This window comes from Manis pentadactyla, chromosome 2, assembly GCF_030020395.1.
Source record: "Manis pentadactyla isolate mManPen7 chromosome 2, mManPen7.hap1, whole genome shotgun sequence".
Lineage (NCBI taxonomy): Eukaryota > Metazoa > Chordata > Mammalia > Pholidota > Manidae > Manis > Manis pentadactyla.
This window is the reverse complement of record NC_080020.1, coordinates 77326-149414: the sequence shown is the minus strand read 5'-3', so window position 1 is coordinate 149414 and position 72089 is coordinate 77326. Positions and strand designations below refer to the sequence as shown.

At 35.9% G+C, this 72089-nt stretch overlaps 1 long non-coding RNA gene across 2 annotated transcripts; it reads left to right on the top strand.

The window, feature by feature from the left end:
- Positions 1–16621: 16621 nt before the first annotated feature.
- On the top strand, positions 16622–67945 carry LOC118922279 (uncharacterized). 2 transcript variants are annotated; one of them, XR_008992743.1, is made up of 5 exons: positions 16622–16987; positions 20884–20972; positions 45957–46051; positions 53154–53218; positions 64358–67945. It is a non-coding gene; the product is annotated as an uncharacterized LOC118922279 (long non-coding RNA). The 2 variants fall into 2 exon arrangements; XR_008992741.1 differs by lacking the exons at positions 16622–16987; positions 20884–20972 and adding an exon at positions 40076–40377.
- The last annotated feature ends 4144 nt before the right edge of the window (positions 67946–72089 follow it).

Here is a 72089-nt window from a genome sequence, read left to right as displayed (position 1 = left end):
GGCCAGGGGCACTGGCGTCCCACGTCTGAGGAAGCGGCCAAACCAGGCCCCCGGCTGCTAGGCGAGGCCCGAACGCGCGCGCACTGCGCTCCCGGGCGGAGGCGCCCCCGAAGCGGGAGGAGGGGAGAGGGAAAGGGCGGAGGCGCAGACCGCCCGCGAGCACCCGCGCGAGCCGCGGGCTCACGGGTCCCCGCTGGGTGGCCAGGGCGCGGGTGTCCACACGGTGCGCTACGCCCGAGCCGCGACCGGAGCCCACGAGCTAGGCGCGCGTCTGAGCCAGGCAGCCGGGCGGACGGCGCGGAGCCCCGGAGAGCGGGTTCTCCCTGGCGCTCACATGACGGGGTTGGCGGCTCTAGCCCGGGCTGGGGGAGGGGGAAGCGCAGAGCCGAGGCGGCCGGGCGGCGGGCGCGCTGTGTACTCAGGTCGTGTGTTGGGGCTTTTCTCTCTCAGGAGCTGGCGGGGGAGGGGGAGGGGCCACCGCTCCGCCTTCTCCTTTTCGCAATGTTGACGCAATCTATAAATAGTGGAACAAAAGGACCAACTTCCCCGAAGCTTTGCTGAAACTGCACAAAAAATCGAGTCCGGGGGTTCCCTGGTCCCTGGCGATGGGCGGGGAGCGCGGCGCCAGGGCAGGGGGTGGGCGCGGCCGCGCGGGCCCCGCCGAGGGGGGACACCTGGCTGAGGCACGGCTGCCGCGGCATCGCGCACACCCAGGCCTTCGGCCCCTGCGCGGGCTCGAGAGTTCGCCCCGACTCGGGGTCTTCCTCCGCCGCCGCTGACAGGTCAGTCCGTACCTCCCCTTTCTACACTGGGCGTTTTTCCCTCCCCCAGGCCTCTACTTTTAGAAGGGAGTTGAGGGCAAAAAATAGAACGAGGCAGAGCAGTGACAACCACCAAATCTGCAACCCCAGCAGCCCACGGCGGGTTGGCCAGAGGCACTCAAGGAGGAGGTCTGCGCCTGGACCCGTCGTACGGCCGAGGCCGGCAGCGCGGCCGGAAACGGAGGCAGGACTAGCGTGCGCTGGCCCGGCGGGAGCGCGGAGGCGCGGGGGGCCGGGCGCGGTAGGGGGCGGGCTCCCGGCCGCGGCCCCGGCCCGGGCGACAACCCCCTGCGACGAAGCGCTCAGGCCCAGAGGCCGCCGAGCGCGCCTCGCTCCTCTGCGCACGGACCTGGCGTCCCCGCCTCGTCCGGGGCTGGTGTGGGAGGGCAGAGCACGCCGCCACGCACCAAGCGCGCCGAGAACCGGGGGGCGAGGTGGGGACGGGGCACGCTCTCCTGCAGGCGTACGGGCCTGCGTGCAAAAGCCCGCCGCGCCGCGGTGGCGGTTACGCAGTGCGCGGGAGAGGGGCGGGGCTGGCGCTGTTGACAGTAGGGCGGGGGAGGGGCGGGGGACGCTGCGCGCGCGGGGCCCGCGGGGGACGGGGTCATGTGACGGGCAGACGCCCAGCTACGGGCCCGCGGGCGGGTGACGTAGCCGCCCCCTGGGGCGCCGCTTCCGCCCCGCCGCCCTGGTTCCCGGGTCTCCGTCGCGGCGGTCCCGAAGCGTGGGATACGGCAGAGGGTCCCACAGCCCCGGCCGGGCGGCTATAGCCGCCCAGCCCGCGGCGTCCCTCAGCAGGTGGAGGCCGGAGCCGGACCCTGCAGTTCCCGGCTTGGCGTCCGGGGCTTGGCCCGTGGGGCGGGGAGGGGAGGGCGCGGCGCCGGTGGCCATTAGAAGCCGGCGAGGAGACTTGGGGTTTCGGGCGGCCGGCGCAGTGAGCGCCGCGGGGACGCGCGCTGCTCAGACCCGAGGAGGGCCAGCGGTGCGGAGGCGACCGGGGAGCGAGCTGCGGCGGCGGAGGCGGGCTGGAAGGGAGCGGGCCGGCAGATCACCAGAACGCGTTTCTCTTAAGCTGGACCATATTCCAGGCTACACGGAGCACGTTAGGGACGCACCGTGACGCTAGACTGCCTTTAGGGTGGTGGTGCGTGCACCAGGGGCAGTAATCCTGATAAATGACCCAGCGTCCGGCTGTGTGGCAGGGCTTCAACTGCGTTGTTCACTAGTTACAGGACTAGTTAAGTACGCCGTGGTGGCTAGGCACCAAATAAGGGAAAACCGGATGATGTTGAAATTCCTATACAGTACTCTGTAACAGGAAGGTGAGTGTGGTTTTGATCATCAGAAATCTGTTGGCAACTATAAACTACACGTGTACCTTCCAATTTCTCCCAAGAAAGCGCTGTCAAATTGTCTCACCCGGCCTGGAGTTGTACAGTGTGCACGCCTCCCCCACAGTTGTCAGCCACTGGTTGCTTACAGGCTTTATGGTTCTTCCCCACCCCCCTCATCCCCACCCCAGTTTGGAAATCCAGGGGGCAGATGCCAAGAGAAAGAGCAATTGTTAGGTTGGCTTCAGGGAGGAAGAGGTTCACACTCAGCCTGTGTACCCTGCCCTGCGTTCTGTAGGTAACCTGAGGCATTTCTGGAAAGAAAAAAGGTGCTTTCCTGGATGACGGAAGGTAGGCCAGCTAAAAAAGCTTCCCAAGCTGAGCAAGCGAAGCAGCGTGCACAAAGGCCTGAGGTGAGAAGCCATAGCGAGATATGCGTAGGTGGGCCGTGAGGGGAGGCAAGAGAGGCGAGAGAGGCAGCTGGACATGGCCAGCTCATGAAGGGTGTTGTAACCCATGCTGAGAACTTAGGACTTTAGCCAGAGACCTACAGGGTTTTAGCCTTTTGGGGAGCACATACCCTATTGAGAACCTATGGAAAGCAATGTGTTCTCTCTCCGGAAAAATGCAGGTCCTATGGACCTATACTCTAATTTTGCTTTCACTTTCAAAAGGTTTACTCTGCTTTTGAGTATATGACTTGGGCATCAGGATAAAACCTACAGGAAAGGTAGACCCATGAGAGGGTTTTTTAAAAATGTAAATATATGGTCAGATGTGGAAAGACTACAGATGTTTGACAAGATTACACTGGCTGGGGTCCTGGAGACTTGAAGATGGAATGTTAAACGGCCTGCGATCTAAATAAGAATGGACTAGAACCACAGCCTTGTACCTAGTAGCATTGGAGACAGAGAAGAGGGATTCCAAGAACATTAAGGAGTCGGAGTGGGAAACTACTTGGCTGTGTTGCAAAGGCAAGGGGTCCCCAGGTTTCTGGCTTAGGGTGTGCACTCGGAGGAGTGGCCTCATGTCCAGGAGGAGGAACTCTGTGTTTTGTTCCTGTGCAATCTAGGTCATCAGGGAACTATCCCAGAAAGGTTGGAAGTAAAGTCTGGCTCTCTGGAGTCAGTAACATGTAGGTGGCAGCTAAAGCCCTGGGAGTGGATAAGAGGCCCCAGAAAATGTATCACCAGAAGAGAAGGGAAGCCTGGGGAATGCACACATTTAGGGGAAGGGGAAGAGGCCAGAGGAACCTGTGAAGGACATTAGGGAGTGACTGAAGACAGACGGTGTCCCAGTTATAAATTCGATTAGTAAATCCTGCTTCTTTGATAAGGAGTGAAAACGTGTTACTAGTTTGGTCCCTTTATAAGGTTGAAAATGGCATGTATTCTTTCAGTGAAAAAGTAAGTGCATTTTCCAAAGACTGGAATTCAGAAGGAAGACAAGGGAGGGAAAGGATTAAATCTTGTTTTTCCCTCATTCTTGAAATTAGGGCTACCTAGGGAAGAGGAAAAGGAGAAATGGAGGAAATCAAGCTTTCTCTCTTCCCCGTTCAGCCACTAAGTCTTCCTGGAAAAGAATATTAGAAAGACTGGGTGTCCACCATGGTGTTTTTTGTTCCTAATGGCACCTGAGATGCACACTTACTCGCCAACAATACCAGTATATGCCAAAATCTCAGTCTGGCCAAGGAAACAAGGAAAAGTAGAGGAAAAGGGCTTTCTTTGCATCCTTCATCTTCCTACTTGAGCTAGAGATTTTTGGGAAATAGGGACTCAGGTACCTAACAAACCACCACAGAACTTAGTGGTTTAAAACATTACTTTACTTATGAATATGCAATTTGGGTAGGGCTCTGCAGGGGCCACTTGGTTCTAATCCACTTGGCATCAGCTGGGGGCAGCTCCCAGGCTGGAGACTTGCACATCTGAAGACTTGCACTACTGACTGATGGCTGGAACCTTAGCTGGGATTATCAGCCAGAATATCTACAGATGGCCTCTCCTTGTGGTCTGGGCTTTCTCAAAACAGAGTTGCTGGGTTCCAGAGGTCCCAAGAATGACAGCCAGATGCAGCTGTATCACTTGTTATAACTAATCACAAGTCATGCAGCATCATATCCACATTCTGTTCATTGAGGTAAATTACTAATGCCATACATGTTCTAGGGGAATTAAACTCTACCTTATAACAGAAGTGTCAAAGAACTTACAATGTGTTTAAAATCACCACACATTAACTTCAAATACAGAGATTTATAAATAATACATTGTATGTTAAAAATGTTTAAATACAAGAAATCAAATAAATATCCTCTTCTTGATCCTAGAATGAATTATAAAAACCCAAACTTTACGTCACAGCAAAGGTAATTCTGAGCCAATATACATAGACGGTTTGCCCCTATCTTCCCTCCTTCTCCCTCAGGACAATTTCCTTCCCTCCAGGTCATGCCTGCTGTACAGACACTCTCTCTTCCAAGCTGGATAGAACTCCTACAGTGGCTGTAATCAGTGATGATCAGGTCTTAAAACTTCTTTCTTTCCTTCCTTGAAGCGTCCCTGACTTTGGACCTCCCTAAATCATTGGCAAGACCATCGATGACATATTCTTACTTCTCAAAGTTAAAAAGCAAAGTGCTATGGAGGTTATTCTAATAAGCAACTTTGTAATGAATTTATGTTACATAATTAAAATGACATACCTAAAAAAGGGGCTAGATGTTTTTAGATGTCAGGATCTTGACTTAGGTTTGTTTATTCATAAAACTCAGTTAATTCTAAAGGAAGGCTGAGAGTTTAGGTATTTTATAAAAATTTGCATGTTCACTTGAAGGTGATACAGTAATATTACAATACAAAGTTTAAACGATTCTTTGCCCACTTTTATGATGTATATTGTATTATTATTCTTTAAAGCCAGTACACATAGTTATTTGGTTGGTGAAGGAGTTCAAGAGCTGTACCTCTAAGGCACTGAAAATACTATCTTTCTCTGAGTAATCAAGATTAAATCATCTTTTCTTATATATTTGAATCTTTAAAAATTCTCCTAAAGCTCATATTATAATTTATCCATCTCTCATGTTCTGTTAGAAAGACTTCCTTTTATGACTTAGAGATAGAAATAGTGCTTAGGCCTGTTTTCATAGTTCATACTCTCCTAAAGGCTATTTAATACCTCTATACATTTTGGTACTTTTGCACAATTATTGTTAGCTATATTGACTCAAAAACACTGAATTCATACTACAGAATACAGCTTTAGAAAATAAGTTCTTCTAAATAATGAGCAAGTGTACATTTAGGAAAAATTTATTTTTGTGTATTAATGATTTTTGAATTTTTAATAAAATGAATTCAGTATGCATTTGTTTTTAAAGTTTCATATAAAGCAATGATGAAAAAAAATTGAAAGTATTCACATTAAGCTAATAGACTTTGTTATCGGGCCCCAAACTGTTCCTAATTCTCTGTGACTTCACAGCTACCATGGAGGCAGCCCAAAGGAGCTTAAGTAAACACTGTTAAATTACGTAATGCAATTCTGAAGGAGGAACAACACCAATCAACTGTGCCATATAATTTTACAGATGTTGTTTTTCTGTGTGCCAGAATGTTTATTACCCTATCTATAGAATGATTTCATAGTAATAACAACATGAAGGAAAACTGGAAGTCGGCCAGTCTGTTTGTAGGCATCTTGAATGAAGGCAGGGTTGAAATTATTTCAAAGTAGTTAGTGAATGTTTTTCTTAACCTTATAAATTAAGTATTTAGAAGCATTTTGGAAAGTGCTATAGTGGAAATGGCACAGTAAGCAAATTATATGATTTCAACAAACAAATTCAATAAATAAAATATTGCTAACTCATAGTAATAATGCTCTGTTAATACACTGAGAATTAAATACAATCTTAAGTTGTAGCAAGTAAAATAGTTTGGATCCTTCCTTAAAAATATCCTTATGCTATTTTTGTTCACCTTCGTATGTTTCAAAATATAATTTATCTTAAAAGATATTGCCAAAGTCAATAAAAACACGTATCTTCAACGTCTGGGCAAGTTAAGCATCATAGAGAAGACAAATTTTAAGTCCTTGAGGTAATAAAGTTATTAATGAGTAATGAGCAAAACTGCAACTTTATCAAATTAAATTACAAGAGTCTTTTCATCAAATTGACAAAGATTGAAAATAAGTGCTAATATAAAATAAGCATTGGTAAGAATGCAATGAAGTTTACAATGTCATCTGTTACTATATTATCTTTCTGGAGTCTTAAAAGTGTCCAAGTCTTTGATACAGTGGTTCCATTTCTAGGAACCAATCCTAATGTAACAATCAAATGTGAAGTCAAAGATTTATATATAGTCACTACAGCATCTATACATAGGAAATCATCTGAATATCCAACAGTAAAGGAGAGGTTAAACAAATTCATGGTACAGCAATCCAATGGAATATTATATAACCATTAAAAATAATGTCACAGAGAAATAGTAATATTTAATTTAATGTTTAAAGTTTTTAGATTATACAACTGTTTCTTCTCATTTACTTAAAGATGTATTTATTCATATACATACAAAAAGGGTAGGGAAAATAATACCAAAGTGTGTTATACAATTATTAAAATTTTTACTTTTTCATACTTTCCAAAATGAGCACAAATTACTTTAAGAATCAGAAAAACATCAAAATTAAAAGACTTTCTCCCAAATATATGAATCACATGACATAATGACATATGTTTACATTCTTTCAACACTAGGATATTGAATATATTACTTTTTATAAGTGCCTTCTCATTTTGCATATTATTGTATGTTGTTTCATAAGAATAATCATATTCATTTATAAATGACAGAATGTTATAGGAAAGTTTTTATCCCAGATTTTACCATTACTATTAAATTAATATCATGGGAGGCATATTTTGATATGCCTCAAAATAATACAAAAATCATACTGAAGTGTGTTATATAATTATTAAAATTTTTACTTTTTCATATTTTCCAAAATATGCACAAATTTATCCAAAGTATGTAAATCAAATGACATACAGTTATATTCTTTCAACACTAGGGTATTTAATAAATACATTAGTTACCTTTTATAAGTGCCTTCCATTTGCATACTTCTAACAATGCCTGCCAGTGAATCTCTGCTTTCTAAAATTAGATAAATACTACTTTTAAATAAAGTATTAAAGATGTTTGGATTTGGTAGCAGTATGATAAGCTGAAGGAGTAGCTGAACATGTAGAAAAATGTTTTTTGCTAGAAGAGGTATTTTTTTTAAATATCCAGAGCTTAAAAAATTAAGTTTGGAGACTGTTTCAAATTTAGAAATACTAGACCCTGCTATAAACATTTTCATTGGTTATGTCATTTTTATGAGGTCAAGGTTTTAATGTGTATTCAGTTTTATAACCCAAATTCTTTGGGTCATTTGGTCTTGATCTGTATTTTAAAATCCAGTGTTCACAGCACACCTTGATTCTCAATATCCTAGTTACTGATTATGATTCATCACTTAAGTAGTTTTTTTTCCTACATGGACTCATAGATATTTGCCTTTTTCATCAATTCTTGAATGGCACTCAAGGTATAATAGTTTGGGACCATGCTGGCTTTGCCTTAAAACTATACAGACATTTTTCCTTTGATTTCTGGCTTTGAATATTGCTTAGAGGAAGTCTAAGGCCAGCATGATTTCCACCTCTCGTAAGTTTAGTTTTCTGCTAAGAGATCTGAAGTCTTTCACTCTTTATGGTTAATAGCTTAACCAGGATATGCCTCAATATTAAATATGTGTCCAGTTTTCTTTGAACATGTTATTCTGCAGCTTCAGTTCTTTATTGTGTGGAAATTCTCTTCTGTTACATCTTTAAATGCTTTTATGGATTCATTTGTTGCATTGTTTACTCAGAGAGATGAATCAGGCTGTATTACCTTGCATATTATCTTCCCATTTACTTTGGTCTATTCTTCTGTATTCACTGCAATTTGTTTATTAAATTCATGTGCCAACTGGAATTTATTGAGTGCCAGCACCAATAAATCACATCCCTGCCTTTATGTAGCTGTGAAGCTTTTAGTTGAGGAGGGGAGAGGGAGATATGGACAAACTTACATCAAGTAATATTAATAAGAAACCTACATATAAGAACTGGAAGGGTGGGGAAGAAACTGTGCATTTTAGGTAGAGTGGTGATAGGCTCTGTGAGAGGGCAGTTGAAAAGACACCTAAATCAAGTAAGATGGTAGCTGGCAAAGATGTAAGCAATCCAGATGTAGAGAAGAGCACATAGAAAGGCCCGCAGGGAGCAAGTGGTGTGTTCCAGACACAGCGATTAGAGCCAAACGAGTGACCAGACAGTGGTGAGAGAGGAGACTAGAGAAGTGCAAAGGCCATGTCACAACAGGATTCTTAGGCCCTAGTAAGGAGGCAATATTTTTTCTAAGTGTGATGAGAAGCATGGAAATGCTGTATGTTTTAGATGAGTTACTCTGGCTGCTGCTCAGTATTCAACAGCTCTGTTCTCCTGGGAAGCAGCTTCTGCCTCTAGCATCAGAACAAAGGGAAGACCTGAAGTTATCAGAACCCAGAGTGGAGGAGAGGAGACTGGCAGAGCTTGAGGCTTGACCTGAGAGGAGGGGTGTTGCTCGTTTGCTGCTGGTCTCTCAGAGGGTATGTGGAAACTAGTTGAGAATAGTTGGAAAGTAGCTGAAATTTGGAGCTAACCACCACTGCCATGTTTAAGGTCCATAAGTGGGGCAACCCTGCCAGGTACAGAAAGCCAACAAGAAGGAACACATTTTTTCCCCTTTTTGACTTTCAGTCTTTCTCTTATGCCCCCTATTGACAGAACGCAGCAGGGGTTCAGCTGGCAAAGTAGAAACGTACTTTGTGTGTCACAGCATCACAAAGCAGAGCATGGAAGGACTTATTGCTAAGAAAAAACCAGATTAATAACTGGCACAAAGAAGAGTGAATTACAGCTTTTGTCTTGAGGAACTGGATGAAAATAATGTTATTTGTTTACATAGGGGAAGATTTGGGAAGAAGTAAATTGGAGAAAAGAAAATCAAGAGATTTGACTGTGTTAACTTTGAAATCCTAATTCCTGGGAAGGCAATTGGATATGAGTTTGGAGCTCAACAGAGTTATCAGGGATCAAATGCAAATTTTCATAACCCTAAGAACATAAGACAACATTTAAAACAAACAAAAAACTAGATGAGATGGCCTAGGGGGAAATGAATGTTGATAGAGAAGAAAAAAAGGGTGAGGACTATGACTGGGGGGTCCCAAACATTTGGAAAAGAGGAAATGGTATGGCAAGAAGATAGTTCAATCTCAGTACGAGCAGCTGAGGTGGAGCTGTGGAAATGACAACCCTAATTGGAATGGACAGAAGATACAAAGAACTGGGAACTGTAAGCAGACAATCTCAGCAGTTGTAAAGGGAGCAGAAAATGGGCTTCCAGTTACCATGTAAGTAGAGGGGGATATGGGGTCTATGGTGATGGTATTTTTAGGATGGGAAATATTACACTATGTTTACTGGCTAGAATAATCCAGTAAAGAGGGGGAAACTGAGGATGCAGGAAATGGAAAAGATAATGACAGAACAGAATCCTTGGCTGTACAAGGAAAGCAAACGCAGGGCACAAGCAGAAGGGCCTTAAGATACAAGCAAGGGTAACTGATACTCGAGTATAGATGAAGGCAAGTCAGTACAGAGTGGGGAAAAGATGAGTTTCTCTCGTGACAGCTTCTATTATCAATAAAGAAAGCGCTCGAAGTAAGGAACTGGAGATGTGGGACATTTAGGAGAGAGGAGGTGACCCCTGATCATCCGTGAGAACAGAACAAGCTGCCTACAGAATCTCTGGGGATGCCAGGCTTTGCTTGTGGTGAGATTTTGATTTCCAACCATATCTTTTTCATTTCTTGTTGTCTGAATTTATTTTGAAGTAATATTGTATTGGCCTTCACTGGCTTGGGTTGTGGCCATTTTCTTTTTCTGGCTGCTTCTGGTAACATTTTAAAGGAGCGCTTACTGTTCATTTTTCCTGTTTTGTGAGGTACTTGGGCAGGAAAATTTTGTGCTTGACTCCACTCCCATCTTTACCTGGAAGTCTAGTATAAAGGTTTTAAATAGACTGCACTTCACATTTTTTCAGAGCACCCCACATATAAAAGTAAGACAGATAAGAAGTCATAGTAACATCGTATAATAGCCAGCATTTACTGAATGCCTATGTGTAGTGCAATATGATAGGCACTTACCATGATCTATAAAACTTACAGCCACTCTACAAGGTAAATAGTGTTGTCAGTTATTTCCACAAGAAACCTTTACTGGTGAACTCAGATCACAGAATTTTACTTGAAGCTCACAGCTGGCCAAAATAAACAAGAACAAATTTTTCTCTTTTGTGTTTGTCAAATATTTATTAGCATATAAGAGACAAAATAAGTACAAAATATTTCAAAAGTATTTGTAAAAGTGCACCACACAAACTAAGCACAATTTTATGGACAGCTTTTTGACATTACATGTCATTAACCTCAGTGGGGAAGTTGCTAACTGACAGATTCAAGCAACTTGGTAAATTGATTGAGGTACCCTTTCTCTAACCATCTCCTTCATCAATTAATGAGGACATTGAGGGCCGGCTATGTCAAAATAATTAGTAAATTTATTAAAACATATTTTCACAAGTTATAGGATATATATCAGTGTTTGTTTTGGAAATTCCATTATTCGGATTTAAGTAATATCAAATTTTTCTCTTGGTCCACAAGATTTATATGTTCATCTGATGACACTGAAAACATATCATTGGGATGTAACAAGTATCTGTGACAAGTGATCAATTATTTTTCTGATTATAAAAGCAGTACACGTAGGTGAACAGAATTTTGAAAAAATGCTTAAAATAAGAAATATTTCTTGAAAGGACAGCAGGAAAAAGTAATTCCCTTACAGGTAACTATTACAGCTGACATACTTCTAGGCACTTCCTAAAGTTTATGAAGTCTATGCTGTTTGCTGATTTGAGCACACTGCCTTTCATAACAATGTGTCAAATGTGTCCTCAAGAGATTTGAAGCTCTGCAAGTACATGTTCACCAGCTGCATCATGTTCCTTGTAGGGAGTAGGATTTATTTCCTTAAGTGGTCATTAAACTACTTTCCTTAGTTTCTTATAAATAATGTTGCTATGAACCTTTTTATGTATAAATCTGTTTTAGCATTTCAGATTGTTTTTTAAAGTAGGATAAATTCCGAGAAATGGCCTAAAAAGCCACAATTTAAAGCCTCTTCATCTGGTAAAATTTTTGCTATAAAACATCCTCTTTTAATTCTCCACATATTTGCACATTGAAAATAAATCTAACGGGAAAAATTAATGTAGAGTATCTATAAATTGAGATTAATATTTAAATTTAGGTTTTATTTTGTTCTAAAATCTCACCTTTAAGGAAAAATTCACTCTTCAAAATGTTACTCTTAGTTTGTTTTTTTTACACATAATTTGCAGATGTAAGTTTACATGGATACTTGGCTTCAGCCTAATGCTTCTGTTTTTCAAGGTATCACCATCTAATTTTTTGTATTTCCAAATATACACACTCAATAGAGTTGCCTCCTGGCTCACCACCAGTTCACGATAATGCACAGTCATCTGTGGATGAAAATCTAAATAGAATTACAGGCCAAGGTCATTCTCAAACTTAGCATACTTGGCATTAGAGTTTGAAGAATGCCTAAATTAATATCACAAAACAGTTCCATTGTGCTAGATTGAAATGCAGAGCATATGAATAGAGCAGGTCTACCCAATTTTAAAATTAATTTAAGACTGCTGATGGAATTACAAAACTTGGGAATATCCAGAAATTCAGTCAAAGTAAAACAGGATTACAGCCTTTGAGTCACTATTACTTATTCATTCACTCACCAAATACTTATTGAACATCTTCTATGTGTCAAACTCTAGCTAGGCTCCCTGGAGTCGAGCAGAAAAGAGACAGGCCTGTCCTCCTGGAGGATATATTCCAGTGGAAGAGAAGATAAAAGCGAATGGAAAAATAGTTATAAACTGCAATCTAGGCACCTCCATTACTCAGTAATATCTTAGTAGACAAACAAATGATTTCAGTTTTCACCCAAGAATTTTTAAGGTTATACTGAGTAAGAAAACAGTTAAAAGATTCAGAATTATTAGGAAATACAGACGCTCTCTACAGATCTTCTACGGCTGATCCCTGTCATGCCCTGCACCCTGCACCCCCTGCACCCATCCAGAGAAAAAAAGACTAGGAAAAAATGCGCAGTTTGGCCCAGCCCTCAGTGTTCTCTATAGCCTGGTCTGGCCCAACCTCAGATACAAGACGTTACAGAAAAAGGTAAAATGTGCTGAATTTGGGGAGTAAGGAAACCTAGGTTTTGGCAAGTGGCAATGCTGGGATTGAGAGCTTAGGTGAGGCATTTATTTTCCAGAGTGTCAGTTTCCTTTGTAAAATGATGGATTTTGTCTAAATGAACTCTAAAATCACTTCAAGCTTTAAAATTCACTGTCTGTGCATCTCTCATTAAAACATTTCCTCCATTTTACTCTTATGTATAACAGGGGTAGGGAAGAAGTAACCTGAGGAAGGAAGAGTACAGAGGTTGGAAAGAGTGACATTCATAGGAATAAAGGATTTATAGTTTATAATAATCATTTTTCCATGTTAGTGAATATCTTTGAAAACATGTTTTTAACATCTGCATATCATTATGACATATGGATATACCAAGATGTATTTATCCATGACCTCATTTTAAAAACTATTTCCTTATTTCTTCAATTACATAAGGATATTTTAGAATTTATACTTATCTACCAGTAGTCAAAAATACTACTGCAGGCTCTGTCTTCTGACTTGTTCCTTGTGTGGGGAAAAAAAAATTTCACTGTGATTCCTTCTTATGTATTTCAGCCTAAGCATGCCTTTCTGTTAACATAATAACCCTACTTGGGACAATGTTACAGAGCCTGTCCTTTCTCCTTTCTAAAACAGTACCATCCCTTTCTAAAACTCCCGTCCCTAGAGTGAGGTCCACATTTCTGCAGCAATCCTGCAGCAAAAGAATGTGAATTAAAGCCAATTACATACCTGCATCATGTCTGGATAATGGCAGCTTGTAACCAAAGTTGAGTCTGACAAATAGGTAAAGATTCATTTCTGTTAGCAATACAAAAATTGTGACTGAGCACTGAGTCATAAATATATATGAATTATGACAAAGATAACTGTAACTCTGGTGATTTTGCCATGATCCTGAACTTGCTATTGTGTTTAACTGTTATTACTTTGAAACATTAAAGCATATACAATTAGGAGGAGTAAAATTTAAGGTTTTAACTGCTAAATTCAGTGAACAACTATACGATCTGCTATTTAGTTTTTTACTTTTTTGTAATATGAAATATTTCAAAAAAAAAATTACTTCAATAGATGGCACATTCTGCATTAGCTTTGATAACCCCCAACAACCAAGTAAAATAAATCAGAGAGGTAACACACTATTTTTAAATTACTCTAAAAAATATCCTCAGATAAAAACCTTTTCAATTGATTAGTTTCTGTTTGGGAGTAGAGTAGAACCTCTGTTGTGCCTCTTTGATTGTGAATTGGTACAAGTTAAATATATTTTCTCAAAACTTCAAGTTACTGTATATCATCTCTGTAGTATCAATTTAGAATCTGAAGGAATGCTCACATTAACAATTGTTTCTATCAATAGCTAAGGACATCGTAGTCAGACATAAGAATTTTAAGAAAGGATCTTGGAGGTCATATAATCCAGCTCTCATTTTGCAGAGGAGGAAAGTGAAGCCCAGAATTTTATTACTCTAGCAGTAAGTGTGGGGGAGAGGGGTAGGGGTCCTAATACTCTTTTAGTTCAGTGCGTGCCGGAGGGCAGCAGGATCTAAGAGTATGTAGCTAACACAGTTGAATTAATTCCAAGATACCTAATTTGGATTTATGGATGTATTTTTCCCTTAAGACTTTTTGTTGGATGATCCATTCCACCGTGATCTAGTACCACAGACATAAAAGGCAAGTGCCTTTACACAGATTGATGCTCATACACAATAAAGCCCAAGACAGAAACTGGACTTAGCTTATCAGGGCTGTCACATGGCCCGGGGAGAACATTCATATATATCCTTATATACATACCTGTAGCCTCTTAATTGTGCTTCAGGAAATGCCATTTATTTACATTCCAATGTAAATAGTGCCCCCTGGATTTGTGCATCATAGGGACACTGCAAATACAAGCTTTGTACATTGAATTAATTAGGATAAGCTAATTGCCACACAGATAAACCCCAAAATGCGTAATGGCTTAAATTTGTTTCTTGTTAAAATAAGTAGTTCAGTTCCAAAGTCTTCATGGGGGTTGTCTCTATTTCAGTCTGCGGGAGAATGATATATTTTTTTTTGGGAGACTCAACATAGCACATGGAACTGCCATTCTCATTCCATTGTCTATAACTTGGCAACATGCCCACACCTAACTGCAAGGGAGGCTGGGAGTAAGTCTGTTACATGGCCAAGGAGAAGTGAGAACATGGTTTTGATGTCTAGTTAGCAGTGTTCTCTGTATGTACGTACACACACACACACACAGGTTCTGAAGTCATCACCAAAAATAAACTAACTTGCATAAATTATGCTTCAGATAGAACCAGTTAACAGTGAAAGGGGGTTTTATTTAAGAATGCATTTACCTTTCTGTCCTTTCCTCCTTCAGGTCAAATTAACTATTAATAAACGCATAATAGTCACCTGGTAACTGCACTCTAAAAAGGAAAAACGGCAAATTTTTGCAACCATCACTCTTATGTATTTAAAAGTAGGGGGGTGCTTTGGCTTTCTTACTCCATTAACTAGTCATTTCAGAGCTGTGACTCATGTCTGGTTGCCTGTTTTAAATACACAGGCCACCAAACTCCTTTTTAACTATACTATCACTAAATTATGTTTCAAAAATATTCAATAAAGATAGCAATTCAGCAAATGAAGCAACAATAAATTTAATGGGTTTTCCCCCCTTTGGGTAAGCTGTTATTGTGATCCTCAAAACTATTCTCAATTACTCAGGTTTTAATAGAAACACTGCATGGTTGCATTTTTGATATCATAAGCAGTAATTGTGACATAAATGTCAGTAAAACAAATTTAATTCTATGGTTTGATGTTTTTCTTCCCCCCCATATTTTGATGTTAATATCTGCTTTTACATGTAATTAGAATGACCACATGAAGGCAAATAAGTAATATTACCTGACATTTTTCTTCGGCAACCTAATATTTTGGGACAAGGGGGAAATATGTGGCGTAACCTATATGTTGTATACTTCCATGGAGAAGGGAACGGAAATGACCTAGAAACTGCTGTTGATTTGGTATCACTGGAAATTGCTTTCGTGTGTAGGTTGCCCAACTTTATTTTTGCCAGAAGACAGTATAGATGGAGAAAGTTGCCAGAAACTGAATGACTTAATTTAACTGTTTGAAAATCCATTATAGGAAACACTTGTACACTTATTTGTACAGTCTCGTTCTGATGCCTCAGCGATTCCTGGAATGTGTGCCACTCTTGTTATTTCCTTCAGGAGACAACTAAGGAGTAAGTCAACTACTGCAAAAGTCTAGGCTACCATCTGCTTCTTCTCGATGAAGAAACTGGGAGTCTTTTTTATAGTTAGTAATAGCTTCTATGTAACACTATTCAGTTTCTCTGCTACATGGACATTTGTATGGAAATTCCAAGAAAAGATTCAAACTGACCAGTCCAGAACTTCTATATTCCATTAAATATTTTTGGAGCAATGTTACCAACATACAGATGCTTCTGTAACTTTGAAATGTTTTCCTTTAGGAAACTTTCCTTTCTCAATTTGTTCTTAAGTTGAACACTGAAGAAACAGTTTACTCAAAATCATACAATGTGTGAGAGAAACAGAAAAAAAAAAAACCCCACATGTCTAAACCTCCTTTCAAAGTGATCATACAGATCCAGAGAGTGTCCTCAAAGGAGGTGGCTGGCCATCTGGTGAGTGTTACTCTCCTTCAGTGCATGAAGAACTGCTGAGCAGCACACACAATATGTAACATTTGTGGATTCCCTTTTAGTTGAAAATACAACATATATAGAAAAGATGGGGGAGTATGTGAAAAAGTAGCATAATAAGAGTACATTAATCAAGTGCAAACTGTAAGTAATTGCTAAGGGGATGTGGAAAAGTGATTTAAAACTAGATTGACAGCTTGTTTAATAGGCAAATCTTACAAAATTTTTTAAAGCGGTGATGGATTTGGACTGTTAGAAAAAATAACCATTCATTCATTCATCAAATATTTATTGAGTGCTAACCATGTGCTGTGTGCTTGGTACCATTCAAGACTCCAGAGATACAGCAATATACAGAACTAATGCAGAGCAGAAACAGGCAGGTCATCTCTCAGACATGACACTTTGATAGGAAGAGAAGCCACAGATGTAGGAGAAGGGACACATGACATAGAAAGGGAAGAACTAGTACTGGGCTTCTCTTAACAGGCTTTAAATACTAGGGTGTTGCTCAAGGGAAGAAAAGGTCTTGGATGTGAACTGAGCTCCCTCTGTCACTACAATCGGAACAGCCTGCTTGTCCTTTCTTGTTGGCCAGCTCTCCAGGCCTTCTGCACAACTTTATAGTGACCAGAGGAACACAGATGAGCAAGCACCCGCGCCAAAGGCTCCCTGCTGAGGTATGTGGGAGATGGAGGGAAAGAATGGCTAGCCAAAGTTGAATCCAGGTGTCCTTTTATCTTTCCAATGGTGACATCATGTAATATCAGTAAGTAGTTGTCTAAATTGGGATTCAATTCCTGAAGGTTCTGCTCTTCCTCTTTCCCTCCAAGGAGAAAGAAAAGGAATTCTATTTAAGCTCCCCTTTTCTAGTCATCCAAGTTTTCCTTATTTACCCAGCAATTTTCCTCTGCAGAGTCTGATGGAAAGTGTTTTATGTTTTGTACAGGCTAGGAGGGTGGGGGCGAGGGAGAATACCAGAGGCTGCAACGCAATATAGTGTGTAATATAATAAGCAACAAGAGAAAAATTCAAGAGCGGGGATTAAACAGGCAGTTCTAAAAATGAAAAGGGACATATCTGAAGTCCCTTTTCAAGAACAAGTTTAGCAATTATTTACCTGAGGCAAAGAAAATATGGGATGACCCCAAGATTGTAAATTTGAGAGTCCAAAAATTTGTGTTGCCACCAACAATAGTCAAGAAATTTGGAAGCAGTGGCTTGAAGGGAAAAAAGGAACTTAATGTCAGATCTGAGTGCAATGTCACTGGAAAACAGAGGACTCCAGCTTTCTGATGAACTGTCAAGCCTGTTGGCTGTTCACGTGGAGGTCATCGTCTCACAGGGATTTACTGAAATCCTGTGGACTGATGAAGGAATGCAACGCAGAAGATCAAATGTATATGAACTTTGATTATAAGATGAGGTATCAGTTTCTAAGCAATTTCAAAGGCAGTAATCTAAATTTGGAACTCTTTCCTTCAGGTCAGCCAAAGCTATCCTTTCATTAAACATTCTCTCTTCATGTTGGCTGATCCCTTAGTGGGTGAGAATGACAAACTGAATGAAATAAAGTGCAAGACTCAGTTTTCCTGAATTACCTTACTCAATGTTCTGAAGTTTTAATGGAATGTTCTCCTTACATAAATTGTGCCTTAAAATAAAACACACTAATAAATACCTGCAACTTTTTTTTTTACTTGATACTTTTGTATAAAGACTGTAACTTCCGTAAGTATAGAATATAAAAGATACATTAATATAAGTCATTCAAACTATTTAGCTCTTAAATATGGATTTTGTTTTTATGTAAAACTGTCAGGTGAATATGAATTTCCATACCCAAGTTAAGGGGGAATTCTTGGCTGGGGAATTGTGTAAATAGAAACCCACCTTTAAAGAGGACTCAATTTTAGAATGTGGTATACTATGTATTTCTTTAAATAGAAAACGATCAAGTTTTATACTTCCTGAACCAAGAGTTTTTGGAATCTATATGTGATACATTTTCTGTAAAGAGTACATTATATCTTAAAATACCTTTAGCATTTCATATTATCTAATCTACTGTGGTTTGGGATTCCTACATTTATGGAGAAATATCTTTATAGTAACCAGCATTTTAACATTTATTGAGTACTTACTATATGTTGGATACAAGTGCTCAAATATTTATGTCTCTTTAATATTCATAACAACTCTATGAGGTAGTACCCATTTCACAGATGGGCAAAATTGAGACCTTAGTTAATTGCATCTTCAAGGCAACATAGCTGGTACGTCAGCAGAACTAGGATTTCAGTCCAGATCTGATTCTAATGTCACTTTTTTTTAACCAATACCCTATTTTGCCTCCAAAGTCACCTAAATGCAATTTTATTATAAAAGTTTAATGTCTGTTGAACTCTATCCTATATAATGGAATGATTTTTTTCAATTGAGAAATGTTCCTGAGTTTTTGCTTATTCTCTTGACTTGAAACAAATTAAGGCAAATTTGATCACATACCAAACCATATATTTCAGACTAGTAACCATAATTTAAAAAACACACACACAGAAAATTTCCTGTACTTCTGTTTTATGGGTACAGGAACATATCTGTTTAAGTCTACTTAGAAAGGTTATACATTATACACAGTACTTGCCACTTAGCGTGTTCCTAATAAATGTAATTTCCTTTTACATTTCAATTGAAATTATTTTCCTTTATTTTTTCTAGGTACATTTAAAAAATGTACTTACTAAGCTTCGTAAAGCTTTATTAAGGTATAATGGACATTCAATGAACTGTACATAATTAAGGTGTACAACTGGTAACTTTTAACATGTGTACATAAAGTATATAATTGGTAAGTTTTAACATGTACACACCCATGAAACCATCACCAGAATGAGTCAGTGAACATATCTGTCATCCCTGAGTTTTCCCTCTTTATAATCCCTCCCTTCTCACACCTCTCCCCCAAGGCAAACACTGCTTTGCCTTTTGTCCCTATAGATTAGCTTACATATTCTAGAATTTTAATATATAAAATCATACAGTTTATTCTAAATTTTTTGTCTCTTTCTTCACTCAGACTATTGAGATTCATCCATGTTATTGCATGTAACAGTAATTCATTCCCTTTTATTACTGAGTAATATTCCATCATACGATTATATTACAATTTCTCTATTCACCTGTTGATGGTCATTTCAATTTGAGACTGTTAAAAATACAGCTACTGTGGGCATTCATTTGCAGATTTTTGTAGGATCTGTCTCTTTCTCTCCTTGGAGAAATAACCTAGAATGGAATGGCTAGATCATATGTTGGTGTGTATTTAACTTTTTTAAGAAACTGCCAAACTTTTTCAAACTGTTTGTATCATTTTACATTCCTTCTAGGAGTGTATCAGAGTCCCAAATCCTCCACACCTTCAACACTTTTCATTTGAGCCATTCTAATAGATTTGTATACATTTTTTTTGTATATGGGTATCCAGTTTTTCCATCACTGTTTTACTTTGCCTTTCCCTAAAGACTAGTGAGGTTAGTAAAGTCAAGCATCTTTTCGTGTATTAATCTGCTATCTGGGTATCTTCTTGGGAAGGTGACTATTCAAGTCTTTTCCCATTTTTAATTGAGTTTTGTCTTCTCACTGTTGAGATCTGAGAGTTCATTGTACTCTTGATGCAAATCCTTTACTATATGCCTTGCATATATTTCTCTGTGCCTTGTTTTTTTCAGCAGTGTATTTCAGAAGAATAGAAGTTTTTAAATATTTTATTAAATCCAATTTATCATGTTCATTTGTGGATTGTTCACATCTAAGAACTCTTGGTCTAACTCAGAGTCACAAAAATGTTATGTCTTTGTCTAGAAGTACTATAGGAATTTTAGGTTTTACATTTAGGTTTATGATCAATTTTGAGTTAACTTTCATATATGGTGTAGTATATGAATTAAAGTTTGTATTTTTATACATGGATATCCAGTTTTGTTCATGGATATCATGAATTGAAAAAAGAAATTCTTCACTGAATTACCTTTGCACTTTGTCAAAAATGTATTTCTAGAATCTGTATTCTGTTGCACTGATCTGTTTTTATACTAATACAATCTGCTTTGATTACTGAAGATATTTAATAAGTCTTGAAATTAGGTAATGCCAACCCTCTTTGTTCTTTTTGTTGAAGTCGTTTCAGCTCTTTTAGATGTTTTGCATTTCTGTAGGAATTTTAGAATCAGCTTGTCAATTTTTTTTAAAAGTCTTCTGGAAGTAACCTCAGAAATGCAGTGCAAGGGTCTTTTGTGCTTTTTGTCAAATTTATTCCTAAGTAGTTAATATTTGTTATGCTATTGTAAATGCTATATATTTTTTGCATTTCCATTTTCAGTTGTTTGTTGCTAGAATGTAGAAATATAAATGAGGGCTGTGTATTGATCTTGTATCCTGCAAACTTGCTAAAATAATTTATTAGTTGTAGGAGTTTTTTGTAGATCCTACCAAGTAGAAGAGATGGATGATTATGTCATTTTATTTATTTTTTCCAATCTGAATGTTTTCTTTCTTTTCTTGCCTGACTGTACAGAAACTCCAGTGTTGAATAGAAGTGGTGAGAGCAGACATCCTTGTATTGTTCCTGATCTTAAGGGGAAAGCACACAGTCTTCCACCAGAGGTATGATGTTACCTGTAGGTTTTTTTGTAGATGCCCTTTATTTGGCTGAAGAAGTACCCTTCCATTCCTAGTTTGCTTAGAGTTTTTAAATCAGAAATGAATACTGGATTTTGTCAGATGTTTGTTCTGCATCTATGGAGATGATCAGCTTTTCTTCTTTAGTTTAATGTGGTGAATTGATTTTTAAATGTTAAATGAATCCTGTATCCTTAGGATAAACCCCACCTAATATTAATGTTATGCTTCTATATTGTTGGATTTGATTTGATAAAATTTTGTTTAGAATTCTACATTTATGTTCATGAAAGAAATTGGCTGGAGTTTTCATTTCCTGTAATATTTTTGTGTGGTTTGGTATCAAGATAATGCTGCCCTCAAAGATCAGGTCGGTATTTCCTCCTCTTCACTTTTATAGAAGAGTTTGTGTATAATTCTTATTACTTTGTTCCCTAAATGATTGGAAGGATTCTCCACTGAAGCCCAAATGGACTAGATGTTTGGTTTGGTTTGGTTTAGTTTGGTTTGGTTTGGTTTGGTTTGGTTTGTGGGAATTTCATTTTTAAAAACTTGATATGTTGTATTTTAATTTTTCTTCAGTTAGAATACTTTCTAACTTCACTCTAATTTCGTGATTCTTTCTTTAATAAATGTATCACATAGAAGGCATGTTGTTTTTTTCCCAGGTATTTGTGGATTTTCCAGTTAGCTTTCTGTTGCGATTTCCATTTAATTCCACTGGGGTCTAAGAGCATACTTTGTATGACATGAATCCTTTTAAATGTATTGAGACAGGTTTTATGGCCTAAAACAGAGTTTGGAAAAGTTTTTCTGAAAATGGTCAGACAGTAAGTATTATAAGCTTTGTGGGTCACATACAGTCTCTGCCACATATTTTCTTTCATAGACCTTATGAAACCAAGCTAGATTTGGCCCTAGGGCCTCAGTTTGCTGACCTTGGACCTAGAATTGGTCTCTCTTGGTAAATGCTTCATAACCACTTTAAAGGGAATGTATATTCTACTATTGCTAGTAGAGTGTTCTAGAAAAGTCATTTGGGTAATATTGGTGGATAGCTTTGTTTGAGTTTACTGTATCCTTGCTAAGTTTCAATTTGCTCTAGCAGTTATTGAAGGAGAGGTACTGAAATCTCTAAGTGTAGATCTGTCTGTTTCTCCCTGTAGTTCGGTTTTTGTTTCACGCATTTTCAACCTGTTATTTGGGACATAAACATTTAGGACTGTTTAAGCTTCCTGATCAACTGGCCTCATTATTATTATTATTATTATGAAATGACCTTCTTTGTCCCTGGCAATATTCTTCGTTCTGAAATCTTACTTTATTTCTATCATGTTAATGTAACTACACCAGTTTTCTTTGACTCATGTCCGCATCAGCACTGTATATCTTTTTCCATCTTTTCATTCTTAACGTGTGTATTTGCATGTAAAGTGTGTTGGGTCTTGCTTTCTATCCAGTCTCACAGTATCTACCTTTTAACTAGGATTTTTAGATCATTTAAATTTAATGTAATTATTGATATAATTAGATTTAAACCTATCATCTTGCTATTACCTATTTTTTCTATGTGTTCCATATACTCATTGTTCCTTTTTTCCTCTCTTTTGGATTTTTTATTATTCTATTTTTTTCTTTTCTATTTTGTGGGCTTATTAGTTACAACTGTTTTGTTATTATTCTGGTTGCTTACAGTTTACAGTCTACATATTTAACCTACCAGCTCCCTTTCAAGTGATACCACACCACCTCACATACAGTAAAAGAACCTTTACCACGCCATATTTCCATCTTTCCCCTCCTGCTCTTTATGTTATTGTCATATACTTTACTTAATGCATTTTGAAACCCCATAACACATTCTTTTTTTTTTAATTATTATTTATTTTTATTTTTTTAAATTTTTATTAAGGTATGATTGATATACAGTCTTATGAAGGTTTCACATGAAAAAACAATGTGGTTACTACATTTACCCACACTATCAAGTCCTCACCCATACCCCAATGCAGTCACTGTCCATCAGTGCAGCAACCATAACATATTCTTTTAAACAGTTTTTTAAAATAATTTTTGTTTAAGTAGTTGATTATCTTGAAAGAGAATTAAATAGGAGAAAAAAAAAATTACACATTTACCCATGTAGTTACCTTTTCCAGTGTTCATCATCCCTTTGTGTAGATCCGTATTTCCATCTGGTTCTACTTTCCTTATGTCTGAAGGACATTTTTTTTTTTAACATTTCTTGTAGTTCAGTCTGTTGGCAATGATACTGAATTTTTACTTTGTGAATTTTCAGAGTCTCTGTGACTCTCAGGTTTAAAGTGGGTAAGCATCAATTAATCTACTCCTATCATATACTACTGTAAATAGCCGTGGCTAGACTGTTGAGAAAACTGAAAAAGAGCATATTATACAATATATGAAATATATGTGAAATAGCCTAGGACCTTGCCTCCGAAAGTCCATCTTGGGGCAAGGGAATTTGTGGTATGCTGGGGTGTTAAAAGCCACTGAATAATAAAGGTGGGATGTTTTCTTAGATATCAATTTTAATCAGAGATTTTGAAAAATGTATAAGCATTTATACTAAACATAGGAGTATAATGGTATGTAGTGCAACATTTATATTAAATTTAAGACAAAACATGAAACTAAAGAAAATTCTAGCTTGGGACCTAGTTTATAAGGCAATTTTTTCACTCTTCCGTGCTATTAACTAAGTTTTTTTGGAAAAGTTTGAGAAGCAGACCTTAATGATTGCCCATGATTCATTAAAACCTCTCCTAAAATTGGATGCTGTCAACAAATGTAGACTATTCATATAGGTTTTCATTCAGTTTGTATACGTTTTGGAATTGACCACTTTATCCTATTATTCAGCTCAGGAATCATTTCTTAATTGTGTTCATGAAAAGTGTACTTGATTCCAAGTTTTTAAAGCACCCATCCTGAGTCCCATGAAAGACTGTAATTGCCAGCTCACTTGTGGCTGTCAACATGCCTACATCAAACGGTTTCTGCAACACGGCCCAATTTTCTGACTCCAGTCCCGGGTAGAGTATGAGTACATACCAACAGGCATGTCAGAAACAGGCATAAGTTCAATAAACAGGCTCACTGTGCAGAGCCTACCAGAAAAGCCATTTGTAAGACTGCATCCCAAGGAAATAAGTTAAAGGCAAAAATTTAACTATTAGAGTGTTCCTTTTAGTAGTAGAAAAGAATTACTTAGAATCAATACAAATATCCCCAAACAAGAAACTGCTTACAGTACATCTTTATACCCTGTAATAGAATACTTATTCAGCCATTAAAATATATTATAGTTGAATATTTATTGTTGAAAAATATATATAATGTGTACATATATAAATTTATACACACAAACAGGTATGAATATTTAATAATGGCTAAATAGTGGTCATTTCTGGGTGTGGAATTACTCATTTTTTCTGCATCTTGCTCATTTGTATTTTAAAATTAATTGCTTGTAATAACAGAGTTTCCAGAAATACTTATTCAATACGAATACTTATTCAAATTGATGAAGTCATTTATTCATTAACTCAACAAACATTTGTAGCATTAAATATAGCATAGTCCTTGCCCTCATGACTCTTAATTTGTGAGGAGAAAAGAAAAGGCATGATTAACAACCTTGGAAATGTTTGTTACTGCCTTTCATTTTCATTACTAAACTGCCAGTCATTCCCTCCTTTATTCATACCTTATTCATCAAGGACCTTGACACTTGGACACCTGGCTTCTGGAAACTCCTTCCCCTGTATTTTCTGCCACCGGGTGCCACTGCAGTGTCTATACAGACAACCCATCTAACAGCCTTGAACTCTAACCACTTCATTAAGACCCAGAGCCACACCCTCAACCTTTGATCACCAGGAAACTGTTCCACAATCAGGGTCCAATACTAGTGTCTTGATCTCCCGTTCCAACCCCTTACTGCTGTCGTTTCTTTCACTCCTTTACTTCCTTACCTGATCTTACCTCAATTCCTCAAGTATTCCCTGTTCTTTCACACCTCAATTTCCCACGGAGCTTCACATCGTTTCCAATCCAGCCTTGACTCCCTGGTATATAGTCTCTCTTGATAATAACCTTGTCCTTGGTTAATTCCCTTTCCCATTCCTTACGGCATCCATTCCATACATCTTCCTTCAACTCCAACTTGCTACTTTACCAATGCCCTTACCTCTTTTATGTCTCCTTTACCAGGAAAAATCTAAACTATCAGCTATGAATCTCCTTCACCTTCTTGCTCCACATGTACAAGTTATATGTGTAACTATCGTCTTCCTCTTCCTTTTAACCTCAGAGGAAGAAGTATCCTTTCTCTTTTTCCAGGTCACTTCCTTTACCTGCACCCTTGATTCCATATCCCCTCTTCTACAGAGCTTGTTGTCCTGTTATCCCTTTAAATCTCTCCTGTCTGCTACGCATTCCCCACATTTTGGTAGACTCTCTTCACTGTAGAATCTCCTTGATTCTGTAACCTCCTCCCTAAAATTATCACCCTTTATTTCTGTTCCTAGAAGGCTCTTTTGGGTCAATAATACTATAATAACTGCATGGTGACAGATGGTAACTACACTTGTTGTGGTGAACATTTTATAATGTACATACACGTCAGATCACTATGTTGTACCCCATAAACTAACATTATGTCAAGTATACTTTAATAAAAAAGGGAAAAGCCTTGAAATAATATAAGTCATTTAATCTTTCTCAGTTTTAATATACTTTCAACCCAATGCAAACAGAATCTTACCACAATCAATGCATTGGAAGTGTTCCAGCAAACATTACTAATGACAAAGTTGCCAAATGCATGATCTTTTCCAACTTTCTTTACCTGGCTTTCCTTCTGAATCTTCCCCTGAACCTACTTCTGGAACACTGAGCTCACCTGGTACCCCTCCGTCCCTGTTTCTCTTCGGCACTTCTGCTGCCTCCTCTGACTCCCCCCCCTTTACTAGTGTCGCTTCTCATTTTCTCTAACTATAACCAGTCGCTCTGAGCAGTGGCATCCATTTCCTCATAACTTCAGCTACCACCTACGTAGTCATATTTATTTCCAGCCCTGGCCTTTCTCCTAAGCCTCAGAGACCTATGTTGAGCTCTCTACCGACCTTCTCCACACGGACATATATCCCTTGGGACTTGATCTTCCAAATTCAGTATGTTCTCATTGAGTTTCTCATCTCTCTCCCCTTTCCCCATTTTCCATCCCAAACACTTACACACACAAACCCTGTTCTTCCTCTGTTTGTCTCTGTCCTAGTTAATTATACCACCACTGTACTCTACAGCCAAGCCAGAGACTTAGGGAGTCATTCTAGACTTCTCTCTCATCTCCATCCTAACCATTACTTCTCTAGCCCCCAAATCTCATTATTTCCCTCCATAACTGTAAAAACACACAAAAATGCTTCCATTTATTTTACAAAGAATAACAATAATTAAAAAACACTTTAAAACATTCCCCCTATATCTGACCTATGAAATGACAACCATGTCACCTAACAAGCCATGAAGGTTTGCAGAGAGACACAATGCACATGAGTCACATGTAAAGTATTTTTTCATCAAATGATTCAAAAAAAGATTTGAACTTCATCACAATTAACAACTGTCATACTGACAGTTTTTGCACCTAATGGATTAACTGTAGGAATTTAAATTTTATATAGAAGAAAAGGAAATTTCAGTATAGATAAAGGTAGATTGGGGGAGGGAGGGAGGGAGAAAGGGATTAAGGGGTATTATGATTAGTACACATCATGTAGGGGTGGCACAGGGAAGTCATGTAGCACAGAGAAGACAGGTAGTGATTCCATAGCATCTTACTATCTGACGGACAGTGTCTGCAATGGGGTGGAGGAGGGGACTTGATAATATGGGTGCATGTAGTAACCACAATGTTGCTCATGTGAAACCTTCATAAGATTGTGTATCAATGATACCTTAAAAAAAAAAAGGTAGTTTGGGGGAATCATTAGATTTAGTCACATGCTACAAGAATTTCTTGTTAGGAAAAAGTTTTGTATCTACCATGCTATATTAGTAGCTCTCCAGTTTATTAAAAGTATTATAGTTAATCACATCAGCTTTGGGTTGTTTTAGCAATGGCATAATTGTAAATCTAAATGTAAAAAACACTATGCTTATAAAAAAACATCTTCCAAAAGAGGGAAAGTTCTTTAATTTAGTATGTATGATACTTTTCTACATGGAAAGTTGAAATGAATTTAATCTTCTGCTTCACATGAAACCTCTTATTTTCTTAAATAAGAGTTTTTTAATAATTAGGTATATAGTCTGTATATACCATCCCAAGTTCACTGGGTCAGTAGTTAACAGTATGGGGTCATTAAGTAAATTAAATGTTTAACAATAAAAATTAAAGGACTTAAAATTAAAAACAGGGCCTAATCCTACGATGAAGAAAAATATGGAAAATGTGTTCCTAAAGAGCTATAAACTGTTCACCTAAAATAAATTACTTCTTCAGAGCTTCCTTAAAAAGTTAATTTGTTTTAAACACACAAGCATCTTTGCCAAAAGAAAATGTACCATTTTTTATTCTCTCTAATTTCCCTATAGATTTGTGTTATAAGAAATAATTTTTTATATATTAAGAATAGAAATTTCGTATGAGGCTCAATTGTCAAAGAAAACTGGTCACACATCCTCAGTCATATATCCTAGAGACCAGACAGTCTCAGTTTTATTTGTTTACTAAAAGTAAATAAGAAATAAAGTTAACAGATTCCTTATTCCCTGTCATCCTCAACATCCAGGACAAGGCTAATTCCAAGACAATAAAAAGCCTAAGGAAATCATGAGTCGTAATTTTGAGAAGTTTTTTTCTTAACATAAAGGTTATTTTACTAAAACTTCAATTTTTTTTGATAAAGAGTCAAGAATAGATCAATTTCTATTACTTATCCATCCTTTTTATTTTCTTAAATTGTCCCCAAATTCAAACATTTTAATGGCTAGGATGAAAAGTTAACTAATCCTTGGTATATTTCAGAACAAATATGGTATATGTAATACCAATCTGGCTGTCACTTTTTGAGAAGAGCCCTGTTAGACTGGAAAGTAAACTGGAAGTCAACATGGTTAAGGGTCCAAAATCAAAAGGCCACTGCAGACACTAAGGATGTCTGGGAGTCAGGGATTCAGTTGTCTTCATGATTGGAAATAATAGTGTCATAGTTAAAGGGTTAGCACAGGTAGGTAGGAATGAATTTGTTCTTAGTACTTCCAGGGGCATTTTGACAATGGGTGGTGGTTATAAAGAGGCATATTTGAACTAAGAGTCTAAGATTCCAAACCTAAACAGTTTAAATTTCCCTTACTAAAGAAATTATATTTTAAAAACAATGTTTCAAAACATCATATTTAGTATTTCATCCTACGGCCAGCATTTTCACACTCATGTTTTAAAAAGTGGGTAACTAAAACAAATGGGTTTATTCTTCTCCAGATATCCTTACTGGTAAAGGTGGGGGGGGGGGACTCATACTTCTTCAGTAAATAATAACCATTATTAAAAATGAATTTTAGGTCAGTCCCATAATCTGCAGCCAAGAAGCAGAACAATTTTTCATATAGGAAACAAACTTTATACCTCCATAATCTTAACAGAACCAGAGTTGAAAATGCTATTTGAATTGGTTCTAAGAACTTCCAGAAATTTGGGCTGTAGACCATGCAAAGAAATTTCCCAAACAGAAATACATCCCCTGATGCATTTATGAAATTTCTTCCACGTAATGAATATGGGTATACTTTAAAAAGCATATAAGACAAAAAGAAACTTACATGATTTTTAAAGAGTCATCCAAAATATTTATGGATAAGAAAGTAGTTCTACTGATTTTTCACTGAATCTACCCAACCGCAGAATAAATCTATGTTTCTGAACAGTATGTTCTCTTAAACTGATACCTAGTTAATCAAAGTACATAATTATGAACCATTTACAAAACCTCTGAGGATTTTATAATTATTTTAATTAATTAGCATCAATGATATATAATTATACTACATAATATATTACCATAATTCATTTCTAATTACCTGTAAGGAAAATAAACTATCAAAATTACTTGACAGAACAACGATAGTGTTAATATCTAAAATAAACAATGAGGTTTACATTTTAAAAAGGGAATGTGGATGCATATATTTGTAGGAAAAACACATTACATTCTTACCAACAAATTTCAGAAATGTTGCATAGGTTTGTGATTTCAGTAGTAGATGAGATGCTGTATCTAATTAAACTGTTGTCCATCTTGAGGTCTGACACTCCACAGACCTAAAAAAGATAATAAGTCTTTTTTGTGAATATGTTAAACAAAAAAAGTCCACAAAAATAGAGATTTGATATTTTTACCAACTAATACAATATTTTTACCAAAACAAAGGGTACATTCAAATATATATATATATGTGTGTGTGTACATATATACATACATATAGTTACTGTAATCAGAAGTTTAACTTGAAAATTAAAGGTAAATATTAAATATGAAAAATTGAAAATTCATAGAAAAGAATAAATAGCTATGGATAGAAGACAGAAACTGGAAACATTTTCAAACTAGCCATTATTAAAGCTTGTTTTTTACCTTTATTATAGTAATCCTTCCAGTTTATTAGTTATAATATTCTTGGGGTGGAAAAACCCTAAGCCTAGCTATTTATAGCATAAAAATTTTTTTTTTAATTTTGGTATCATTAATCTACAATTACAGAAAGAACATTATGTTTACTAGGTTCCCCCCTTCACCAAGTCCCCCCCACATACCCCTTCACAGTCACTGTCCATCTGCGTAGTAAGATGCTGTAGAATCACTACTTGTCTTCTCTGTGTTGCGCAGCCCTCCCTGTGCCCCCCCAACATTATACATGCTAATCGTAAAGCCCCCTTTCTTTTTCCCCGCCCTTATCCTTCCCTTCCCACCCATCATCCCCAGTCCCTTTCCTTTTGGTAACTGTTAGTCCATTCTTGGGTTCTGTGATTCTGCTGCTGTTTTGTTCCTTCAGTTTTGCTTTGTTCTTATACTCCACAGATGAGTGAAATCATTTGGTACTTGTCTTTCTCCGCCTGGCTTATTTCACTGAGCATAATACCCTCTAGTTCCATCCATGTTGTTGCGAATGGTAGGATCTGTTTTTTTCTTATGGCTGAGTAATATTCTATTGTGTATATGTACCACATCTTCTTTATCCATTCATCTACTGATGGACATTTAGGTTGCTTCTATATCTTGGCTACTGTAAACAGTGCAGGCGATAAACATAGGGGTGCATCTGTCTTTTTCAAACTGGAGTGCTGCATTCTTAGGGTAAATTCCTAGAAGTGGAATTCCTGGGTCAAATGGTATTTCTATTTTGAGCATTCTGAGGAACCTCCATACTGCTTTCCACAATGGTTGAACTAGTTTACATTCCCACCAGCAGTGTAGGAGGGTTCCCCTTTCTCCACAACCTCGCTAACATTTGTTGTTGTTTGTCTTTTTGATGATGGCAGCCATCCTTACTGGTGTGAGGTGATATCTCATTGTGGTTTTAATTTGCATTTCTCTGATGATTAGCGATGTGGAGCATCTTTTCATGTGCCTGTTGGCCATCTGGATTTTAGCATAATGTTTTACAAATATGATAATAAACAAGTATAAAACAGTCTTAAAACAGAATACCTTGTTTATAGTGAATACTCTGTAAATATCAATTTATTTCAATTAGAAAATAGGCTTCATGTTCAACATAGAGCAACCATGTAACATTTTATATATTTTACAATTTTAACTCAGATTACAATACACAGAATGCAGTACAGTACAACAAGAGATGCTCAAATGTGTTCGGTGGCAGACCAATTGGTGATCCTGTCTGCCTTTTCTGAGTACCATTCATTCCCATTAGATATTTATTGGTGCCCGTAACTGTGTTGAAGACACAGAGGAAGGACATAGTCCTGGTGATCATGAAACTCTTTGAACCAGGAACTGTATCTGTGTGTGTATGTACACACATTCACCATCATGGCCAAACGTCAATGTGCATATGAAATTGCTGTTTATATATAGTAATTTCTTGTTGCTACTATAACAAATTGCCATAAACCTAGTGGCTTGAAACAATGGAAATTTACTTTCTTACAGTTCTAGATGTCAGAAGTCCAAGATGGGTCTCGGTGGGCTATAATTAAGGTGCAGGCACAGCTGCATTCCTTTCTCTAGGGGAGAATGTTTTCCCACCTTTTGTAGCTTCTGGAGGCCCCCTCACTCCTTGGCTGGTAGCCCCCTTCAACCTGCAAAAGCAGCAACTGCCTTCTCACACCTCATCATTGACATTGACTCTTCTGCTTCCCTCTTCCACATTAGAACTTCATGATTTGTTTGGCCTACTCATATAACACAGGATAACCTATTTTTAGGTAATTTGAGTAGCAACCTTAGTTCTGTCTGCAATGTGCATACCCGCCCTGCAGCACAGCATAAACGTTCAGACTTCAGGGATGGGACCTGCACATCTTTGGGAGAACCACTATTCTGCCTACCACATGTATGAATAGTTTTTCCTTTATTCTTCAGGAACTCCATCATCCATCTCTGAAATTATGTCCATACATGCTCATGGAGACTGTTCATATTGCACATGATTCTACAGAAAAAGTCTATACCTTTCAGCAAACAATGTTTCAGAAATCACTGCGCCTGCTCACAAAACAGCAATGCTCCTTAGAAGCATAGCTCAGCAGTGTCAACAATGCCAAATTTTAGGTTGGCTTTTTAATATGTGTATTTTTAACTTTTGCTCAGAAAACCTTGATATGAGTTGAACGTTTTTTCTTGTATTTTTTCTCTGCATGTTTTCAGAAGTGGTTCTCATCATTCCTAATCACACTTCTTTATGTCTTGCACTTGTAAACATTTTTCCACTTTGGCATGCATCATTCTGTGATGATGCTAATTGGAAAGCCAGTGGATTTTCCACAATTTACTCAATAATCTTACTACTATTAGATGTTTCATCCCCTCTCCACTTTTGCTGTTATACTTAATATGCTGGAATAATCATCTTCCTGTATAGATGTTCCTCCATATTTTGGATTTAATTTCACTTAGACTAGATTCCTGACATTGGTATTTCTGGCAAAAAGGATATGAATATTTTTATAACCCTTTTTATATATTGCCACATTACTTTCCAGAAGGGCTGTCTTAATTTACACTGCCACTAGCCTTTACTTGCTCATACCACCAATGTGAGGTTCCTTTTTCATATCTTTGAGGGCACACTTTATGTGTCAATTAGACTATTCAGGAGTTATTTAAATTTTAGTCCAAGTTATGAACTAAAAAGTGTAATTGTTTCTTAACTTTAAATTCAACTTGTAAATCTAGTTATTCTTTGTAAATTTTAACAAGTCACTTTTAAGAAGGCTTTTCAAGTCCCTTAAACATTTAGCATTTACAATTTTATAACACTTATTTCCTGAATCAAATAATGTTTGATTCATAAACAAAACCTCTCTGAGAACTTATACTCTTTTAAATCTAATAAACTTATACAGAGAATTTTAAGTTCCTTTAAATATCGTGTTCTTTGAACATAGTTTAAGATTTTCTTATACCTTTCAAGATTAATCTGATATATAATCTAATAGGCCTAATTTTCTTAAACATTACAAAAGTTAAAATATATGTCATTTCTAAGTCATAATAGTATATGCTTACTAAGTCATTCTACATTTAATTTTACATCTCCCTCCAGTTAAAACTATGACCCACTGGTAATAACCATGTCATCTCAAGCAAAATAGGGTTAATTATGAGAGCCCCCCAGATTAAAATTACACATAACCTAATTCTTCCATCTACCATTAAGACTGTGCTAACTTCAATATTTAGTTTATTTTGCATATCTTTGAATACTTTAAGGTCATTCAATAGGATTTTCCATATCTCGCAAGTTCTGTGAAGACAGTCACAACATTAAAGTCTTGCTAACAAATGGGATCTAATTTTTGAAGGAACAAGGGAAGCAAATGCTGTAAAAAACAGATTTGTAAGAATTGTGTGGTCATCAGTCTGATAAACACAGCATCCTCCAGCCTCTTAACAGTCCATGTTCTCAAAATTGTTGATTTAAAAAGAAATTCAATAACAAGATAGGATGGTGAAAACTTACATATCTCTTCTTTACATTCATTCTGAGATTGTGCCTTTTAGAATATTCATTAATTCTTTTCTGTGTTTGGTTATCTTCTTCTGTTAGCTATATATTTGTTAACTGTTCTATTTACTTACCTTTTTATATACATTGAGGAAATTAACCCCTTATCTACTTTATATGTCAAAAATATTTTTCAGATGGTCATTGTAAATTACTATCTATAGTGAATTTTTTCCTGCGTAAACATTTTTTTGTGTAGCTACCAAATACATTCTCCAAGATCCTGTGTTGAGCCTTTCTATCTTCCTAAGCACCCCCTCAGTGATCTCATCCAATCCAGTCTAAACCGCCGACAACATGCAAACCAGACCTTTCCCCTTAATTCCAGACTTCTAAATCAAAAGTACAATCCTAATACTCTGTTTATCTGTAATGTGAAGATGGGGTTCTACTTAGGCCACAGGCACCTCAAAAGCAGTATTTCATATCAAAATTCATCAAGCCTGTTCTACTTTCCCTATCTCAGGAAATGGTACAGCCAGCCAGCTACCCAGTGCGCTCACTAGGAGTCACACTACATACTCCCTCCTCTCTCCTCTCCACTTACAGAGGCTCCTAAACCTCTTTGGTCTTCCTCTCAACTTTCCTCCATCCTTACATACTCCACTCTTGCCATATGGGCACTGAATTTATTGGGCCTTGCTGTTCAGGGCTTTAACATATGCTCTTCCTTTGCCTAGAATGCTCACCCTTTCTTTTGGCCTAGCAAATTCCTAAGTCTCAGCTTTAACTGTCCCGCCTCAGTCAGGCCTTATTTAAACCTCCAGTGTTAGGTCCCCGTGGTGAATGCTTTCATAGCACCCTGTATTTTTCTGTTATAGTATTTATCACAGCTGTAGTTTGTATGATTATTCATTTAATCCCTGTTTCTCCCACTGGACTGCACCGTAATGGGAGGAACTGTGGCTGTTTTGTAAACTCCTAGATGCTCAGTACCTTGCACAATATATGACAGAGTAGATTCTAAATAGTTACCTGGGAAAACTTACATATTAATATTGAATAAACAAATCCAATCTCTTTCATACTTCATTTCACCTCCATTCCATTTCTTTAGTTCAAGTGCTCTTTATTTCTTGCCTGGATACTACAATGGCCCTTGAAAGACTCCCAGCCACTGCTCTTGCATTTTCCATTCTGTTCTCCAGCACCCTTGTTAAAATGAATCTATAAATATAAATCTGATCATATTATTTATTGGTTTAGGATTTTTCAATTACATCAATATAAAGGTGACACGCAAAGCCCTTCATGGTCAACCTCTATCCACTTGATCAGGCTGACTGTTCTCAACTCCTCCACAGGCACCTAGGCAACAAATCACACAAACTACCTGAATTTTCTTGAACATGCCAGGTTCTTCCTGACTTCTTTGTTTTCTTAAACTCCAGTGATTCTGCTTAAAGTGCTTTCAATGGCCTCTTTCCACTCTCTTTTTTACACTGGGATGACTTCACTCCCGTAAGGCTCCACCAACATATCTCCAGGACACAGTTCAACTGTCACCTGCTCCAGAAAAGCTCTCCCATGCTACCTGTTCCTACTCTGGGTTAGAGTTCTTCCTCTTTATTTATCAATTTATAATTTTTAAAGAATTTATCTTTCTACCATTAGCCTTTCAGCTCCCTGCAAATAGTAACTACATATTTTTCATCTCTATGCATCCAGCTCTGTTTTGGACTTTGATAAGTGTTTGATTACATCTGTGCGCCAGTACATTAAGTAAGCACATAAATAATAAAGTAAATTAGGAAAGGTAGATGCATAAAAATGTTAACTTCAGAATTGTTAATAATAACAAAAAAATTGGAAACAACCTAAATGCACAGCAATAGAAGAATGGTAGAATCTGCTAATGATATGTAGGAGAACAACTTAGAATGGAGATTGCAAAAATGATATAGTAACCCAAAAGCTCATGACATGTTAAGTGGAAAAAGACAAAGAAAACTATTTCCTTCAATGACCGTATCAAATAATATGTATAGAATTATCTAAAAGGCAGCGTGAAAATTGCCTGAGCTCTTTAGATTGTGACTTCATTACCTTTATTCAGAGCTTTATAAACGTTGCTATGATATCTCTCAATTATAATGAAAATAATTTAAAAATAAACCCATGGTATTAACATATGTAAATATCAGTGTATGTATATTTGTATATGTGTATATATTACCTAGATCTCTCTCCTGAGAGGTCCAGGAAGCAGAAATACCTCATTAACAATAAGCATACCTATCCTTGATTCCTAATACCATTGTCCAATAACAGGGAACAGGGCTGCTTAGAGAAAAAGCTAATTCTAGGGCTGGGGCAGGATAAGGACAAGAAAAACACTGGACATCTTACTATACCAGAAAGTGAGAAAGTGCTAAAAAAAAATGATGTAAGCATATCACAGACACACAGGACCTAGACTAAAGGCACTCTCACTAACTAAATCTGGGACAATTTGAACACAAAAATAATTAAACACATACTTAAAGATTTCGAGGTGAAAGGTCATGATGTATATAACTTAACTACAGGTGGTTCAGAAAAAACCTGTACCAAATATACACGTATAAATATAGGTAGAAAGAACACAAAGCATATAGAGAAATGAAGAAACATAGGAATGGGTAAGTTAATGCAGATAATAAATAGATGAATAGAGGAGAAGAGAGAGCTCTTTGCAGGAAAGTGCTGTGGGCTGACTGGTAAATGTGGTGGGAGTACTAGATTTGCTGAATCACTTTGCAACCATTGTGGTAAGCTTATCTCAGCAATATTGGATGCTGAACTTAAATGGGAATTTTTATAAAAAGCAGGATATATCTCCAAATGTTTCCCCACCAATTGCTTATTAATTGTCAAGAAGAAAAAAAACTAGTAACTGTACAGTGGAAAACTGGGGCCACATATGTACCAGGTGATCAAAATTGACATCATCAGTGAGGGCGAGATGGATATGCACTTCCAGAAGTGATACCTGAGGACACAGTGTCACCTGGTCCTCAGCAGTCCAGCTGAGAATGCACAACCTCAATTTACTCATGAGGAAGCATCAGACAAAAACAAATTAAGTAATGTTCTGTTAAAAACGGGGGTAGAGGAAGAAGCTGCAGTCTCCAAAAATGTCAAGGTCATAAAAGATTAAGAAAGGCTGTAGAAACATTCCCCAAAAATGAAGCTAAAGAGTCATGACAACTAAATGTACTTAGTACCTGACCCCAGGTTGTCTCCTGTACTACATGTACTGCATGCTACAAGTACCAACCTACACAACTGGAATATGGATGGAGAGTGAAGTTTATTTCAAGTAAATGTATGAAGTTGATAGGAAATGCACTTTCAAATATTTAAGTGTGAGGGTCAGGACTTGTATAACTTAACCTCTAAAAGTTTGAAAAAAATTTGAATATAAATATATATGTATGTGGGGGGGGAGAGACCTTGCACAAGAGCAAACAAATAATATGGATGTTCTTTGAACTTTTTTTTGCAACTTTTTGTAAATAGGAAATTGTTTCAAGTAAAAGGGTTTCTTAAAACTAAGTCCATCTCAGAGAAACAAGACCAACAGGAAAATATAAGGTACTTTTAAAACCCCTCAGTACATTGTTTTTACAACATTCACCAGTGTACACTAAGTTTTAAGTTACTGTTCAAAATGTTTCTTCTTTGAGTCTTCATTCTTTTTTAAAGGGTAGATATATATATCTATAGCTCTCATAGTTCTGTCTCATCCAGACAGTAGGGGGAAGCCAGTGTTCATCAGGTGCAGCTTACTTATGCATGAGAACAGCAGGTGGGGAAACACTGGAGTCACAAGGTCCTATTTCCCACGCTTCCCGTTTTCTGCTGGTGATGGCATCCCAGGTCCCAAGCAGAACCTCAGATTTTAAATTATGAGCTCAGTCTACTTACTGTATGACAAGAAGAGGATGCAAACAAACTAGGCGGTGGGAAGTGGGGGAGGGATGTTGAACTCTTCATTTTATTGAAGATGAAAAGAACTAAAACTTCTGCTGCAATTGAGTACCTAGATAATTGAGGTCTTTCTTCTCATAAAGTACATCATTGCGTGTGGAAGTATTAAAGTTCAGAGAAGGTATTCTTACCAGTTTTTACCTGTGAATATGATGATCTGAAGTAAAGCCTCTTTTTTTTTTTTTTTCCTTTAAAATTCAGCTCAGGAATTCGCACCTCCTTGTGGTCAAACACAAAATTATTTTAAAAACTTTTTGTTTTCCAATTGGGCTTTTTGTTCAGACATAGGAACCATGTTACTTGATTTTGTTTTCTCCCATTCTAATGGGGGAAAGAAAGTTTTGATAAAGGGGTTTTCGGTTTATCAAATAGGACTTTAAACAAAACAGGATTTAAATCTTCTAAAAGTGACTTCTATGTATACATTAGTCTGCAAAATGGAGATAACTGCATCCACCTCATGAGTTAATATGAAGATTCAAGGGCAAAATGCACATATAATGTGCTTAGCTGACACATAGTAGGTATTCAATAAATGTTACTATTTATCAACATCATCATCACTTTAGAATTCTCTTGACAGACTATATCCAAAAGAGGACTAGATGAACAATTTAGTAATCGTGAAATTCCAGTAGTCTTGCAAGTTGAGTCCCCCAAATATACCACCGAGCTAGACTTCCTCTAGCCAATTCTCCCCACAAGTATATATGAAGTATACAGACAAGATGTATTTATCTCTAGATGATAGAAATGTGATTATTTTTACTTTATATATTTAGACTAGCCTGATTTTTTTCCTTTTTCCCCTTTAATAATTATGAAAAGCAATTAAACTATTCATGGAATGGCAAAACAAATCAGCATCCTTATTTATCTGACAAATCATTACTCATATTTGGAAAAAATGATTTGTCAGGCCAGTATATCATTTTAAGGATCTCCTGAACAAATGCTAACTCCTAGTGGCCCTTACTGTAGTTTTTTAAATGACTCAAAATAGCTAACATTTATTGATACATCAATCACTGTTCAAATGTCTTTAATATATTGGCTCATATACATCCTTACAACAACCCAGAGCAGTACTAGCGTTACAAAAGATCAACTAAGAAAAAGTAATTCATGCGCAGTCACAAAGCTAGTAAGTTGCAGAGCTGATTCCCAGGCTGTTTCGTTCCAGTCCATGCACTTAACCTGTGCACAGAAGTTCCTTAGAGATGTAAGACAAACATACCACTTTGCCACGTTACTTATTGGTGATTGCAAATTATTAAATAGGACTGTAAACAAAACAGGATTTTTTATTTCCCAGTTGTAACTCAATAATGCAAATCATGCTAGCCTCCCATTTCCTTATCTCTTAGTACTTTAGGCACTTTCACATCCATTGTTTCATTTATTCTCCCAATGACATATGTCTCTATACTCAAATGGTATGGTTCATCACAAGTTGTTTTGCAACAGAAACTAGACAAAACTTGGCAACACCCCATATTTTAAACTGTTGGATTCTTTAGTAAACTCAATAAAACTTGATGTCAGGAAAAAAGTAACGAGTCAAAAATAATCTTAAAATGTAATCATTTTGGATGAATGGCAGTTGTTTTTAAATTTTGTTTTGTTTCATTTTGACTGGTCCGTTGGCGGTAGGATAACTGTCCCAGACAAATGAACCATTAAAAAAGGTTTCAAGGAAGGTGAAAAATATTGTCAATCTTATCATCACTTACTGCCCAATCATAGCGCCCTGTTTTTAAAGGTGGACACAGATTTGCCGAGGTCTTGTGCTTCTAGTTACTCGCTCTAAGATTTGGGGGGCAAGTTTCTTAATCTGGTCTCAGATGTCCTCATGTGTGCAATGACTATACTACCTACTTCATAGGGCTGTTGCGAGCAAGAAACACGATCTATCCTTAAAAGCGCTTGCTTAGAACCGTGCTCAGCCTGGAGTACTGTCAACACTTGGCAATCTGGCTATTGCTTTATCCGGGCGTCACACAACGGAAACTTGTCTGCTAGATTCAGTTCCCTTACCATCCATTAAAAAAAAACACCCTTAGTGACACCCAAAGACGCGGATTCACCCATTCACCGAAGAGAAGGTGTAAGGACAAGACGGTGAGAGAAACTGGATGCAATGAAAGCTCCTTGTCAACAGATAGCCTAAAGCCGGGACCTGGGCGACCCTCCTGCATGCGCTCGCGCGCGCGGGCACAACCGCCCAGCAGCCAGGCTACGCGCCTGTGCGCGCCCCGCCCGCCTCCCCGCGAGGCAGGGCTCAGCCGGCACCGGGATCTGGCGGGTTGCCCTGTGCGTGGCCCCTGGACCGCCTTAGGCCAGTCACGCAGGCTCTGAGGCACGGTTTCTTGTCTGCAAACTGAGTGTAGTAGTACCTACCTGGCAGAGCTGCTGGCATGCTTGTCTGCGAGCCCCTGTAAGGCGCTGACACGCAGCAGGAGCTCTGGACGCGGGCCGGACTGGTTAAGTGCGCGTGTGTCCATACACGTGTCCTCGCACACGATGTCAGGAGTTTAGACACCGGCAGTAAAACGGCTTATCTTTTAGCCTTATCTGCACCCTTCATTTGCTCTCCTCGACCAGTGGAATAACTGCCTTTCAACTGCTACGTCACCCCCTGACCCTGGGACTCGCAGTCCCGGGTCCCTCCTCGCCAGCCCCAGGCGAAGAGCCGCACGCACGCGCAGGAGGTCGGAAGACTGAAACTCAGGAAACGCAGGGGGAGCAGCGAGCGAACAGCAACTACTCTGCGCATGTTCAGGACACGGAGGGTGGGGAGGGTGGGGGGAAGAGAGTTAGAACCTTGCGCATGAGCAGAAGTGTCGGGAAGGATGGGGAAGGGTTGGGAGGCGGTATTGACAGCTGTGGAGGCAGCCCGCGTTCCCGGCATGCCCCGGGGCGGCGGGGTTGGCTCTAACGAATTTGAATGAGGAGCCGCAGCGCTTTCGGCGCCATTTTCGAGTGATGCCTGATCTCATCAATCTAGCGGGAGGGACGGAATCACCTGCCCGAGAGTATAAGCGCCACTAGGACTTTGCCGAAAAGCCAGTAAAATATCGCTAAAAATTTCTTCGAGTAAAAGGCAATCCTTGGAGCTTCGCGAGGGTTGGCGCAGTCGGTAAGAGCCTGACTGAAGAAGTGGCAGAGCGGGACTCGGGAGGTGGCAGTGGTGGGACGTCAGGCGATGAGGGTGCAGGGAGTGAGCATCGGGCCCGCCCTCGTTTTAGTTGCGAACAGCGTGAGGAGCTGGGATTGGGGTAACGCGTGTCTGCGAGGGGCGGTGGCGCGCGGGACGTGGCGGGAGCGCCGGGGCCGGGCGTGGGGGAGGGGGTGCGTTTGAGCGGGACGCGGACGGGTTGCGGCGCGGCTCCTGGACGGGAGCGGGACGAGCACCCCTCCCCCGCTGCCGAGCCCAGCGCCTTTCACTGCGGTTTCTCTACCCGCGGACGGCCGCCTTTCCGCGACTAGAACCTTTCGATCGGCGGAAAGCTGAGGCCCCGGGGCGGCGGGTGCCCCCCGCGGGCGCAGCCTGTGCCGCGGTCTCACCCGCCGAGCGGGAGGCGCCCGCGGGGCAGCGCTGACCGCGCCCGGCCTTCCGCGAGGCTGGCGGGCCGGGGTGGGGGGGCGGCTCCGGGGAGATGCTGGGTTTTCGCCTCTGGCTCCGGATCTGTCGGTGGCTCTCCGGCGGTGTCCTTCGGGCGTGGGGTTCTTGGATGCGATGAAAGGTGGGGCTTCAGCTGCGATTTCCTCTCTGAGTCGCCCTTTCCTCAGCGTTTTCCTTCTCCAGTCTCTGAAAATTGTCCCGAGGAAAAAAAGCGGTCTGTGAAACTGTCTTGGTGTTTTCCTCTCAAAAGGTCTTTTCCTGGACAACCTAACGGTAATTTTGCAGTCCCCACCTTCTCTTGGGATCACTCTTAATTCTGAGGCGGAGGGAAGAGGGCTTTTATTTATTTGTCTTTGCCTTTAGTGATTTTATTTTAGCTGGTAGTTTCCACCAAATCTCATTCGACAACTCTTGACTGATTTGAGCCAGTGATGGCGTCAACTTTAGGTAATACTTCATAGATAAAGGCATTTGTAAAAATTCCTCATAAAAAATGTTGGCTTTTGAGTCCTTTCCTGCGCTGAAAGCCCCGCTAGATTAACCCCTTGGCGCCGCGCGGCTTTGCGCGGGGGGCGCGCGGCTCCGGGTGGCGAATATGCGGGCGGTGGTGTGTGCGGCGGGACTCGATTGTTCGTTCGCCGGGAGGAGGAACGCTTCCCCGGCCCGCGAGCACCGTTCTGCAGAAGCGGGCCGAAGGGCGCTTCTCCCTGGAGCCGCTGTAACTCCTGATTGATTGATTCCTATAAAGGCTGAGGGACCCGCCCCAGGAGAGTTTCCCCAGGAGAATGCGAGAGCGCGATGTGGTGGTTTTCAAATTGTGTCTAACGGAGCTCCCAAAACCCCGGACTTGTTACCCCCTGATTGGCTGAAAGGAAGCGGGACACGGTGTTTGAATGTTGAACACTAGATTATAATTCTCGACATTATGAAAAATTACACTTATGGAGATCCACGGAAATAGTTGCGAAACGTTAAGTTGGGGAGTTAAAAAAAAAAACTAGTGTTTAATTTTTTTTTCACCCATAAAGGACTTTCGGGTGGTTCTTAAATGTAGGTTAAAAGTAAAACCGTGGAGGCGATTTTCGTAAAACTGTAATTCTGCTGGCTGAAATTACAAGTGCTTTATATATTTGACCCGTTCTTTGTTGGTTAAAACCTGACTGTAGGATTTAAGTTTTTCATTCCTTTGACAGATTTTTCATCTTAACCTACCTATATTTGTTAAATGCAGATTACAGGAGAATTGTTTCTTTTGACGAAAAGGAACTTATTCATGTTAAAAATGAATTTTCCACATTTTCCATAAAAAGTGGATATATTCTTTAAACTTTTCACATCTAATTTAAAATATATATGTTTTGCTAATTCAGCTACTGCAGTGGACTTAAAGCTTTATTAACAAGAAATTTATCATGTTTAATTTAGACAACAGGTAAGTGCACAGGTGCAATATGTGATTTCATCCCTTGGATAAATTCATTATCAAGAAATATATTGCATACAGCAGTGTGGTTGTGGGTATTTTATTTTTTTTTGGTTGGTTTTCAGTTGATTTCTGTTTAATGTTTTTTGAGACAGCCGTCAATATATTTCTATTTATTACCAAGCTTGTCATTCTGTTTCATTGCGTCTTGATAAAAGGCGGGTGTGGTTTTCAAAGAAAGTAGGTAAACGCACTGATAAAGAAGACAGCTGTAGATGCTTTTTAAAATATTTTTTCAACTTAATAAAAATTTATAACCTCTTAAGAATAGCAGTTGAAATTTTGAAACAATAGTTTGTATTCTCACATTAGGTCAAATATGCATTGTTAGAAAATCATTCATATGAAAAGATCCTACGAGTTTTATAAATCGCTGTAATACTGTAAATACAATTTGTATCAGTAAGTGGAATAGCTGAGCTTATAAATCTTACTATTTTGTATTGCCTTTTATAACAAGAATTGCAATTACAGAACCCTTGTTCATTACCTTTTTTCAAAGCTGTTTATTTTGAATTATCATGAAAATTTCATAAGAGGTGCTAATTATCCTGTCTATAAAATTTGATTTAATGAAATAGTAAGGGACTCCATTGTATTGTAAATGTAATTTTACCTAAGATTCCAGAAACTAGTGGGTTTTGCTTTTTTACTGTTGTTGTTTTTTTTTTTTCGTGTTTTAATTTTCATTCAAATCAAGTGACTTGGAGAGTTTTGAGGGTGAGGTGGGGGAAGGCTTTAAATTCCACCAGAGTAATTAGATTTAACCATACTTTTATAGTGCCTTGGTTAAAGGGGTTTTTGTTTGTTTCCAGGGATGATAGGTGAAGGATTCTTTTTTTTTTAATAAGCCATTTTAAAAGAAGTGAAGGATTCCTGTATTTAAAATACTACACTTACAGCTTGAGAACACACTAGCGCCTAAATAAACTACATAGCACTCAAAATATTTTCCATTTCATGTGATGCTACATATGAGTAAGACTTTGATTTTTAATCTGTGGGCATCTAGGTGTGAGTTCCAACAGATGTCCATTGATTGATCATATTATGTATATTTGTCCGTATTTCTCTGCAGAAATTAATCTAATTCTTTTTCTATTCTAAGGACTAAAAAATCATATTACCACAGGAAAACCATGGTGGGAAAAGGTGTTGCTACAGTAGCTCAACTTTTCTTAAAGCTTTGTTTACATATTGTAGGGGAGAGGGAAGTAGAGAAGGTAAAGACTCAGTCTTCCTTCCTGGTAGCATAGATTTTCATTTTTTTTGTCTTCCATACCATTTTTAAAAAGCCAAGTAAAAGTGCAATTTTCGACTTTGTTTTCACTTATGTTGTACATTTACAAGATGTAGCCTCAGGTGTTTGTATATAACACTGCATTTTTTTCTAATCAGATGAATATCACTTTTAATGTTTATAGGAGCTAGAGCTAAGGATGAAAATTTCAAAATAGCTTTCATATTCTGGATCTTTTATTTTGTTATACTTTTTGTACTACATTTTTCTGTTTTCTGTTTTGTGGAGACATTTTTATTTGTTTATTTACTTTTTGGTATTCAGTAACTATTCATAATGTCACAAAATTCTTTAATCCAGAAATATTGGACTTGGTTTACAAAAAGAAAAAAAAAAAACAAAGCTGTACTAGATGTTTCTTTACATGATACATAAGCTTTCTGCAATTAAAAATATCAGTATAAATTTACACATTGTTTTGAAACCTTATTCTATAAAAATGTCTGATTTAAAAAAATTAATTTGCCTAATATTGGCTCGTCTTTTTTTTGTTTGTTTAATGTTAAAAATCCCCACATTGATTTCTTTTTAACCCTTTTTTAGAAGAAACAGATTATTAGTATGACTATAGCTAGAAAATACATCTTAGAAGGAGTTGTTATATTACATGATTTTTGTACTGTAGGTTTGTTCCTTTTTGTTATTTATTCAGCAAACTTAGAAATACTGTCAGGCAACTAATTCTGGCATGTAATTAGAAAAACTATGATGAGCTGAAATTTGGTAGCCCCAGATTTCTTCAGACCAAAGGAAATCATTAATAAACTACCACTTTCTTGCAAATAAGTGTTGAAAATTAAATTTAGCTGTTTTTGCACTTTTTTATGAGTCACAGTATTAGAACTTTAAGGTCATGATTGTCTAAATATTGTGAAAGTCACATCATTTTAGAATATCACATTAATAATACGTGTTTTTGCATTTGATTATTTGCATGTACAAAAGACTAGAGACTTCCCATAAATACTGCTTTCTGGTAGAGAAATTCTTTTGCCTTCTTCCCCCTCTTGCCTGTCTTAGAGATGCTTTAAAGGGTCTTCCTTTTAGAAAGATATGTTTCAAATACTGGAATTTATATCAAACACTTTTATGTGAAATTTTATTCCATTTCTTATCCAATTATGAGAAGTTTAATATATTTTGTTTAGTCCTGCCTTATTTCACTAAAGAATCTTTGCACTGAAAAGACTTGTCATGGTCTTAAGTATTAAGCTGTATTCTGCAATAGATTTGAGTTTTACCATTTCAAGTTTATTTTTTTATATTTTAAAAATCATACTTTTTTATCATACCCATTTTGTTCAATATTTGTCTTACATCCAAACCGCTTTTGTTCTTTATTATCTAGTTTTTTTTATTACCCTTCTATTTAAAAAGTTAACAGTTGGCATGGATCACATATTAGTTCCTACTGTTTTCCTTCTGTGACTTTTAAGATACCTTAATTTCAGAGTGCTCAAATATAGAAAATTTCATCTACATCTTTTGATGAAGACTATGTAAAAATGATTTAATTTTTAAAAATGTCATGGTATTTGGATTGGTGTTTGTGAGTTATGGAGTGTGTGGTTTCTGCCATTAATCAAATATTTGGCAGCAGAAGAATAAAGGCTTTTTTGGTTTTCATTTCTTTTCCTAGGCTCTTCTTAAAAGTGAAAACTCAGATTATCAAGGCTCCAATATAGTATATGTCAAATTTTTGGTAATTTAACAATTTACTATTTTTATATAGTTTATTTCCACTCAATCAGTAAGACTCCGGTGAAACATATGAAAAAGCCACTCATATATATTTGGTTACAGCAATTTGTTTAAAAAGTAAATTCTAAAATTTTGTTAAATTCTAAAATTGTTAAAAATTTGTCTCTATCCCTTTAGTAATTTTAAGCTGTGTGATTTTGATTTTAGAAGCACAAACTGTATTTCTGAAATTTTTCTTACGGAGTTCCCTTTACCAGTCCTTAACGTGTGTATACGCAGGCACACATATGTGCACAGACACACACACACACGCGCATATTCATCTACACCGTTTTGAAAATGAATGCCCTAAAGAGAAATGAAAGCAGAAACATATTAATCTAATTTGTTTGAAGAGGCGTCAGATGATAAAGCATATCACAGGTGTATCCAATCAAGTTCTTTCTATTTAAGAAACATTATTTTCAAGTTGGACTTTCTTAGAATATAGACAGGATTGGGGTCATTTTGAAGACCTTACCTCTGTGTGCAGTGAACAACTGTGGAACTGCAGGAGGCGGAAATCTGTTGAGTGTCTTCATGCTATAATACATGACATTTTTATTGCAGGTTTTGACCTTTAGGAGAGAGCCAATTCTGGAGAACAACCGAACTTCTTTGGTTGAATACTCACATAATGCATTGGAACATGATAGGAGATTAAGGTATACAAATGAATTTTTAAAAGCATGCAATTTTATATCTTTGAAATATAATTAGGCTGGACAATTAGTAAAGCTAGAACTTTTCGGTTAGCTAAAACCAATAAAAATGTATTAATAGACTGAAATAATCCTGTGAAATGGCCAAGGTTGAGTTCTCTTGCTTATTAAAACTTCCGTTTTTTTATTTAGTTGGTATTCTCATCCTTTAATCTCCCTGTATTAGGTCTAACTCCAACTGAGTTTATTTATTCCAAAAGAAACACATATAGTGGTTTTTGTCTTTTCTTATGGTTGTTACAGCAGTGTTATATGTAAAAGAACTGAGTTGTGGACTTTGCATCTTATAAAATGGAAGGTTTAAATCAAATGGAATTTGGTGCTTGGATACTTGACAGGTATAATGGCAGATAGAGATCATAAAATGAGATGAGATGAGTATATTTTAAAAGGCTATTTTAAGAGAATATTTTAAAGAATTCCAAGTACTCTCCTAACCAAAAGTGGTAATTAAGTTGAAACTGAAAACCCACTGTCTTAAGCAGAAACTAGTATCTTATTCATAACTACACTGAGTAAATTATTTAAGTTGTTCATATCAAAAGTTGCAAATTCTTTAAGAATGTAAAATGCCAAAACTTGTAGTGACTTACTGTCTTTACCTCAGAAGTACTTTAATCTTAGAACCACTTGTCTAGCGTATTTTTTTCTTTGATTTTTATGGTTTTTGTTGAAAACAACTAATACTTGGTAAATTTTTTTATTGTTTTCTACAAGATAATCTGGTATAATGAAGAATAATTTTTTGAACAGTAGTACTAAGTGTTACTTGATTAATTTTTACACAGTAAAGTGTTAATTGCATGATAAAGTATTAACCATATGTTTTTTTAGAACTATTTGCTAAATAAAGTGAGGTTTACTAAAATACACTATAATTTTTTTCTTTAATTTTTTTCACCTAAAAATATTCAGATATTTGAAATCATATAGGTTTGCTTTTATTAGAATAATGTAATTTTAGTCTTAAGAGTGAAGTATAATTATCAATGTTATAGAACTTTTATCTTTAATCAATGTTAAAATTTTCTTAAAGCAAATTCTCAGATGTGTGTTTCAGAATGTTTGAACATTGAGGTACATATTGGTATGTTAAAATACTAGTTAGTATTAGATAATTCTGTATTATGTGATATTAAGTAAATAATCCAGGAATGTGAATCCATTAACTGTTTAGTTAAATAAAATATTAAAGTTTAATAGAAATCAGTTCAGTATAAGGGTGAAGTTCAGGTATTGGTGTCATTATACTTTATGGTGGTTGTTTCAGTTAATTACAAGGTATATAGCATGTCTTCATAACTTTGATTTGAGAATGTTATAAAAAAAACAACTTAGTTTAAATAGGATGAAAATGAAAATAATTTTTCCCCCTCTAACTTAACCAGTGTTTTCTAGGTAAGAGAACATCAAGATGAAAAGTGACAAATAGGGTTTCTGAGGTTCTGGGGAAAAAAAAAATCCAGGTTCAGTTTATCACTTTCAATCCAGGTTCCTTTACACAAAGCCTTAATGAGTTAAATGGCAGAAGAAAGATAGCTTTTGAGTTTATATTGTAGATAAAGACATAAATCCAGAGTTGGTCTTGTTTTAGAGAGTCTATGGAATATTTGAAATTATCAAAACTTATTGTTTGGACACAAATATTTAGCATCACGAAATTGCCCTCTTTACAGCTATATACCGACTTATAAACTTCTACATTTTTAGCTTATTAAATTAACCTCTGAAAGAATCAGTGCAGATATTCGTAGTTTTCTTGCATTTGGTCAGTTTTATAAGAGGATAAGAAACTAACATTGTTAGTTGTATGCATTAACTTTAAGGAGAGAGGTTAATAAGGGTTTTCAAGTGCTGTGTGTGATTGGCTATTCTTTACCCCTTAAAGGGCATTTTTGTAAGGATTTTTGGCTGTTTTAAATTTGCAGACCTGAGTATCTATATGTAAGCCTCGATATGTATATATAGTTCATTATGTCAGAATTTGGGGGCAGGATTTATTGTTATCTTTTTTTTCAGTGATAGATTTGTGCAATATTTGTATTTTTGGTTAAATATATTTTCAGAGTTAAGTAACATTTATTTTCAGGAAAAATTCTTAATTATACTGTCAGTGTTTTTGTTTTTTTTGCAATAGTTATGCTTAGTGGGGGAAGAATACTTGGATAAACTGGAATAGATAGAATTTAACATGTGCATATGAAGGGACTTGAAATTATTTTTTATGTGATAGTGATGTATAAAGCTAGTTTATAAAGACAACTTATATTTTAAGCAATTTGTCAGCTATAACAACTTTTTTTAGTAGAAGTTTTATAGTGTTGCTGTGGATTCATTAAAGAGAGATAAAATGAACTTCCTTAATGCAATTTTAAAAATATTTATATGAAGCAATTTTGTAAGTGTGTGTACTTTATGTTTTTTTCTTGACTAGCAAACATATTCTTTGTCTATGTCTGTTTTTCTTCAAATAAGACCTAATGCATCAGAATTGTATTTTCTGATAATCATTTTCAAAAAGGCAGTATTAGTAATGATATTTTCACTAAATATAATTTTGAAATAGGATTTCAATTCTCAGCATCACAAGCCACACTTTTGATAGTTTGTTAACAAGTTATGATTTGGCTTAGTTTAACCTTTCTATTTTCATGGTTAGAGTCACTTGAAGAGGCCTGCAGTTGTTTCAAATGTAGTTGCAGCAACTGATTAATGCACTGATTAGTAGTTTAACTTGTTACTGTTTCTAAATGTCTTAATTTTCAAAAATCCTTTGATATTTCCTCTTAGTCTTTTTTATTGTATAGCTTTCATACTAAATAAACATATTTAGTAATCTTGTTATCCTCAGAATTTTTACATTTTTAAAATTTTTTTATTGAGCTGCTGCTAAGCAGAAAAATTATTCAATTTTTATAAAAATAAGACTTTTCTCCTTTTTAAATAAAATATTATGATCTAAATTTTAAATGTAACTAAGTTTTGTACTTTTAATACATCTCAAATCTAGCCTTCTTGACTAAATATATTTAAAGTTATAAGCCAATTCTAGCATTTAAAAAAATAACCTGTAGATGTGTCCTCACTTTTCTCTGACTTTTTAAGTTTCAGAATCACAAATTGTCTAAGGTATTAAAAGATAAGAATTGCATTTAAATTTAAAGTTAATTTGATAGAACAAATATTTTTATTTGGTTTTCATCAGTTTGTATTACATTCTTGCTAAGTTTTTAGCTTTGGATTACATAAAGTAGATTACATGTGGAAATTTTTTTTAATAGTTGGAATTTCTGTAAAAACTTCATGGCCTAAAAACTTATTTCTTTGCTAATAATATCTAATATCAAATATATGGTGGTGATTAGATATGTGGAACCTGGATGCCTGGAGTTTTTTTATAAACAATATATAATGTCATTTCTTGATTCAAGTTTATATACTCTATTACCTTCTAGGAGAATAGCTAGGGAAGGAAGATAGTCTCTGTGAATTCACCCTGAACCTGGTTAAAACTCTCTTGAGAATTTTGACAATGTAACAGTTAAATATATACTGGGAGCTACAGATCATTACATATGTCATTAATTTTTTTTCTTAGGTACATTATAGGTTCCCTTTCTAATCAAAACACCAATTTTGTCTCTTTTTCTCCTCTTCCCTTCCCACTTTTTAAAGAAATACTCCTTCTTAAATAACTAACATGTAATGAATAAGCAGACCTGCCAGGTAGGTTGGGCTCTAAACCATTGTTTTCTTGCTTTAGTTGCATATGCTTTTCTCAACTTCCTTCAGCAACAACCTAACAGTGAACAAACACGTATCACCACAGCCCTTGTTCTTGTCCCTTACAGCTGGAAGCAGGGGCCAGGACTTTTCTCTGCTTGTCATCTGTTGTACAGAACATCCAAGCTCAGTTAACAGTGACCAAACGTGCCTGAACCCACCAGTGTTTACAACCAGGAGGGAAGGGCCCAATTGACAGTGTGACCTGTATGCAGCAGGATGAATGCATTCCTTGGCAAAAAAGTGTTTTTTTTCCAAAGCATTCTAAAGAGAATAGTAGATAATTATAGTTCTTAGACTCTTAACTGCTTTTTACTATTTATGGTTTTCATTCATTTAATTCCATCTGTTTGAATGGAAAACTGTCTTGCTTCTGAAAGTGTGTATGGTATATTTCATGTTTTTCATTTTTAAGCTTGTAAACTGGAAAAAAGTATTAATCATTAGCTGCTGATAACACAATCAAGGTAGTACGTTGAGGAAAGAAAACTTGACTGTGACCATGCAGGAGAGTTTCTTTCACTTCTGGGCCATTTTCTGAGCCCATATTATCTTTGTTTTAAAACGCAGTCCAAACAAGTCCAAATTCTTGTTGGTTTCACTACAGCTAAAATGAACTACACCCTATAGTTCATTTTAGTGTTGTATGTAACTGAAGACAAAGCAGGCTGCAGGTGGAAACAGAGAAGTTTTTGCTTTTTCTCTTAAAATAATTTTTATATATGGAAAGTTCAAATTCTTCTAAGTCTTTTTTGGAAATAGGACTTCATAATTTCAAATAATATAAATGAGCAGTTTTTATTTTTACAATTTATATTTGCACAGATTTGTATAACCTAAATATCTGAACACATTTCTCTTGTGTGTGTAAATAATTCCAACCGGTTGTAGTGACAGGGAAGTGAATATTGGATTTCTTTCAGACTGCTATTTTCATTTGTAACATTCTTGGTGGAAAACTACAAATGACATTTTATATTAGTGTATAGGCCTAATGTCCCAGTTCTGACATTTGCAATAGCATTATTTTAGAAAAGTAACCATATTTTTTCCCTGGTCATCTTCATTAAAATCATAGCTAATTTTTCCCACTCTTAATGTTGTCCCTCACTAATCACAGTAAACTCAAAAATATTAGTTCCCTGTTAACATTATCAAAAAAAAGCTTTGTCATAGTATATGCTTAGTTATCTGAAATAATAAATGATCCTACAATCTGGTCTAACATTGTGAAGTCAAACATATTCAACCATAAAGTGAGACTACTATTTTTTTTTGCCAATACTAGAGTGTTTTCTTTAATATGTTAATGTAATTTGACAGATAACATACTACATACTAGTTACCGTTACCTACCTTTAAGCAAAAAGTGAGTTACATAATCCTTTATATTGAAAACATGGTTTTTTTACTATTAATTACTGTGTAAAGTGTCTGTGGACCACTAGAATTAACCTGTAATAAAGCATTTTCCCAGACCTGCTGAATCAGAATCTCTGGAGCTGGAACTCAGGAATCTGTATCTTTCATAAGCTCTGAGTTTTCTTAGAAGCACCACATACATATGAGCAGCACTGCCCCAGATGAAATGGGGGTGGGATTCTTCACACCAATAAACGATTTACATTTCTGCCTTTTTTTTCCCCTTTGGTCATCACAGATATAAGCTCAATAACTAATTATGAATCTTATCATTATTACCACAATAGTTCTAGCTTAGGTCTTGTTATTTCCTCAGTCATATGATGAAAATCTTTATGGTGAGAGCTTTATTTTTGTGCAAGTGCCTTGAGTCAAATTTTAGTCCATTCTGTTTGTTTGGAACTCGTAGTATACCTGTGTTAGTCCTACACTTGATGAAAACAGAAGGAATTGATTATGAATTTAAAAAAATTTTCTTCTAGATAGTGACCCTTTTTCTTAAATGTATTTCCAAATATTGGAGAAAATACAGAAGGGGGAACTTATATGCTGTTTGTGGGAGCATTTGGTGATAGCCTAGTAAAGCTGAAGATATACACAGGCTTGAACCCAACAATTTCATTCCCAGATGTTGTACATAAACTCAGACATGTGAAAAAGTCTTGTTTATTTTACTTATAATAGGAAAAAATCTAAAGCAATGTAAATGTTAAGCAACAGGAAGGTGGCAGATTGTGACACAGCCATGCGATGGACTGTTTGTTATGCTGCTACTAAAGTGAGAACTGTGTGTCCTCCTGTATGAATGTCTTCAAAGTAAAACAAATGGCAAAAGGTTATATACAATATGACAGTTATGTAAAATATATATATGGTGTGATAACATTTATATAAAACTTGAAAATGATATGTATTTTAAATACTTGAATTTATAGTAATTGTATAAAAACATGCATAGAGAATAAACAGCAAACTCAGGTTTGCAATTGTATCTTAAGAGACAGAGGAATGGGATCAGGGTATGGTACAAAAAGGACTCAACTATACATATAGGCTTTTTTCTATAAAAAAACTGGGAAAGCAAAGTAAGCATGGTAGAATATTAGAATTCAGTACAGCTTGACTAGAGGGCCAGGAATAGAATGCTGGGGTTCATTTTGGTATTCTCTTGATTTTTAGGTGGATTTGAAATAGTTATTTTTTCAAATAAATGGGAAAAAAATGCCCTGTCCTTTTTTTGGTGAAGATGGTCTAATCAATCATTCTCTTAATGCTGAAATAAGAGCATGGATAGGTTAATTCTACTCTTTCTACTCTGTCTTATAAGTAACTTAACCACTAGTTGGTGTAAGAACTACAACTCATGGCCCACAGAAGTCAAACATTTTAACCAGTCTATGTTACTAAGATATTTTTAATTTTTTTTTTTTTTTTAAAGATGAGCTGTAGTGTTTCCTTCCTTTGCATACTGGCCTTTAATCCTTCCTACTCTTATAAATAAAAGGATAACTTTTGAGGTGTGATCTTGAATTTATCTGCAATTATATGATATTCTCTAGAAGCTTAGTGCGTTCCAAGTCAGACATTGAAATATGAGTTTTAGTCACACTTACATATGTGACTTTAAAACTTTAAGAAGGTAATGGTAATAGAAAAGTGAATTTTGAAAACTATCGCTAGTACTCTAGACTGAAATATATAAATGCTGCTGCTGGATGTTTATAATCTGTCATTGTGCTGTTTAAGGATCAGAAAATCAATTGTCAGACTCATTTGAAAATTTTCTGTCATATATAATGTGATAAAAATTTTAAAGTCTTCATCTTTACTTTTTTCCTAGGTTTATTAGTGATAAAATGAAGATCAATAAAACAGTCCCCTACTTAGACCAGGAGCTTCTACCATGTAAGTATTAATTTGTAGTCATCCCCCTGCCGTTGCTATAAAAAGTTACTGTTTAGTGTCATGCTTTGCTTTATTTCTGATTTTTTTCTACCATCCTACAATAACTTTCTAACCTTCTGTTACCTGCTACATATTGAAGTTTGGTATTAATTTAATCCAGTTCAGAGTAAGAATAATGCCATTACCATAGGTAAGGCTTCTATTTTGTAAGGTATTTTACACCAGGCCCTATCATTTCTAAATCTGGGAAACACAATTTTAAACCCTTTTCCTTCAAAGGAATTTACAAATAAGTAATGATTTGTTTTATTACCACAATTATTCAGGCTTTATTGACAGTTATTTTTTGGTCTTATAAATTGGAAGATATCCTCTCCACTTGAGAAATAGTTTTTTCATTTGTTTATTTTTACATTTCACTAGATTATACTTCGACTTCTTTGTGAGAGGCTTAAAATTTAGCTGCTAAACTTCAGGAGGTAAGAAAAACAGGAAGACAATCCCTTTTCCTTCCTTTTATATGTACACATGTACATCTCTTAAAATAAGAAACATTTTTACCTGATTCATTTAACTTTTAAGAAACTTGTAAATTCTAAGGGGCTAATTTTAACATGTTAGCTGAAATTAATATCATACTCCTACATACAAAAACTCAGGGTCATGTTAAATGCACAAGATACTTATTTCCCTAAAATCAGTTACCAGAAAAGATTCATTTCCATCTATTCCTTGAGCTAATTCTTTGTCTCTAAATTAAAGAAACTCCGTGTAACTGTTTCTATTCTTGGTATAAAGGGATTGCCCTATGTAAATGAAAACTGGTAGGTCAGTTTTCCTCTCTTACATTGGTTCTCGTGTATTGCCTCATACCATTGCATTATTGACCAGTAAATAATGTATATATGCTGAGCAGTGACCTTGTTATAGAAGATCAGCACTGAACCCAGTAAGTAGTGTTTAGGGTACAAATCAATTAAATATTGAAATTTTAAAATAATGAGCTAGTTTGAATGCACAGGTCACTTCTAATTTTTTTCCCTTTATATTTTTGTCTCTGAAAAACTAGAATGGAAACATTTACAAATCCCCAAAGAGTCCTATATAATCCAGGCTTGAGTTTCTTAGTTGGTCTCTTGGAAGCCAGCTCAGCTTTTCTTGAACTTAACTCTTAGAAAAAGAAATCTTTTCAATTGATCATGCACTCTTACTGCAGGCTGAAGGGCAATCCACTTTTCAAAAATAAATAGGTACCATTTTCACTTCTAACAGATATATAAGTACAGATGATGATGTCACATTCTTAGCCTCATTTCATCTGTGTAAATTCCTAAGCAAACAGTCTTCCTCGGATAATCTCCAACATCTTTTAAACATAGGTCATTTGCTGTATTTCATAATTGGAGTGCTTTCTGTTGTCTGTTCTGGGAAGTATGCCTGGAGTTCCCTTTAATCTTAGACACCAAAATGGTGATACTTTGAATTAAACAATACTCAGAAAAAAAATAGGTACAGAGTGACAGTAGTCAGTGATTCTGTATGATTCTGTGGGTATCCCCTCTTCCCTCATTTGTTTAAAGTTTGTTTAATGCCATTGCTTCTACAAGGTAGGCTTTTTTTTTTTTTTTTTTTAGCTATTCATTTGTGGAATGTGGCTGTTCCAGAAGTTGTGGAATATTGGTGTTCCATATATTGATGCCATCGAAATTAAATGACAGTGTTATGGGTTCATTTTAACAAACTGAGTAAAGAGATGAAATGTTTTCCAATTTTTTTTTTCAAGTTAAGGCTCTTAAACCTTTGTTGCTTAACATAAAACATTCAGAAATTCTCATTTTTTTCTTTTTTCCCAATTTTATGTTTTTGAGCTGTGCTTTGATTTTTCACATTGCAGTTTTGGTTACATGTACTTATATGATACGTTTTTGTTTTGTCAATTTAAAATAGCCAAATGTATCATTTGGTGCTAAATAAAATATCTTTGGGTGTATTGTCTGCAGCTAATATCACTATTATCTTTTTCATCTACAACAGTAAAAACCTTAAGACATTGACTTTATAAATAGGAAACAGAAGATAAAGAAGGAAATTCACTATTGAATGCTGTCATTGTCAGTAGTAAACAGAAGTGATGGAAACAAATTTTGTAATTCAGGAGACTTACTAAATTTGCCTGCTATCAAGAGCTAGGTTAGTAAAAAGAAATGCAGAAACTCTTATGTTGGACTAGTTATCAAGATAAATATTTAGAAATGTTATCAAGTTAGAATAGTAATGGCATGTAATCACACAGCAATATTCTAGCAAATATTGCCAATTCTTGAAATATAAATAGTGTAATTGTAGGACTGACTGAAAGTACTGTAAATAAAATCAGAATATGGTAATCAGTAGAGCACTAAGTAATCAGTATGGCAAATGATATAAAATCTGTTGTTTTCAATGAAATTTAATGCTTTTGATATGAGTCACTAGATATAACTAAAAATTCTCCAATTTTAAATTTATTTGTGATATAAAGTTACTCTAGTGTAAACTGCTATCTACCTGTGCCACTCATGAAGAAATTTTAATTATCCTGAATAATTTTACAGTGTGAATGTTTATGGGAGAAAAATGTGTGCTACTGGAGAAAAAAACATTGCTCCTTTGGTACTTGAACTGGTGTTAAAGAAGGTTTTGCCAACTTACTGGTATAATCAATTGATATTAATTTGGTAAATATATCAAATTTAGTTTCTTAACCTTGTATTCTATAATTAATGAACAAACAAAAAGTTCATAATATATTACAGCTGTTTTTCAGTTCAAATAACTGCTATTTTTGAGAATTAGACAATGTTTGATCAAATGCCAGGTGTTCCTGTCCTCAAAGTCTTATATATTTGACATATTTATGTGTTAAACAGAATGAGTGAATTAAATCTGAGCTTTTATATTTAAGGCAAGGCTGTGTTATTTCCCTCTCAACAAAAAGTTGTAGCCATAAGATTTGAATTTTAGTGCCAAAATTATAGAAAGGGGGTGGATTCAGTTTTCCCATCCTGAACAACTTCATGGTTTAGGATGGGAAATTGAAAGAAGAATGATGGAGAACTTGTTACTCAGAAAGTTACTGTGGATGTTTTCTTAGGAAAATGAAAATAAGATAATTTAATAGCACAGGACTTGATTTAAGTAGGAAGTGAATATATAAATATAATGAACTCTTATATAATATGGATTTCAAGTTCTAAGCATAAATACAATATGTAACATCCCCAGACTATCTCATGCCATCTTGTCCTTTGATCACTACCTATTTTTCTGAAATGAGAGTTTTCAAAGTTATCTCCATGTAAAAAACAGGAATAAACTGAATGCAGAATTGAAATAAATATGTGTTGAGTTGTCAGCAGTCACACCTGATTTTTCCTGGACTATTTGTTTCACTTTTCCTGTTATATCAAATATTGTTAAAATTATTTTTTTTAATTTAACTTTTTTTGAATTTGGCTTTTCAAGTTGTTTCTTTATGCCCCTATATATTTTGTGCCCTATACTCAGAACTTAAAATGGGCAATTTGTGCTCCAAATCTTTAACAAGACAGCTTAGTAAAATACACTGAATTTTTCTAAAAGTCAATTTTTAAATTGATCTGTATTAATTTTATTTTAGCGCTCAGATTATTAGAATTAGAACCATAATAAATTTTTCCTTAATGTTATAAATTGCATTTATGTGAGCAGTAACTGATAGGACAAAATAAAATTCTCATAATAGAGCAGGTTTCAGTTTAGCATATAACTTCATCCTTTGGCCCTAAATAAAGCTTTTAAAAATAGTTTTTGTATGTTTTCTCTAGGCTAAGCATACCTAGTCAGGTCTCTCATTCTCATAGTATAAATTCTAGACCATTTAGTGTCCTATATGTTCCACTTTGTATCTGCTGTATTTGTCGGTATTGCTATTAAAATACTGTATATAAAACTGAACCCATTGTACTCAATGTGGTTTGAGGTACAAAATAGAGTGTGTCTCTTATGAATAAGATACTTCTATTGATGCAACCTGATTCCACCAGCATTCTCTTTGTCATCAACACAGTTGGTTCATATTGAATTATAGTAAACTGATACCTAAATTGGTCATAAGTGTACTTCATATCCCACTATTATAAATTTAGATGCAGCAGGTGTTTATTGAATACCTTTTTACTATTAGATATGCTCATGAAAGTTTAAGATTGTATAATCTTAACAGGGCTTTGAAGTAGGCATTAATGGGCTCATTTTATATAATGCACACTGAGGCTCCGTGTACTGAAATAAACCAAGATAAGGATTCATAAAAGACAGAGCCAGGATTCCATCTTAGATCTTCTGGCTTCACATTCATTGTTCTATATCATTGCTGCCTCAAGAAATTATTTCTGCTACTTAATGAGAAAATTTGAAATACTGAAATTGACCAGTGAGTTCTATTGCAGTCAGGATGATTTTAGAGCTTAGGAAACATGCATAGAATTTTTTAGTGTTTTTGTTAAATGCAATAATGTCTTATGTAAACTAGATGAACTGAAATTATAGTACTGTAAGATGAAAAGTAAATATGCCTAAACAAAAATGTTAGTGGAAACAAAAAAGTTGCAAATACCATTTGCAGTGAGGTAAGAGGGAAAACCATTAATTTATATAAAATTTATAATTTTTTTACTGTATCTAAAATTTTGTATTAAATTCAACACCTAATATGGAAAGAAAACTAAGGTAATTAGATTCCCATTTATTCAGATTGATGTTCAAGTTGATTTCTTAAGAAAAACATTTTATTTTGTCTCATCTTTCAAATTAACTATTTTTTTCTTAGAAGATCATAAGAATGAAAAGTTGATATATATCAAAAGCCAGTAGAGGTAATTAAGAGCTCATAAGCCAGAATATAAACCACCAGACCTGGAACTAAGACTGTTGTTTAAAGATAAAGGACAGAAACTTATTGGTTCTTTTCTGAATTTTTTTTTTTTAATAGCTCTCATTTTTTGGTTCTTCATCTAGCCACTAGAGTGCTTTTCTTATCTAGCTGGGGAAGGTAGATTTTGCTTTTAGCCAGCCAACTTGGAAGCAGAGATTTAAGGGATGGAGGCTCTATAACATTTCCAGGGGACAAAGATACAAGAGTGGAGACATGGCATGGGCCATAGCAGGAAGCACTGCCACACAGCTAGTCCAGTTTGGATGGAGAATAGGTATGGGATAATGGCACCAGTTCTCTGCTCGGTGCCAGTAGTCAATACTGAGAACAGTTCTCTATATTCAAATGTTCTTATGAATGTTCAGTATCAAAAAGGTTGAGGTGAGAATCCAATGGAGAAGAGACTTAAATTGCCTTTAAAAGCAGGGATAAGTGGAAAGGGGATTGATTAGTGAATGTTTTAGCCTTCAGCAGTAGCTTCAGCCTCAGAAGATTCAGAGATCAGATGGGAATACACAGCTTAGGGAAGGAAAGAACTAGAAAATAATTGATTACAAGCATCTCAGTTCTTCCTGAAGCCTTGAAGAATCAGCCAGTGGGAGAGGATAATTGCTGTAGTCAAATGATGAATAATTTTATTTGTTCCACTTACTACTTACCTGGTGGCCACAGTAGCATCATGATCGATCAGTCTTTTTTGTCCATGCATAAATACTTCATATACTTCTTTAACTTATAGGGATCTTTTTTTCCTAAATATATAACCACCATACTTTTAGTCAGTAACATGGTTAATGATAATCTCTTACTATAATAACATCTAGCTTCTGTTAAAATTTCTTATTACTTCAAGAAAGTTATTTCGTACTATGTTTGGTTGTCATGTCTCTTAAAAGAGACCTTTTAACTGGAATGGTAGAGTATTTTCACTGGAGAGAAGTAGGTAATACTAGATAGATCCTGATTATATACACTTTGGTACTAGGACAGAGAAGTAGAGACTCTACAAAGGAAACAGCAAATATATTCTGAAATATATGTTTTAGGAAGTTTTATTTATTGACTAAAGATAGGAAGTCCAGCTAAAATATAATTGTATACCATGCTTAGACCTAGTTTTAAGGTATGAAATTAAGAATGGCAAAGAAATTGATGAACTCAGATATCAAAGAAAGAATCAGCTGTGTGATTGATTCACACAGGATGAAAATTAAGTGTAAAGAGAGAATAGCAATGGGCAAGTATCCATAATTTTGAGTGCAAAAGAAGAATGTATCTAATAAAAAAAAGTTAAGTGGCATATTTATGTTCTGATCAAACATTTTGTACTGCATTTCTTCACTGACATATTTGTAATTTTTATGTAGGGAGTAAAGTCATCAAAAATTAAAAACTCAATATAAATGTTTAGCTTCTAAGTAGTTTCACTTTGTATAAAATGAAACTATTTTAAGGAATTTAATAATAAAATGATAACATTTTGGGGGCTAATATATGTAACCTGACTTTTCTGGACTATTTTCTAAACAATTAATTGTCTAGATTAAAATCCACTTCATGCAGTTTCTAAGTAATCATGCATTAACTTCTCCATCAGAAAAAATCCAGGGAATGTAGAAAGAGTACAACTTTATATTCACTTAACTCAATATGTGAATGTTATTTCATTGCACAACTGTTCTCAGCACTGAATTTTAATTGTACCTTCTCTAGTTAATCTGTTTTTAAGTATTTGTACCCAAAAAACAAAAGTAAAAGACAAGCAAATTTTAATCAGTTCCCTGTGAATTTTACGTATTTGGGCATATCATAAAACTTGGAATTTCTTAATAGGGGAATAATAAAATTGCCATGTTTAGTGCAGTTGTCATGCAGTTTAATTAGACCCAGTAATTTCGGCCTTTGCTTAAAGATACTAAGGAACGGCTAACTTTAAATTTTCTCCAGGTATAATATCAGCATAGCATACCATTTGTATAGTATTCCACTGCCCTGAACAAGGGTAGTCATTCTGTTGCCCAGGCATTGTATATAACTAGCTCCTTAAAGGTTTATGTGTGGAATTTGAAACATACTCAAAGAAAGTAATTACTATTATAAATTGTGTTGAAGCCCAATTAAGGGTAAAATTAAGTATTTGAAAAATCCCAAGTAACATAGTGACACATAAAGATATAACTAAACAACAAAGTAGCAGAAATATTTTCATGCCGTGTATGAGCATCTGAATATCCCTATCATATGACAGTAGAAACAGTCTATAGATTCAAAGAAATTTTGAGTTTAACCCCTTCTTGAAGGCATAATACAAAACCTACATTGGCAGCCCCGAAGTAGATTATTATAAGTAGAAAGGAAAAATCAAAGGTTACCACACTGAGTGATTATTTTTACTGTTAAACACAGGTAAAGAGAGATGTACTTTCTCTACTGGAATTGTTCCACTAGAATCTTGAAGTTCATTAGTACATTTAAAGAATTTCCATATTTTTCTTGACTGTGGAAATAATTTTTTTCTAATAGTTTAAATTGATCAGGCTTTCAAACAGACTGCAGTTATTTTTAATTTTCTCAGTATAAAATAGAAATAAAACTAGATTTAAAATCTGAGCGTGTTTGTTAAAACGTTAGTGATAAAATTACAATGTTATCCCAAAAAGTAATCTTCAAGAGATGAAATAAAGATGAGAGAAATTATGTTTCCCTGTAGTAATAACCCAATAGAAAGGAAATTTGAAGACATAGGAGGAATATATCCCTAAGCAATATCCCTAAGTAGTAAGTAAGTGCTAGAGGAATATTCCTAAGTAAGCAAGAGAAGATAAATCTAGTATACAAGGGGGGTGGGATTGTGTTCATAATACAGAGAAGGAAGAGTTACATGGGCACAGATGCACGTAGGTAGATAGATGTAGTGGAAGTTGACCTAAGTTCTCTTCTGATAACTTCTACTTAAGTGAAAATGAGAATGAAAGGGTAAATTTGAAGGAAGAGAAGAGACACCTGTCTGATGTTTTTCTAGAAGAACAAGAGCATGAATGGGCCAAAGTTGCCAGACAGCTGTTGAATCAATTTTAGGTGTAAAAGATTAGTAAAGTAAAATTATTTCTGTTCATAGTTGACATGATCTTATATGTAGAAAACCCTTGGTTACAAACACGTAAACTTGTTAAAATACTAAGTCTAGCAAAGTTGTCGGATACAAAATCTACACTTAAAGATCATTTTCTTTGCACTTACAGTGAACAATCTAAAAACACCAAATTACAAAATATGTGTTAAAAGAAATTTATAAAGATGTTAAAATTAACATGGGATAGGACATCCATTTTCACTTATTGGGAGTCTTAATGTTGTTAAGATGACCATACTGCGCAAAGTGTTCTGCAGGTCCATTGTAGTCCTATCAAAATTCCAGTGACCTTTTTGCATGAAACAGAAAAATCCTAAAATTGATTTGGAATCTCAAGGGACACCAAATACCCAAAACAGTCTTGAAAAGAAATTGGAGAACTTACACTTCCTGATTTCAAAACATAAGATAAAGCCACTGTAGTTGAACAGTATGGCACTGGCATACAGAGACAGACTAATGGAATGGACTAGGGAGTCCAGGAATTAACCTTTGCATACGTGGTCAAATGAATTCTGAAGGTGAGCCAAGACCATTCAATGGGAAAAGGATAAGTTTTCAAAAATGGTGCTGGGAAAACTGGATATCTACATACAGAAGAATGAAGTTGAACACTTACTCTGTATACAAAAGTTAAAATGGATCAAAGACAAAAGGGCTAAAGCTGTAAAACTTTGAGAAGAAAACGGGTAAAGCTGCATGACATTGAACTTGGCAATGATTTCTTGGATATGACATCAAAAGCATAGGCAACTACAATAAAAAGATAAACTGGACTTCATAAAAATTTAAAGCTTTTGTGCTTCAAAGGATGGTTTCAGGAGTGAAAAGGCAACCAACAGTATGGGAGAAAATATTTGCAAATCATGTATATGTTAATGGGTTAATACCCTATAACTCAACAAGAAAAAAAAAAACAGTTAAGAAATGAGCAAAAGACTTGAATAGACATTTCTCCAAAGATGTACAAATGGCTAGTAAACACAAGAAAAGGTGCTCAATGCCACTAATCACTAGAGAAATGAAAACCAAAACCATAGTGTGATACTTCTTCACATCCATTAAGATAGCTATTATTAAAAAATAAAAGTGTTGGTGAGGATGTGGAGAAATTGGAAACTGAGCATAGCTGATGGAAGTATGAAAAGGCACTGTCACTGTGGAAGACAGTGTAGGAATACCTCAAAAAATTAAAAATAGAATTATCATATGATCCAGTGACTCCACTTTCAGGTATACAACCAGAAGAACTGAAAGCAGGACTCAAACAGGTATTTGTACACCACACTGATAGCATTAATTGTAATAACCAGAAAATGTTTTGGAGAGGTGGAAGGTGGTGATGGTTGTACAACAGTGTAAATGAACTTAATGCCACAGTACTGCACATTATAAAATAGTAAAATTTATATTATGTGTATTTAACCATAATTTTTAAAAATAAAATTATAAATGAAGATACTCTTACTCTGAAGTTTTTGTTTTTTAATTATGAAACTTTCATTTTGCAGTTTTCACACTTCTTTCAAGTTTGGCTTACTTGGCTAAGTTTGAAATATATACACTTAACCAAAAAAAGGAAAAAGTAAATTGTAATTGAAATGACCCAGCTGATTTCTTCTTGAGTTTGAAATATTTATTATTCATTTGGATTTTGGAATAATCACCAATGCATACTGTGCAAGGGAAAAGAACAATATATAGTCTTGGACAGTTTTATTGGGTTCATGATTTTGTGTCTTAGAATTTAAATGATTTTAAATCCTTTCTGAGAAGGAATTGTGTCTGTTTGGTACACTAGTGTAATAGAGCTAAGACAGAGCATGGCACATAAAGTGTTCGATAAAATATTTGTTAAATTAAAAAAAATTATATATATAAATTTTGTATACTTGAAAATGTGTTTACATTTTTGCCTGGAAAGCAGGTTTGAGGGGAGAGTATAGCCTAAAGAACTGATCCACAATGTAGTTGATAAATATAAATATGTATTTTATGTATTCTTCAAATCATTTCAAAAAGGTTTACTTTTGTAACATGTTAAAAACTGTAGAAACTTGAGACATTAATGTTAAACAGCAGTTGCTCAGATAGATTGGCTACATATCTATGTATTTTTTAATTATATCATTGATACACAATCTTATGTTGGTTTCAAATATACAACACAGTGGTTCAACAGTTATCCACAATAGTAAATCTTCACCTGATGGTTACTATCTATCAGCATAGTAATATGTTACAGAATCATTGACTGTATTCTCCAAGCTGTACTGTTGTCCCCATGACCAACTTATATCGTGACTGAATTATTGTACCCCTTTAATCCCCTTCACCCTCCTCCCTTCGCCTGCCCCCACTCCTCCCCCTCGGTAACCACCTCAGTGTCTGTGCGTCTGCTGGTGTTTTATTCCTTCTGTTTTGATTAGCTACATATATTTTTTAATAGTGGGGAATATGTTCACAAAAAATGGAATATATGACAGTTCTGCTTTGTATACAACAATTAGACATTAGAGGGGAGGGGCAAATTTCCGTGCACACCACCTTATTCTGTAATACAAGTATTACAGCTGTAGCAGAGCCACTCAGTGATGAGAAAACTGAGGCAGACAAGGTTGTCAAGACGAGCTAGAGTGGTGGTGGTTTTCTCGTGTCTTAGAGAGTTTTCATTCCTGCATCTGAATCAGTGGAAACTGTTTAGTTAGGAGTTTACATCCCTTACCTCTTAAAGGGTGGAGACCGCAAGGGGATAGGACAGTCAGGATTCCTTTTCGTTTCTCATCTTTCCAAGGCTTCCTGTACTAGAATCACTCATAGAGGGTGTTGTTTCCAACTCCAACAGAATAACTGTTAGGGAGGTAAATGTTGAAAGTAAAATAATATTTGGATTTTTTAAACATAAAAATTGGTTTGTTTGGGGTCTTTTGTGTATATTCACTTTGTAGTACTAAAGTATTTCATATGACTGTTTAAAAATACATTTGCATTTTTCAAGGTTAAGTTTATTGAAATCGAGCTCTTGTATATCGTTTCTTATTTTTCCCTTAAGTGAAGTCTAAACTACTCGATGAAGATGTCTTTTGAAAGGTGTACTGCAAGGAAAGAAACGCTGTTTGTAAATTAAGCTTTACCAAGGTAAACATCACCAACTTCTATGAATTCACTTTCTATTTGTAAAAGGAAAAAATAACTTCATTTATTCAATATGTTCAGAAATATGATTAAATGTTTACTTGTATTGACTTCAGCTGACACAGGAAAGAAGTGCTTTCCTTTTGCTCGTATTACATGTCTTTATGTTGCTAACCTGTGCCACACGCTTGGCATGTCATAGGCTTTCCTTAAGCGTTCTACGTGGAAATGAACATTGTCATGCTACTTGGAAGCTTCTGAGAGACGAGTAACTACATACTCTGTCAACATTAGGGTCTTTAAATACGGTTTTTAACGCATTCTTTCTTTTCCTAGAAGAAAGGTGTTTGCATCTTCAGGTGCTAGAGTGCAAACAAGCAAACCTTGGAGTAAAGTAGCAGCACATAATGGTTTGTGGGTCTTGGAAATGTGCAGGCCATACTGTGCTGCCTCAGAAATACAAGGGTCTGGCCTCCCTCCCGAGGAAATGCTCCGCCCGCAGCTCCCGCAGCAGTGACGTCAGCAGTGCCTTAGCAGCACGTAAATATTGGCGTTTGAGTCTAACGGTAGCTCCAGTATTGACTGTGCTGCTGAAGTAAGGTTGGCCATGCTCTGCGGTCCTGTGTGTTCATGATCACACTTGTGTTTTCAGTCGCACTGACAGTGCATTTTTGGTTTGACTAATAGTCTTGTTATGCTTAGTATGAATCTATAAAAACAAGTTAATACTAACTTTTCAGATGTATTGTGTACATTAAAGCTGTATGATTGCAATATAGTAAGTTTGTTGAATGCCATCAAGAATGTTGAGTAGAGCTTACACAGCATCAAATGAATGTATTTTAATGCACATTTATAGTCATGTAAATATTCAGAATTTTACTTGAGATTTAAAAAAATGTTTTCCCTTTGTTTCTCTAGTAAGATGAGATTAAAGATATTTGCTTATCTCATAGATAAATGTACATTATGAAGTATACATTTTGAACAGAACTTAGACAATGTTTAGTAATGTTTCTAAACATTTTCTCATAAGGGAAAGGGGAGTCATCAACATGTGAATTAAATTCCTGAAATCCTAAGTCCTAAAGTGCACCTAATCATACCTATAAAGATAGGAAAGACCTTAGAGATGACCAACCTATTCATTGGGTAGCTCAGTAAACTCAAATAGTACTTGGTTACACATAAAAGATTGGGATCTTAATCCTAAGCCTTCTAACTTTATACTGTCAATATTGTTTCTTCCTGCTTTCATTAAAATGATTTTTTAAATCCTTAGCCAGAATAAAAAATAAAAAAATAAATCCTTAAGCAGAGATTTTTGTTAAACAGTAAAGTCAAAATTATGACAGCCTTGTTTGCTTTACTATACCCAATATATAACTTGAGTAAGACCAGAAATTATTATAATTATTTAATTTATATATACAAACACAGTCAAAAATTTTAATTTAATTAACAATTTAAGAAAAATACTTACATTCTAATCCTTGCTTGTTGGTGTTCTCTTAAGTCTTTAAACTAAAAGTTGATGTTCAAGGTGAGTGTGTTTGTGTAGGTACCATAATTCTGGTCTGGAATATCTTACCCTTTTCAATGGTAAGCAAACAGAAAAATCTACAAAATATAAGACAAAGCTCTCATTTTTAAGAACAATCTCACTTTTCTTCCAGCAAAATAAGGAAACAATATACCATATAGACTGTGGCTAGAATTTAAATGCCAGCTTTTACATGGAAATAATATTGCCTTGGTTTTTTTTTAAATCACTTACCAAGCTTGATTTCTTTTACTTCATTTCAACCATTTTATGAAAGGCTGTAACAAAGACATGATAGTTTTTGGTTCCACTGAAAATATTCCAGGGTCTAACATGTAGAGCTTAGAAATATTTATTGAATGAATTACAAAGTTTGTCCAATATTTTCCTAAATAACCTAAGAGTTAGGTTTCTTTTTTGTTTTTGTTTTCCTAGGTGTATTTGAAGTCAGATTTCAGAAAATTGTATTTAGTTTAATCTGCCTTCTTAATGACAGAGAGAAAACCTAGATTTTCATTTACTTGGTGACTGTTTATATTTTGGTGCTCCAGATGTGGTGGACCATTTGGGGTCTGTTGTAGCTAAACAAAAACTTCTCTTCTTTTAATTTCGAGAATGAATTTTTTTTCAGTTGAAATATTGGGGGAATATTCAGAAAGATAATATAGACAAATTGTTGCATTGAAACTTACTGTAACAGTACACAGCTTCCTTCCGGTTTCTTCTTAGAGAAGAGGAAATAGCCTGTCAATACCTAATGAAACACACATTTAGATAACTCAGCCAGAATGGGGTTTTTAGTGGTGGCTAATATACTTCCATCTTTGTGTAATTTTGAAACACATAAAGAGCAAATAGTAAAATAAAAATTTTACCCTTTAACGTTAATCTTAATTTGGCTATTTACAAACTAAAAGTAGTTATATATGGGTGTATATTAAGTTTCAAATTTTTCCATATTTGAAGAAAAAATCTCTAATCTTTTTCATTCAGGTTTCTTTTTAAGTTGATGCCAAATAATTCAATATTGAGCATCTTAAATCTATTACTTAGAGCATGGATTGAGTATGGATCTAATTCAGAGGGTCTCAGGCAAGTATCCAGGAGGTAGCAAAAGGAGTATTTTAATAATAGTTCAGCGATTCAGTTTTCATCCTATATTCAAGTGCGAATCTCTTAAAATCACACATAGTGATATATGATAGTAAATTTGAAAATTTGGCCATAGACTAAATTTGATATATAGCAGTAAAGATTTTCTTCAATCAATTATATATCCTTTTTATTGTTAAAGAATAATGGGTATTTTTAAGCCACTAAGTATCACTGCTGATACAAGCCCAGGTTAGCCAAATTGGATTAGCAAGATTATACTTTTATAAACTATGACCTCTAAGTTTAAGTATTTACCTAGAAGTTGACATTCTAAATCAATTTTTTTTTTCCTTTTGCAGGTGGCTATTAACTATTCCTTATTCATGGAAAAGGTTTTATTCTAAGTATTATTTCTCACTGATTACTAACAGAAAGGAGAAAAAGTTAATGACCTAAGCTTTTGAAATATATTTGGCTCTAGTAAGTATTTAGACATAACTACTTGCCTGTCTGGCAGAAGAAATAAGAAATCATCACCAGTAGTACATTCCGAGATAAAAAATTTTATTTTCTACTTTTTGAGGGACTTAACAGTTCTGTTCTATTACTGATAGCTTGAGCACTTTTAGTGCAGAATTAACTCCCATACCAGAAATGTAAGGATTTATGTTCTTACCTCGTTTATTTATATAATATGTCCCACAGATTACTGTCTTTTTATTTTCTAGGCTATATGCAATAAAGAAAATGTTGTTAAAATAAATTAAGTTTAAACCTTTTATGTTAAAATTACTGTTCAAGATGACAATTTAGTTGCTGTTTTTTTGTTTTTATTATACTGAAATTAAATTCAACATTTATAATTTCTATTTGGGTCGATTTGTTGGTTATTTGTACATGGAAATCATGCAAAAACTACATGAGCAGTACACTCAGATATGAATACTGATGAGCACAGGTTCCCCTTAATTCTGTGAGTCTTTGAGTAATATATTTATTGTATACTTGTGATTAGACTTTGGGGTTTTGAAGAAATGTAAACTGGCAAATCTTGTTATTTGTATTTATCTTCTGCAATAAGGTTAGATTTGTTTGAGAAAATAAAAAAAATTAAGCCACTCTTACTCTAAATGTAACTCAGTTCGATTAACTTTCTTGAAGGTGTTCTGTATAGTTGACCTTTGAACAACACAAGGGTTTGGAGCACTGACCCCCTGCATAATTGAAATCCACATATAACTTCACTCTTCAAAAACTGTACTAACAGCTTATTGTTGACTGGAAGCATTGCTGATAACATAAACAGTTGATAATACATGTTTTGTATTTTATGTGTGCTTTATATATTATTATTATATAATATACTAAGCTAGGCTAGAAAAAATGGAATGTTAAGAAAACCATAAGGAAGAGAAAATATATTTACAGTACAGTACTTACTGAAAAAAAGTCCACATATAAGTGGACCTGTGCTGTTCAAATCCATGTTGTTCAACCGCCAACTGCATTATCTTTGTTTTACCATTTAATGACAGCATGGATTTTTCTATTAAAGAGTGCCATTAAGAAGTAGCGGAAACTTTAAATCACCCCAGTTTACTTCCACATCTCATCATTTTATAATCTTTGTGAATGTTCATATTCATGGAAGTAAATGTATACTCAGGGATATAAGTTCTTAATAATAGTGCCATTAAAACATTTTTTTCTCATTGGACTTAATACTTATGATAGTAACCTATGGGATCTTGTTTTTAAAGTTTCCATGTGACCCTGTTTGGGCAATGTAGATAGAGTATTTTTATGAATCTTCCTCAAGGTTATAAAGAACCTCCATTTGAGACCATGTAGAATATAAGCAAAATGTTTTAAAGAGTTGGTCAGTAGGTATATATAATACATGCATGATAATCAGATTTTTACAAATTGTGCTTTGATGGCTCTGACATTATTTTCCACTTGATCAGTTTAACTGGCCCAAGCATATGGCTCCAAGAGCCATATGACACTGACCTTACTCCTGTTTGTCATTTACCCAAATGAACCACAATCATCTTTTACTTCTCCATTCTTGGAATTTCCAACATAGTTAAGTGCTTCGTTATTTCTCATGTAATTCCGATTCTGCAGCATCTTAGCTGAGTTCTTTGCCTGTAATATCCCTGTGTATACATTTACTTCCTACTAATTTCAGGGACTTCAGAAGTGATAATGAATCATGGGAAGAACCAAACAGATCATTTCAAAAGTCAGATAATTTTAAAGTCAGCTTCAGGGTAGTAATCTCTTCTGTTGTCAAAGGAGTGTTGAAATTCAAGAACCACTTCATGAATCCTTTGTTGAGAGGTTTTGCTGTCATTTCCCACTTTCCCAGTCCCCAAAACCTCAACAGGTAAGTATAAGAAAAGGAGTAGATAAGTCTATCGTAATTTAGAAACTATTAATAAACTTGTAAAGAAAAATTCGGTTTATTTTATAATTATAAATACTAGTGCAATGAAACTGATCCTATCATAAAAGTAATACCTAGGCATATAGAAATGTCAGGGCAAAAAATTCTACTTAAAAATCACTTTTTTAAAGTGTGTAACTCCTATTATGAGCCATCTATTATTCCTTTGTGGTTGCATACTTGGGTTAGCAAATTTATGAATACAACTCAACTATGCCAGTGACTTGAAAGCATTTCTTTCTAGAAAAGAGATATGGGATACACTGGCTCAGAAATTTGTACATTATTTCAAACATATATATATATATATATGTGTATTTATATTTAAAGATGCTTTTATAATTTTCATACAATTTAATGTAAAAATGTTTAAATTTTTAAATTTTTTTCTCAAAAGATATTTTAGTAACTTTGAGCTTATGAGAAGGTGCATCTTATTTACCCTGTAGCTTCTTATGTCACACCTGTCATCCCAAAAGACACTTTCCATAGTATGAGAAGTGTTTCGAGGCAAGGGACAACAGCATTGGAGGGTTTCAGTTTTTAAGCAGGAGAGTCAGAAAAATGACTGCTGAAATATGTGTACTGCTTAAGATGTTCTCAGAGAGAAAAGTCTAAGACCAGTATATTTGTTTCTTTTGGACCCCAGTATTAGCATCAGATTTATGAGAATCCTGGACTGTTCTAAAATTGTGGAATTCACATTTGATATTCAAAAAACGTTTACTAATTATCAACATTTCTGTTCAAACATGGCTGTTATCAAAATATAAACGACACAAGTAATGACATAAACATGACAGTACGAATTCGTAGTGGCACAGTTAGGATGTAAGTAAACTATTTTTCTCACATGCTAATATTTTGTGGTTTCACTAAAATTCTTAACAGTTTAGACTGAAAACTTCACTAATAGAATAAAGAAACTTATTTTGGGAGTAAAAATCTGGTTATTTCAGGAGACAGGTATTTATAATCAAAACAGGTCTATGCTACAGATTTCAAGTCAGTTGCTCTGTTATGCAATTTCTATCAGTATGGTAGTGAAAATCGCATCCTTTGGAAAAAATAGGAAAAACAAAAGTAAAGCCTCAGATCCATAATGAAGTTTCATTAACATTTTTCGAACTAGTGATTCTTAGATAAGTTTACCTCTAAAACTCAAAAAAAGAATTTGGATCTTTAAAAATTGATGACTTAATTTTTCTAGAAATTTACACATAGTTACACTCTTCTGGGAAAATCTTTGGTGGTTTTACAATACTTCCTGTATTTCATTGAGAAACTGGATTCATAAAAAAAGTTCAGTGTATGCTTCCTTAGTTTCAGCAATACCAGATGGTCTTGGTTTCTGAATAGCTCAAATGGATAATTTAATTTGGAGTGTAGGTATAGGTTCAACAAATCAAAACTAGTATGAAAATTCTTCATTTATTTAGGTTAACCTATTGCTATATGCTAATAAAACTTGTTCCCACAAACCCTTGTTGATTGGAGGTCCTGGTATATATGGCTGTGTCAGGCCACGTGTAGAGATTGGTTGTGAACCAACTAGAGGACATCCAAAGAAGTGAAAAAATATGAGGTGTTCAAATGTGAGTGGTTGAAGATACTTAGAGCCTATCTGGAAAAAGAAGACAAGAACAATCCTGAGACTTGTTTATTCTGTAATGCCCTGGAGAGCAAAGCTGGGGAGGTCTGAGTTTCAGGGATGCAAATATAAACTCTCAAAGCAAGCAAGGACTTTCTACCAACCATGGATGTGTGCGTCATTGTAATGGACTGCTTTACTAAGGACCTCAGAAGTGATGGGGAAAAGTAAGATTTAAAGACCCCATTTGAAAAGAAAGTACATTAGCTTGAACAAATCTTTGCCTTTAATACAAGGGCATTTGTAGTAACAGGATAATTTCTGACTAGCAAATTATAGGGAAACTTCTGGATTTTTTTGTTTTGGATTAGGTCATTTACTAAATATTTTAAAAACTAACAGTATCTAAGGAAGGTACTCAATGAACTTCAAGATCAGGATTTCCAGAAGCATATGTCACTTGTTTGAGAACTATGAAATAATGGAAATGTTAATGAGTTAAGTACTAGTGTTGGAACCTAATTTTTAAATACTGAAATCTTTATAACTTGGCTTTTTTTTTCAATAAATTATTCTTTGAAGGCTGTTGGACAAATCCAGTATAGAAGAAGAGCATTAAATATTCATTTTTTAATGACTTCAAAGGAGAATATAAAGTTGAAGATTTGGATAAACAGGAAGAAATCAGTTGTACAGGAAATCTTAATCATACGGTTTTGGTTTGAGGTGAATTAAGTGTCAGTGGGGCATGTTTATGTTCCAGGGTGCTTGGGTGTTAATAAGACTGCAGGGCCATAACTTAGAATTAACCACTCTTTGAATTCTCTTACTGTAGTTAAATACAGGGGAATTCAGCCTCAGTTGGAGTTTTCTCATGTTACTGGGCACATACTAGTTGTTCAGTTATTAAATGGAGTGTTTCCAAGAAGAGCAATCTCACTCTGAAACGAGTGGTTCTAGTTGAATCT